Source organism: Cyprinus carpio, chromosome A20 (assembly GCF_018340385.1).
Source record: "Cyprinus carpio isolate SPL01 chromosome A20, ASM1834038v1, whole genome shotgun sequence".
Taxonomy (NCBI): Eukaryota; Metazoa; Chordata; class Actinopteri; order Cypriniformes; family Cyprinidae; genus Cyprinus; species Cyprinus carpio.
Window position 1 is genome coordinate 24,395,279 of NC_056591.1, and position 72,089 is coordinate 24,467,367.

A 72,089-nucleotide genomic window follows, 5' to 3' on the forward strand; every position below is an offset into this window, starting at 1 on the left:
ATTTTTGTTTATTTATTTTTTGTTTGATTTTGGAGTGGTTGTATATGTGTTTTGATTTTTTTTATTATTATATTAGATGAGTCATGCTGTGAAATAAGATTTTGCATGGTTATTTTTGTTTTTTTTGTCTTACCATAGAAGGCTTTGAGTTTTTGTTTTCTTATTCACTTCTGTATCATTGTTTCAGGTGTTGCCCAATCGGACTCATCCAGTGCTGCTCATGAGTGGGGTTTGTGGTTTTATGATGTAATGTCGCTGCAGACGCTGCCAAAACTAGGAATCAGCACAAATCAGAGGAGCCTGTTGCCAAGAGGCTGAAACTGGATGAGATTAGTTCTGCCTAGGCAATTAGTTTAGTTTAACTTATTTAAGTGAGAAGAAAGCAAATGAGTGTTGGACTCACACATTCAGTCAGTGCTTTATTCTCTGTATGAGTTGCACAACTTTATTAGTCTTTATTAGTCTTTAAGTTTGTTATCTACTGTTTTTTGTTTCTTTTTGAAAAGATTTGCATTTAAGAGCTAAAGAAATATTCTCATCCTTATTTTTTTTTATTTTTTAGCAAGATGTGGAGGAAGGAAAACGTGCTGCTTTTTCGGCATCCTTGGCACTTGGCGAATAACCAAGTTTTGCTTACAAAATGCATCATTGCACAAGTAAACCATATATTTATCTGTTTTTAATCATTTTCAAAAGGTTTTCGGCATCAAAACACAAATGATAACTGCAGTCATCAGCTTTGGTCCCATAATTACACATTTTATTAAATGCAAACATTCAAGTAAGCAGAGGTTCTGTTGAAGGCCATAAAGAACAACAGAAATTTTTCAACATACTGCGTTTTTCACAGTTGTGAAGTAGCATGCTCTAAAATGCGGTCAAATTTGCAGTCAATAGTACATGGTCATTTTGTTTTTTTATGTTATTTTAGAATGTAATAAAGAGAAAAATGATGCACATAACCTCATCAAGCTTTTTTTCCCCCTTTATAGACGGTCTTGCTTCTAAGACTCTCACATTAAACACTGATTTACACTAATAACAACATTCTAATGCAGTTGTAATCGGGTACGACATATAATAATGCATTCATCTAAAGCAGCCTAAGTAAGCACACATAAAGCGTATGGCAAATCAAATCAGGCAGTGTAAGAAGATGATGTTTCAGCTGGTTCTAGGAATGATTAAGTTTCTCTTTCATCTGTTGATCCACAGAGGCCAGTTTCTCAAGTTCTTTTAACTGAAAGAAAAGAACAAGAATTAAATGCAGTACATACTTAGGTTTCATAACACTTTTAAGTGATGCTTAAAAACAATTGCCTTAATCAGTCCCCAGAGTTGTTTTGTGTTGTTTTTGCCGTTGTTCCAGTCTGGCATAAACTGGGTTTGGTTGTTCTAGTCAATGAAATATCCTGTTTCCACATTCCCAGTAGGAAAGTCATAGGGAAGTACCTTTAGTTATTCAGTATCCCTGTCATGATGAGGAATGATGCTCTTAGCATATCCCTCTACACCCTTAAGTAAATGCAATATTACTTCATAGTTTGCAGGTATAACAGATAACTCAGATGTCCTTGTAATAGCACAACATTTGGCTTAAGAAGTCACCGGAGGGATGCTAGGTGGTTATTGCCGCTTTTTGATGCAGCTAGAGTTGCATGCGTTAAAGAACTGAAAGGAGAGTTACAGTCTACCCACGTCCTCTCTTAGTCACTCAATCCATGTTGAAGTCTAGCAAGCAGACATACAGAAAAGTTCCTTGAAACTTAAAATCTGGCCTTGTTTTTTAAAAACTCCATGAAGCAAGTCTTGATTGTGTTGTTGTTGTTCTTTGCTTCCAATACATCCCTGTCTAGTACTAAACGACTTAGGCGAGTGAATGCTTTCTTTATTTAAATTTGTAATTTAACATGTAGACTTTAGGGCTCAGTGGGGCCATTTGTTAAATTGGGTTTGTGAAACCTAGTGCAGAGGTCTTCAACCCTGCTCCTGGAGTCCCACTGCTCTGCAAACTTTAGATCCAGACCTAATCAAATACTCCTAAGGATTGCTTGAAAGTCACAGGCGGGTCTCCAGGAGCAGGTTTGGGGACCAATGCACTAGGTCTTCAAACCTGCTCTTGGAGACCCACTGTCTTGGACAGCTTATTTCCAACCTGCTACAACACACCCACCTGTGATTTTTATACAATCTTCTGGTGTATTTGCATTCCTATGTTTCCCTAACAGTGCACATTTTGAATATCTCTTGTCTGACACACTCGTCCAGGACCTGGTGGCTCCACAAACAAGTTTATGAGTTGAATCAGAATAGGGAGACCCCAAAAATGTGTGTGTTGTCAGACAAAATGTGCAAAAACTGTGTACTGTCACTTGGACAGATCAGACCATACCTCCTCTGGTGTGAGAAGCTTCTGTTGGGGGACACCCTCTTCCTCCTCGGGTGACTCCTCCTGAGTTAGTAGGCCTCTTTTGTACCGGAGAGTCTCGTCGAGGTCCTCTAGTTTATGGTAGGGGTGCTGGTCAGTACTTTCGCCCACATTATTGCCTCTTTTGTACAAGGCTGGATGGTAGTATCCTCTGTAAATCCATGGGGAACGCTTCTCATAGACATCACCTTTGTTAAGTAGAAGTTCCTTTAACTCATTCTTCTTTTTTGTTAGGTACCTCAATGCAGCCTCCCTGTCCTGCTTCTCCTCTGCTGAACTCTGGTGTCCTTTTTTCAGCTCACCTTCTTCCTCTTGGCTGGTTAAAGGTTGCCTCTTTTCATTAAGCTCATGGACAATTTCCTGTTTTTCCTCTTTAGGTGAATGGCGCTTGAAGGCGTTGTCTGTTGAGTCATGGAGACTGTGAGTCTTCTCTGAGATGGGTTTCCAGATCCTTTTATCCATTTCATCACTCTCCTCTGAATCCTCATTCATTTTTTCCAGGGGCCTTTTCTCATAATCCTCTTCAGATGAGTCTCGTTTGTGGTGTTTCTTATGGTGGTATCTTTGGGTGGGTTTCCAGTATTGCTTTGCGATATCCTCGTCTACCTCTTCTGATTCTTCAGATCTCTTTTCCTGAGAGTTTAAGTGCTCATTAAGTTGCTCGTTTAGCAAGTGTTTGTTTGGCTTGTAGTGCCCACCATCCCAATGACTCCTTTTTTGGCTGTAGCTTGGGAAGTCTTCTTGACTTCTCTCATAGTCTGGTTCTTCAAAATCCTCATTCTCATTGCGTTTGTGGTGCTTTTTCTTGTGGTGGTATCTATGTGAAGGCTTCCAGATCCGCTTCTCTCTTTCCTCACTCTCCTCGTCCTCTTCTTCTCCATCTCCATGGTTTCTTTTGTGGATGTAACTTGGGAAATCTTCTTGGCTTCTATCATAGTCCGGCTCTTCACGTTTTTCTCTGCTGGTCAGAAGATGACTCCTTTTATATTCATATACAGGAAATTCCTCTTGGCTGCGCTCCTCATCAGGATTATCACGTTTGTAGAGGACAGAAAAATATCTTTTTTGGGGGAATTCTTCTTGGCTTCTCTCATCATCAGGATCTTCTCTTTTATGCTTGTTGCCTCTTTTATAGAAACTTGGGAACTCTTCCTGGCTTCGTTCATAATCCAGTTCATCACGTTTTTCTTTGATTCTTCTTTTCATAAAACTTGGGAACTCTTCCTGGCTTTGTTCATCATCCAGCTCATCACATTTTTCTTTGATTCTTCTTTTCATAAAACTTGGAAACTCTTCCTGGCTACGTTCACCTTCCATGTCCTCACGCCTGTCTTTGATTCTTCTTTTAACAAAACTTGGGAACTCTTCCTGGCTACGTTTGACATCCAGCTCCTCCTGTTTGTCAGCTTTGAGAAGATCATCTATGAGTTTCTCCTCCTTGACTTTTGACTCTCCTCTTGGTTTTTTAAGCTCCTCTTGAGCCGGTTTAAGAGTGTCTACCTCCTTTTTCACAACTGAGGAATGACCTAATCCTAAATTCATGGAGAGATAAAAATGGGCACAAAACGCACATGCAAATGAATCGTAACTCATTTTCACTCCATTGCTTACACACTGCATGATTACATCCAAATATTATTCCACAGCCTTAGAGTGAAGCCACTGACCCATAACAGTCTCATCCACCAAGCACGATGTACTGAGGTTAGAAACTGCATGTGACGATAATGTAGTCTGACTGTTCTCACGTTATATGTCCAAATGATACATTTAATGAATTTAGATGTAAGATCAAACGGAGTTATGCTAAAAATAACCTGGATATGAATTCTCCATTTGAGTTCATTTACTAATAAATTAAATGTTCCTCTCAATAACACAATAAAGCAACACAGTGTGAAAGTGCAAAGTAACGTACCTGGTGTAAAGATGTTTTTGCATTCTGGATCCAGCGGAATATCATCGGTCTTATACAGCGTCTTTGAAAGGATGTGAACTAAACACTGGGTAAGCTGAAATGAAAGTATGTACTTTAACCAAAAGGAGTAGAACAATAAATGCATTGGTTATTTTTCTCTTATGGACATGGAAGCTACAGCATACCAGGTCCTCTCTTTGGCTCTCCTGCTCAACTGGTATGAACCCTCCATCTGGGATAGTAAAAGCCTTGAATTATATTTGTGCAAATTGCTGTGCGAAAGCTTATTCATCTAGATATCACCAGTTATCCATACGTTTTACTCGTGCAAACCCGCTTAAAGAAAATTCCCATCGTGATGTACTATTTGTTCCGCAGCAAACTGTCTTGTCGCTGACCATGGTGCTGAAATGATTTATTCAATGATTCTTTGTGTACACTTACCTGCAGCGAGGAAAACAACCAAGCAGACTAAAGCTGCGAACTTCATGGTGCACACAGATCTTTTCTGCTCTTGATGTTATCCTAAACGGCTTTTGCCTTTGCAGTCTCAAGCAGCAAAGAGGAGCTCCGTTCCGCGTGCTGCAGCTCGGAGCGCGCGCTGCGTCTGTTTTGAGCTCACGATGGGACAAGCAGGGTCTGAGCTCGTGAGTTGCTTACGTCACGACTAAAGTGAAACGACCCCACCACCCCCACTTTAATAAAATGTTCTAATCTTCCACTCTAGCCTATGCATGGCATTGAAAAGTAGGCTGTCATATCGGTGCATTTATTTATATTTTTTGATTCATATTCAGCGGTGTCATCCAGCCCAGGTGTTTTATGTGTTGAGTTAAATACAACAATATAGAGTGGGCTATATAAGTGTGAAAACTAATCCTGGTCTTCCCTATATATTTCGAGACTTATTTTATTAGTCATATATGTGACCTTCCAGTCATTTGTGATACATTTCAGGCCAGTGGTCTTCTTGTGTATTCAGTTTCAAGAAAAAATATAATACCAACAACTCAATAAGAAGTCATTAAATCCCTGCGAGACCCTGCAGTGCAATATTATTCATTTTATTAATTATACGTCGTATCTGAATAATGCTAATTGTAAATTATCGCACATAATAATAAACAATCTCCTTTGAAATCGGACAGAATGTTGTGCAATTCTCAGACGCCCACTTCATTCATGGATGCTGTGTGTCATGAGGGAATTGTGAAAATGCAACCTAATGTTTGGTACAGGTGCTCTGAGTTTCAGCAGAAGGAAAGCACATGGGATGCTGTAGTTGCTGTGGTAACGGGACCGTCACGGGGCAGTCGGAGTTATCAGAGCTGCAGAATGTTAAAAAAGAGGCTTCGATTTATCATCCACACAAGCAGAACAAGGAAAGGGCCACATTTTAGTCCGTCAAAACCAGACAGGGAATCTAGTGGCGATGTTTTCCGATTCACGCGCGAGAAGGATAGGTAATTTGCCATAAAATTTTCATGTGAGAAAATTCAATTAAGTAACTGACAGTAGGTATAACTGTATTGTAACCCTCAAAAATGCACATTTCGGTCTTCTATCTCCTCCAAAAGCGATGTTTTATCTTGTCTAACAAAATGTCTAATTTGTTTCAGAGTAATATTTTTGTAACCTATAATAATTTAAGCCATGCATTATTTTAAACAGTTTTCTGTACTTTAAAAGTTACATGTTTTATGTTGCTTTTTGACATAGTTTGGTAGTCAAAAAAAAAAAATTATCAGTGTAACTGCATATTTATTATATATTTTCCATATTATCTCTTAATTTGTTTACATATTCACTATTAAAGTTTGTCTTTCGTTTTCTTAATGTTTTTTTAAGATGTTTTGTGTTGACTAACTTTAGTCTGAACACAATATAATTATTTACCTTAGAGTTTAGTCATTTGTTACATTTATTACAGTACAGTATAATCTGTAATTATAAAGTGTGGGTGACGTATCACAGAAGTGACACTGATATTGTATATAATTTCAGATGTTTAAACTAAACATTGTCTTAATAATCAAAAACTCAAAAGTGTTTCTTATGACTACTCAACTTGCTGTTCGGCATTGCACTTGACAAATGAGATATCTGACTAAGCTATGATACTATCAGGCTGACTCTGAGAAGCACTGATAAATGTCTTTTAATTAAAGACAGCATAATGAGTCTCATGAATAAATAAGTGATAATTACATAGCCCTGTCTCACCATACTAATGGATTTCAACATGCACTATTGTTTTATGTTATAAACCGGAACACGAAGCAAGTAATATCTGTAGCATCCCAGTATTCATCATATTTATTGTCACCTCTCTCCCTCCCCGGGGAAATCCGGAGCTCTGGCACGCTTAGAAAACGAAAACACAACATATCCATCATGCTTGTGAAGCTCGAATGCAATGAATTATACATACGTATTTCCTCTAAAGCCGAAATCCCTGCTCATAATTTATTCAGACAAAAAAGCATGAAGCTTTGGAGTCATCGCTGCGCATATGTAGACACGATAAACAGGGAGCATAAGATGCAGGGTGCAAAGTGTAGGCTACCTAGTACATACTAGCTAATTTACTATTTGAGTTGAGCTTAGATGGGTCCCCCGAAGGTTGTTAGGTTTGTTTGGCTTTAATCAAAGACATTTGCATGCAGAAACAAAAGGCAGTGGCCGGCAGAAGATTCTTGGCTCTGAACTTCTTCCTTTTTGTTTTTTTTGTTTTTTTTTTTGTTTTTTTGAATCCTCGGCATCATAAAACGAGCTATATTGCTGAATTTATATTCAATATCGCCTGTGGCCTGAGGCTGGGTGGTAGTAGCCTATATTGTGTGACAGCTCCCTCATGAAACTCCAAAGCGCTTTGTCAGCATATACACCACATATATGTCAGATATTATATGTCACAATCAATAAAACAATATGGCACAGAAGATATACTAAAAGGCTATATGCGCATTACTTTTTGTATGCAGTTTTGTTTATTTTTGCGACTTTGGCGCCCCCTACAGTTATGTGAGTGGAATTCACTGTCGTAATTACAGCGTTCAGCTGTACACGTGCATTTGTTGCTGCCATAAACACACCAAACTTATATTCTTCTAGAACAAACGTTTGGCAAAGAAACATAAACAATTCACCTCATTAGAATTCCATTAGAATGATTTTAAAACAAGTTTTTAAAAAAACTTACAGTTTATTAAAATGAGGATTATATTACAAACTGCTTCAGATATGATACCAGCAAAAGATATAATACTGTATTCATTTGTTTTAACTCCTTTAAGATTTAAGAACAGCTAACTACCACAGGTAAGAATTATTCATTGATTTACAATATCAAATAGTAGCCTATATTTCATATGTGAACATGGCCACCCTCAGGCTTTATTTATATTTGACACACAGATCATTTTCTTCTTGTGGGTCTCTTGTCTATATCAGACAGATATCCAACAAACAAAATAGGGAAAAATTAGAGAAATTATCTTTAAAAAAAGGTCTTTGAGCAGGTTTAGGGAGTTCAGGTGCTTTTATAGGGTAAATGGTGCAACAACAACAACAACAACAAAAAGACCCGCGTGCATTCTGTTATAGTACAAGCACTGCTCTTTTATGAATTCCCTGATGAGAAGCTGCTCCAACCTGCTCTGTGATCATCTGGGACTGAATCAACTCTCTTGTCCCATAACACACAAACATAGCATCCTTTTTAACATAGACCAGGACCTCATCAGATATCCCTGCCAGACCAAACCCTAATGTACTTTATTAAATGCATCCAAATATAGATTTAAACAGCAATCAATTACTACACATTTCAGAGCTGACTTTGACTGTTCTTACTGTATATATACTAATATCATTTTCAGTGTTTTGAAAGAAGTGTTTACAAATGCTTACCTAGGCTGCCTTTCTTTTATCAAGAATATAGTAAAACAATAATATACCTGAAATATCATTGCAATTCTTCTACTTAAATGTATTTTAAGATGTGATCAAAGCTGAATTTTCAGCATTATTACTCCAGTCTTCAGTGTCACGTGATCCTTCAGAAATCATCATAATAATATGCAGATTTGCTGCTCAAGAAACATTTCTGATTATTATCAATGTTGAAAACCGTTGTGCTGCTTAATATTTTTGTGGAAACCAAGACACGTTTTCTATGACAAACAGAAAGTTCAAAAAAACAACATTAATTTTAAATATATATTCAGTGTACAAGTCTTTACTGTCATGTTTGTTCAATTTAACGCATTCTTGCTGAAAAAATATTTTATTTATTTAAAAAAAGACTGATCATGCAGGCAGTTGTGTGTGTTTATTAATGTACCACAGCATCTGATCTGAGATATACATACAATAAGCAGATATACAGTGGCAAAGTGAGACAGGCAGGTGCCGAGAAAGACTGCAAACATCTGCGCTTTTCAAGCCTTGAGTCCTGTTCTCATTATAAAAGCCCCTGTGAGGAATATGTGTTAGAGCTGAAGCATTCAGACAGACTAGATAATGCCAACTACAATAGAGAAACTGAAGTAGACAGTAGATCTGCTCAGTAGAGATTAAGTTATTCTCCCTTTACCCACAGAAATTGCTTTATATTTTATCAAAGATGCAGGCAGCAGTTTCTTTCACTGCAAACTTACTTTGGTGCAGTACATGAGCATCCAGAGAGAAATAGTGTGTGGAGGGTTTATTAAATAGAAATTTTGACACTTGACACTTAGGAACGAAAGTGGGAGCATTACAATATAGAGAGTTTTTCATTAAGAAGAAACTCCTTATCTCAGAAAAAGATGCAGTTATTGATCAGTCATATCCAGAGGGGAAAATAAATGCTGCCAAAATAAATATATTGTGTGTGTGTGTGTGTGTGTATATATATACATACATACATACATACATACATACAAAATTTGTATCTGTACATAAGCCACAATATATCTAAATTGTACTCTCAGAATATCCAGAAATCCAGAAATCTTTAAAAAGTTATAGGTCAGTATCTTGTAGTTTTACTTTTTCAGCAGAGATGACTAAGTGCCAATCCATCATTAAAACTGAATCCTAGATATTTTTATTCAGGTATTAGATTATTATGCACAGCAGACAGGATGTTATCAGCAAACTGACAATGCAATTTATCACCATAATAGGAGCAATAAACTACTTCATGTGTAAAATGCTAAATATCTTTACTCAGCTTCTTTCAGTTGATTTTCTATATGTTTAATATTCATGTATATAATCAACACATACATGTGAATGTGAATAACATTTTTATAGGAAAAACTCTAATATTAAATATTTTGAATTGTTTTTATATATTTTTTTCCTGTGTTAATTGTAATTTTAGTTAGTTTTCGTAATATTGCAGTGTGTTTTTGTCATTTTTTTTATTTTGAAAAATTTCTATATAGTGTTTAATTTCAGTTTTAGTTATTTTAGTACATCAAGTTTATCTAAATGAAAATGTAAAATGTTGCCTGGACAACTAGCTGAAGTACAGTGAGTGTTTTTTATGCCAGATTTGATTTTAGTTTATGTTTATATTATTTTAATGTTTTCAATGGTTTTAGTAATAACCTTGATGTAAACCAGTAGATTTGGTCACACTGGAAAACTGCAAACATGCAGCAACAGAAACAGTTGCAGTACATTCTGCAGAACCATGTGAGAATAACATTTCATAATCTCAGCCTCCAGTCTTTTAGATAATCTGATGGATTCAGGACTCGAGGGAGAGGGTGGTGAAATGAGAGATACTGATAAGCAATAACAGCCAATTAAGTGACTTAATCCAATCCTTCCAAAAGTTTCCACATCAAAGATGACCTGCTGATCCTCTTTAATTCATCAATTACCCTCCGAGGTCACGCTTGTCAGCAGATCGCAGCCCCGGTGCCCTATCTGAAATCAATCAGACATCACTGATTACCTCTGCGGTCTTGATCCAGATGAGAACTTGCAGTGGCAGATGTGTTTAACTGAGATCTGGCATTTGAACACTATTCACCAGACTGATCCCTCATGTCTCCAGGTTACGGATGTGATCTCCCATTTGGATAATATGATCGGAGGAGGTTATAAACATCAGCCTGGTGTTCCAGCATGACCTGCAGCATTCACTGCTGTGTGAAACTAAATGAAGAGAGACTGCACCATTCAGTCCTTGACTTATGGGCAAAGAACCTTCAAAGATCCTTCAAAGGAATGCTGTCCTGTATCTCTTTTTACATCGTCTCTGGTAGAAAAAAAAAAGGACAAGAATTCAGACTGACAACAGTAATGTGATTGACCGCTTTCATCGGGTAAACATCCTTTGTGAGTTTACAAAAACTAATACAACTGTTTCTGACACTGACATTTTTTAAACAATAGTTTTAAACAACAGCTAGTTGTCCAGGCAACATTTTACATTTTCATTTAGATAAACTTGATGTACTAAAATAACTTGATGTAATAAAATAACTTGATGTACTAAAATTTAATGATGGATTGACACTGTCATCTCCCGTCTATTCAAGAACTGTACTTATCCAGAGTGAGCAAAAGGGCTGGCAAAATCACTCTGGACCCCTCACATCCAGCACACTCCCTGTTTGAACTGTTGCCATCTGGTCGACGCTACAGAGCTCTGAGCACCAGAACGGCCAGACACAGGAACAGTTTCTTCCCTCAGGCAATCCTTCTAATGAACACTTGACAATAACTGTGGAACACATTACACTATTTATATTTACAGACACATACATTTATTATCTAACACGCATACTTAGTGTACACTTAAATTATTATTTTTTTGCACATAATATACCTGTACATACATAACTGCTCGTAATATATCTGCAATACAATTGTCAATTTGTATATTGTCATTCCTTACCTAATGATTTGTATTTTTTGTATTTTTTTATTCTTTTATTGTGTGTTTTTTGTTTCTGTCATTCTGTTGCACTGCGGAGCTTCTGCTTCTGTCACGAAAACAAATTCCTCGTATGTGTAAACATACCTGGCAATAAAGCTCATTCTGATTCTGATTCTGATTATATATATTTTCCATACTTCTAAAAGTCTGTTATTTCATAGATGTTATAATAAATGATTATTATTATTATTATTATTATTATTAGCATTAAAGTTACAAAGGTGCTGTATAATTGCAATGACCCAGGAAAGAAACTTTGATAAAGTTGTCCGTTCAAATTTAGTGTCTTGAAACAGAGCAAAATTAAGATTGAAACGAGCCCTCTGGCTTGTCCTTGTTATTCAATTACATGAATACCAGTCTAATTCTAATTCAGTGAGCAGTCTACATCAGTTAGTCTTAAAAATGCCAATGGGAGCATTCAGAGTGAATCACACCACTTGTTCATGTAAATGAATGTGAACTGCATTTAATCAGATCTCGTATTTTCTGATTTTGATAGCTTTTCACATTGTGGTTATTCTTTGTGTCTGGGACCTATGACAAAAAGTGCAAGGGACGAACAAAGTGAACATGTTTCTGTTGTTTGGGGTATTCTGTGTATGTTTGGACTTTCAGTTGCGTTTATTTGTTTGCATGCATAGTTTGAAGCCTCCTCTGCTTGCCCCTCTCAAAATAATTGATATGTGAAGGTCACGTATAAAGGCTTGTCATCAGCATCTAGTGTCTGATGTGCAAATGAAGCAACCTGCATACAGCCCTGAAGTCCAAATGGCCTCTGAGTGATGTCAGATCCATTATAATGGCATCTGATCTACATTAAAACACTTATGTTGCTGTTCAAACTGGCAGCGTTTCTCTATATTATTGATGGTGACATTATGCATGGCAGGCCATCTGCTGGATCTATACAAATTGAGTTTGATTAATAGTTATAAAATAATTAATTTGACTTTTTTTTTTACATAAATGGCAACACACACACACACATAAACATATATATATATATATATGTGTGTGTGTGTGTGTGTGTGTGTGTGTGTTTATATTTTTATCATATCATAAAAGTATATTATATCCTATATAGTGATATTATAATTATTATTGTTGGTTTTATCCAGATCCTTAATTGGTTCATTTGTGGAGAGCTGGGATATAAAATGTCACAACATCCAAAAGACTTTAAACCCTGTCAGTTTCTACTTCTACTTTTTGCAGAATTGAATATCTTTATAAATTTGGTGGTTCACAAAATGTGGATCTGTGCATTTCTCTGCATATATACAAAAGAGCAAATCAGCGTTATTAGAATTGCTTAAAATGGTTGTTGTTCCTGTTATGTTCAACACTCTCAACATTACAGACCTCGGTGAAGAAACCACAAAAGAGACAACTTATTAAAACTAGTAGTCTGCTAACAGGATAGGACTTTTAAAGGCAGAGGCATGGCAGATCAAACACTGTTTTTTTTCCTGAAAAAAGGTGTTTTTTAGCTCTTCTAACAGGGACGGCTCAAGTGAAGTGCTGATGCCTTATATTAATCACCACAGTATCTGCTCAAGCTGCTATGAAACTCCACTGAACTCTGAAAACATTAGAGGTACTTTGGTTTAAAGGCTACAAACCATGATTCTTCATCTGCATACTCACCATCAGGGGCGTTGCACAAGATCCCGGGCCCTATGCATAGGCAGTCCTGATGGGCCCCCATGAAAATATCCAGGTAAAATAAAATATATTACAGACTTTTCAAGGGCCCTCTCTTCCTTTGGGGCCCTGGTAATCAGTACTGGTTTTACCCCCAGTCCGACGCCCCTGCTCACCATCTCTAGGAAAAAGATGAATGAATGTTGCAAACGTATGCATAAATGGAAAGGCTACACTGCAGCACATGAATTGGGTGCCATATACCCATCGCTCCACTAGGTGGAGCTGTTCCTTCCACAATCTGAAGTCTTTTATACATGATTTTGACATTTTCATTATACTAGAACCACAACCACCTCTTAGAAATGCGTAAATATAGAAAGAAGTTTATGTTCACCAAGACTGCAAATATTTGATGGAAAAATACAGTATAATATTGTGAAATATTATTACAATTTAAAATAACTGTTGAATATTTAAATATATTTTAAAATGTACTTTATCCCTGTGAATTTTCAGCATCGTTACTGCAGTCTTTAGTGTCACTCTTAATCAACTGCTTGCTGAATAAAAGTATTAATTTCTTTAAAATAAAAGCTTACTGAACCGAATCTTTTGAAAGGTATAGTGTATATAACACAAAGCATTTCTATTTCTTGAAAAATATGAATGCCCACCAGATTTAACTACTTGCAATTGAATAGCCCATAATTACTTAAATAAGAGACAGATCTTGCACTGTTTAAAATAGAAAACTACAAATAAGAATAAAAAGTTAATAAAAAGCACATAAATGGATAAAAATCCAATTAGATGTTTAAAAACAAAACAAAAACAACAAAATTCTAATTTTGTTAAATATATTAAATATTTCATATTTTGTGATTCTTCATATTACTTTTTGAATAGAGGCAAAAAATATATATACATGCACTTCTTTGAAATTTTCTTTGTATTAAAAGTTTTAACAGTGTCTCCGTTATCGTTTCATCTGACCATTCTAACCTTTTCAATTTCACACACATATACTATTCTTTGTATTAAAAGGCTTATTCAGACAGAAAACCCCTTAATCACATTTCCCAGTATATTTCCGAAAGAAGTCTTGAAATGTTGAAAAGTAGAACTCCGCGTTCTTTATCACAGTTGACCACACAAAGAAGTTGTCCAGAGTTCCCACTTCTTTCCCTTTCTTGAAAATACAAGCATGTAAATAACCAAGAAAAACATCAGTTGTACTAATTGCATTCTGAATAGCTTCATTATATATTTTTTTTCTTTTGTATGCGTTTAGGGGTGAATTGGACACACTTTATTCATTAATCTGTCTATATCTCATACACAGGGCAAATAGTGGGAGGGTGAAAACATGGTAAAAGAGAGAAAGAGACTGACTCGTTAAATATTTATAATCCTGCGGTCTCATCCTTTCAGTTGTGCTAAGCACCCAGCATTCACCATATTCAGAGCAATAGCCCTCTTTTCAAAAGACCAATTGTATTTTACCACTCAATGGCTCACACAGGAACAGGAAGAGCTACAAAAGGCAGCAAACATCCATCATAAAGAAATCAAGGACACAGCAAAAGTAATTTATGACTGAAGATATGGTTTATCTTTTGCATTGCAGAATTCATATCACGATGTTCTGAACTTTCTCACTCTGTCTATTACTCATAAACTTTTTGTTAAACATGCATGTGCCTGACTGACTTCTGAGTTCCAGACTGTGTTCTGTCCTGCTGCTGAGGCACGTCATTATGCAACCAGTTCTGATGAAAGTCTCCGTTATCCTCATTTTACAGGTTACAAGGTTCATCTGACCTTTCTAACCTTTTCAATTTCACACACACATACACTATTAAATTTTAATTAGAAATATCACTTGCCTTGTTTCTTTGAGTAAATGAACTTTATCTGCTTAATTTATTTATTTGTTTACCAGCTATGGAATGAATTAGTTTTAATATATGGAAAAACTGTAAGGAGACCTTTGACCCCTTCCAGAGAGCTATAAAATTATCAGTGTTTTCAAGTTTAAAGGTCACACACCCAGTGATTTCACCCAGTGAATTTATTTTCCTGCAAGGATACTCTCAATATAAAAAATTCTATAGCAGAAACACTGTATTATAACGCACATTAATATAATTAACAAGCAGAGCCTACCATCGTTAAAAAAAAATAATAATGTCATGAATTCTGTTCAGCTAAAAAGGAAAAAATTAATAATGCCTGGTTATTAATTTATTTAATATCAAGCGCTTGCCCAGATAAACTCCACCCAACACGTACGTCATGGAAGAAGCCTCGCCCATCGAACGTCAATCATTTCTTCCACCAATCACATGCGTCCATAAAACGCAGAGAAGGCGGAGTCAAAGAGCCCTCCCTCAAGTAACCTTTTCAACGCTATTTTAAATCTTTTATTATTATTATTATTATTTATTTCAACCAGCACATAGATTCACATAACTGAGATACGTAATAATTTTAAGTCTAATGCCTCGATAAATTTCTTTTAAGAAATAGTTCACTGTAAATAGTGCCGCGTTACCGGGCTCGCAGAGATCCGCGTGCATGTAAACATGGGCACGTCAGCGCGCGATTAAAGTTTCCCGGTACTGGAGAATGGATATTTGTTTTTAAACTCAGGTAACTGTCACCTTATCATTCTTTAAATTACTGTATCGGCTGGACTAGACACTGGATGTACGCTGAACATTTCGTTTTACGCTGGAGGTTTTTAAATAACATTTTCATGTCTATATAAAGTTGTTACATATTGTTAAAACAATTAGTTGTTGTTGTATCATTTTTGTGGATGTGGTATCTTTGTAGGAGTGTCGAATGTAAGCGAATGCCTGGCGAATATCGACCCTTAAAACTATCTTTACCGCGCTCAAAAACCGGCTGCGTCTCAAAACCTAGTGGGCTCCCTATCTAGGTAGCGTTTTTAGAACGTAACAAAGTTTTCTATGTAGGCAGCTAAACTTACTATGTTTTGATCAACACACTCGGATACCGGGTGTTGTTGTTACTGACAGTAACCGGCTGCAGCCGGTTCAGACCGTGTTGATTTTGCTTCCTCCACTCAAACAGTTGCGTTTTATCAAAAGAGTCAAGGATCTACCATACCATCATTTCCCTCTCTAATATTCCGTCCAGCAGTAGTAGAAAATATTTGTGTTGATGTTTAGGGCGCATTAAAATACATTTATAATGTAACGGATTCTTAAAAGTGCACAGCAGTTCTACAGGCAGGTATCAGACCACAGATCAGCTGATGCTGTTAACTTGGCTTGGATTTGTTTTGCACCGGCCATCAGATGTGTTTCTTACCCTCTGTGTTTTAGCACACTTCATTCTCTTCTCCATCTGCCCGAGTGTCAGTCATGGACAGCACTAAAGTCACTCTGACAGTGAGAGGGACCACAACAATGGGTAAGAAGAAGAATTAAATAAAACATTAACACTGTGTGTAACTTTCCGTAATAAGTCATTAACAACTATTGTATTATAAATCAGAAGTTCAGTTGTGAAATATGTGTTCATATCTTTTGACATAAGGTTTTCTTTTAGCCACTTAATTCTAATTGTGTAATTTTAAAAGTTCTTATTAATAAAAACAATCAAGACAGTCTAATTAAAATAATGTAAATGTGACATTTTGGAACTGTTGGAGTGTGTTCTGATACTATGATTGACCAACGTGCTATAGATTTAATATTTTGAGATAATTTAGTTGCAACATTGATGCTTTATTCATAGAACTGAGAACATCCCGTTGAACTTGAATAAAATAATGACAATTTCAGATTTTTAAGTCACTTGGTTTGGATACTGTTTTAAACTTTGTTGTTATAAAGCATCTATAAAATGTTGACAATTGAAATGTAAAATGTGGTTGAATAAAGTAATGCTTAGTTAATAATAAGTGTTGTTAAGCTTATGTTAACTTCAAGATAGATCAGTAATCGTTTGTGCATTTTTAACAAATGCCGACATTTATTAAAGTAATTTTATTTTTTATTTAATTATTTTTTATTTTTTCAGAAAATATATTAATGGGCATTTTAAAAAAGGTTTATCTTGAAATAACTTTTTAATATGCATTAAATTAAAAAATTAAATATTATTGTTATTATTACCTTTGATATTATTGTTGATTTAAGTATATATGTATATTTTTGTCTTTTGGTTGTTAAGATAAAATTGTTAAATTATGTTGAACAATGTATTGCAATTATATTGTATTACTGCTGATTTTGCCATAGATGTGGCATTTAATCTAAATAAATAAATTAAATAATTTAATAATGTGCTAATGTTATTAGAGAAACGTATTACAAAGAATACAACCCGTGTCTGTATTTATTGTATGGCAAATGTTGACATATGATACTTAAATATGTTAGTGTTGAAAAGAATGTAATATTTCTTCTGTATCACCTGGAGACACATTCTTTTGCTTAGCACAAAAGAGAGAAATAAACTATTATGTTTCTTTATCAGGTGAAGTGATTGCAGTGGTTGGCAGTTGTGAAACCCTGGGCAGCTGGTGTCATCAAAAAGCCGTGACCCTACAGCCAGCAGAGGAGGATGGGTACAAGTGCAATGCCATTTTATGCTTGCCTTCCAGCAAAAGCACAGTTACCCATGACCCACATATTTGTCTTCTGTGTCTGGTCTCACCCCAGCACCCTGTGGAGAGCAACCGTTCAGGTTCCTAGAGGGGGTGAAACCAAATATCGCTATTTCAAGGGATTCATTTTAGAATCTAAGGTGAGAATTTCTTTTCCTAGTAAACAAACATGACTCCTGGAACGTTCACACACATTAATCTTTAAAGGTCTAATGATGAATTGATTAGCCAACACCTCTAAAGGGCAGTCTCAGCTTGTATATTTATTTTTAGATGTTGTTGTTTATAATTCTGTTCATTACTAGTTTATTTCTGGTCCATTCACACAGAACAGATTCAGAAACATGAGACGTGGAATGAGGAAAAAGGGCTAGGCCTCGAGATGTTTTTTTTTTTTTTTTTTTAAGTTGAACTTCTTGAACCTGAGCGCCGTGTCATTTGAGACGCTTTAAAGAGACACGATCACAATCGGTCAAACATGTCGTTCTAGCTTGTGTTTACATAGAAAAACGATGGAAAAACAGCACAATGAAATATAAAAATCTGTTCTGTGTGAATGGCCTCTTAAAGGCATATCAGAATCTATGCATTATCTATTGTTTGTGAAATACATGTGTGATTTTCTTGAGTATGTCCAGCTGTTTTATTATACATGTATGACTGTAGATTTTCTTTAGAGAGTTCTTTCACATGTGGGATATGTGGGTTATGTCTTTTTCAAACATTCCTCAAGGGCTTTCATTTAATCATCTTTATTTCTTAGGGTACATGTAATTAAATGTAATAGTCTTTAAGCTGTCGAAATCCTTCTGTGTGAGTGTGTGTGGGATTTCCAGGTCATTCTCCTCACAGCTGTTAATCTCATTTTAGCTGAACTCCACTCAGTTCTGGGTAGTTTTTTGTTTTTGTTTTTCTTGGAGAATGACATTCCTGGAACAGGCTTCCTGTGAGCCCCTCCTAACATGCTGTGTCCTTCATACATAATATTTACACTTTAGCTGTTATCTCATGGAAATATGAAAAGAAATATTCTTTTTGAATTTATAGTGGCAATATTTTCACTAAGAATTAAGAATTTCGAAACAGGAATTCATGGTTAGGGAAGTATTAGCGCAAAATTAATCTTACTTTAAGATGGTAAGTACAAGGGATTTCAAAGTTTTTTTACATATATAAATAACCTGGAGATCTCTAGTTAAACACTGTGAAAAATGCCAATGTGTTTCTTCTGACTAATCAGTCCACTTTTCAGATGTCATCCAACTGGCTGGCTGGCAGAAAGTGGTGACTATATCTCATATTCTTTTTTCGGGAGTGAGACTTTGGTTTGAATGGCCAAAGTGGTCTTTGTTTTTCCAAAATCTGTCCATAATCATAACCCCCATTTGGAATTACAGAATGCAGGTGGGCCATGTCAAGTCATAGTCAGTAGATGGGAGACCCATCAGCTGCCACGCTCATTGAGTCCCTCAGGTATCTGATCCCAGAATAGTCCACACGTTTGAGTGTCCAATGCAACCCGTAGGCTCCTTTTGTCATTTCTATTACATTCAGATCAGTTTGTCCCGTTTAACTCTAGGCGTATGTTATCAATACATGCTGACTTCAGCTTTTTAAAGACAACATGAATCATTCACAACACATTTCAAGTTTGAAATATGATGTGTGAAACTAGTGGAAAGTAATGTGATGTGGACTTGATTTTACCTCTCAGAACACTGGCTCTTACAGTGGCCATGATTGTTGTTGGTTAATATTATTTTCCCCTGCCCACATTATTTTCTTGAGAAAATACATCAATGAATCATGCACATTAAGACCAGCAACATTTATTTTTGAAAGTAAATAACCCTATTTACTATATAAAAAAATGCATATGGTCTTATTGTGCATGAAGTATTGATGCATGTTTTAAAGAAAATAGTAAATTTTGATTTCATGTTGTCTGTTATGTTGATTTTAATGTAATTTGTCATGGACAGATGTAATGTCAATAAAAGCCACTTAAGGGAATCTAATGGAACCTAATTATTAGAAACCATAACATTTAGTGGGCTATTACTCCTCATAGACAAATAGAGCGAAGCAGTTTTCACTGGCGCATTCTTGGGTTGACAAGCAATGCTTTTTTTTCTTTTGCCTTCTCCTAACTTAGCCGCTTTAAAATTTTGAGTTCAATTATTACATTTTTTTTTTTTTTTTTTTTTTTTTTTTTTTTTTATAATTGCTTAACTACATGTTAAAAAATTATTTTAAATCACACATTATTCGGATGCATATTGCACAACGCACGTTTTTTGAATAATTCTATTAATTATTTTGAGTTAATTTTTATATTTAAACCATGTGAAGAACACATGCATTAAACACTCCTTTATTTATTTTTTTGTTAAATAATTGCTTATATTATTTTGAGTTGATTATTAATGCACACATGCATTTAACACATCTTTATTTACATGTACAACGCACATTTAACACACATGCATTTAACACACTATGCAAAATAATATATTTTAAGGGCATCTATACTTTTTTTGTTTTGTTTTGTTTTGTTTTTGCTAGGCAGGGTCCATCATTTTAATCATGTAACGTTTGGTCCAGATGTTATGTGTTATGTTCCTTAAAAGTTTGTCAGAATTTCTTTGTGCTTGTGTTGCCACAAAACAATTTGCTTGCATGGTAACACTTGCTGAATTATGCATTTTGATTATTGTTTATTAACTTTTGGCAACCAAGTAGTAAACCTTTTATAATTATCTCTAGTGCTACTCTTAAATTCTATAATATACAGGCTACAAAAGTGTAGAGCACCAGCCAGTACAGAGCAAACTGAACACTTATTTATGTGTATAATTTGATAGTTTAAGAACAAATCAGAAAATGTATGTCTCATGCCAGCAGTGGAAAATGTGTTTGCTCTGTACTGGTACCTCTTAACTTTTGTAGATGTGTAGCAGGAGCGGTTGACCTTCCATATTAAATTTGGTTATTTCTCGCAGAACCAGAGTTTGTGATTGACGATGGACATTTTGGAATCCATAGTAAGTTTGATCATTAAAACTAATGAACAGTTTTATTGCAATACAAAACAATATCATGTCATCTTACTTTAATATGCAAATGAAATCTGCAGGTGGCATTGAGTGTGTGGACTCTGGCTGGCTGACGTGCCAGACAGAAATTCGTCTCAGGCTTCATTACTCTGTTAAACCTCCAGTATCTATTACTAAGAAAAAATTTAAGAAATCACGCTTCAGGTAATATCCTTCACAGAATACATATTTAACTCTTAGAAAACTTTTCTCAAGGTTAGTCAGTCACATTTATTCATAAAGATAATTAGAAATCAGTTCTATAAAATAAATAATTACTAGTCAAATTGATCTGTTAATTAATGGTAGGAATGCAAAATATTGCAAGCAGTTTAGTAGGGCTTATATTTCCAATTCAAACGCTATATTTTCTTCTAGCCCACGTACTAAACTTAACATTTCTCTTTTTAAATTCACATTACACTGTTCGATGCCTGATTTTAAAGAAAATGCTAAAATATAATTCATCCAATCAATGGCTGCTTTAGATTGAAGCTGACGCTGGAAGGTTTTGAGGAGGATGAAGAGGAAAGCCCTTCATCACGGCACAAGATGAGCACTACGCTGGAGATCAGTATGATCAGTGACAGCGGATATAAGTCTCGTCATTCCCAGCCAGAATGTGGATACGCCCTTGAACCCTCCCAGTGGACTGAATACAGTATTCACACCATGGACCCAGACAACCTAGAGCTCACCTTTGAGTTCTTTGAGGTACGGAAATCTTTGGTATTGTTTAATAGGAAGATTTTGACCACAACTGCATCACAAAGCATTTTGATGGAGTTTGTATTTTTATTTTTTTACATTAATTTTGCATGAATCCTGTTGGTGACTTACGGCTGTTATGTCACATCATTGTTGTTTAGGAGGACCTGAGTGAGACCGTGGTTCAGGGTGATGTCCATCCAGGCCACGTTGGTACCGCATGCCTCTTGTCATCTTCTTTTGTGGAGAGTGGCAAAGATCAGGGTGTGGTCACACTACCCATCATGAGCCGAAATGCCAGACAGACAATTGGAAAAGTTAGAGGTATAATCAGTACCACAATGCACTGATGTTCAAAGTCTAAACATCTCATTTGTACACCATAAAACTAAAGCACATTCCTGCCGCCCATGATGGTTTCTGTTCTTCCACTGCATGCACACAACATTTGCCTCTGTAAACACATCACAGACTGACTATGTAAATAAAGGGTAAAGTATCTCATGTTGGCAAGATCCACTCAGCTTGCATTGTTGCTAAGTAGCTAGATAATATGATTTTGATACCATTCATTTATTGATGTGCTAATTTAATTAAATGTATGCTACATTTACACTAGTGTGTTTTCATTTTAAAACAGCGTTTATAGTCTCCGTTTTCAACGGATGAAAACGTTGGGGTAGTGTAAATGTCAACGACATAGCAAAAGTTGAGCTTTTGTGTAAACGTAGCCTTAAGCATTAAGTGTTGACTTCACTAAAGTAAAAGCTTAAGTATTGACTAAAGTAAATGCTTTTATTCTTGATGTGATTTTAGTGGATTACTTGGTGACACGACCTATCCAAGGCTTTCAGTGTGACATGAGGCAGTCTTTTACCAAATACTGGAAGAAAAGGAGCGCTTTGGATGTTGGACACAGAGGAGCAGGAAGCACACTTGCTCCTAAGTGAGTAGCAACAGTGTAGATGATCGGCATGTCGCCATGCAGCACCAAATAGTCATGAGTATGTAAACTTAATGTTTTACCAAATAATCCTGAGTCTGTCCACTTAAGATTTTGTGCTTTATTGTCATGATTATTTAATTAATATAGTTACAATAACTATTTCACAATAGTAAAATCCAATCAGATCCCCTGAGAATTTGTAAGTAAAAAAAATATTGTCCTTTTTTTTTTTTACGTTTTAACAAATGTTGCTTTTCAGGTGTTTCAAGGTGAGTATTGACTCTTGAATTTTTGCACAGCCTGTAAAAAACTGTAAGAAGGAAAACACAACAGGCACACCTGAGGGTTGCTGCATGAACAGAGTTTGAGAGAGAAGTGCTTGTTTAACAGAAATAAATATATTGCTGAATGACAATATGATTCTCTTATTTCAGACATCACAAGATCAGGGAAAACACAATTGCCTCATTTCTAAGTGCGGCCAACCATGTGAGTCTAAATAAAGAATGGAACTAAATCACAAATACGTTAAGTTTTGTTATATGAAATGTAAGGCTAATGCATTTATATTTATTTTCCCACAGGGAGCTGCTTATGTAGAGTTTGATGTTCATCTCTCTAAAGATTTAGTTCCAATCGTGTACCACGATCTCACCTGCTGCATTTCTATTAAAAAGGTAAAATTCACATTTGGCTCCAATAACTTGAAAGTGAAAAGTCACTATTTGAACTTCAGTGTAGCTTTTGTTTTCACTCCATTTGAAGACTTCCTACTTAAACCTTTCAAATTCAGACTTGAACAGTCATAAGCTCTGATTAAAACTGCAATACAAAAGGAAGAAGGAAAATCTCCTTTGTGCTTTACATTTCTTGTGTCCTTTTATAGAAAAATGACAAGAACTCAATGGTATTGTTTGAAGTTCCTGTCAAGGATCTTACGTTTGATCAACTTCAGCTTTTAAAAGTAAGACTTACTTCACATTCTTTTACTGTTATTGATCAATGAAAGGCAATTATCTCCATCCTGATATTGATGAGTGCGCACAATGTGTTTGTCTTTGTCAGCTCGTCCACACAACTGCCATGGAAATTCATGACCACAAAGGTAGAACTTGATTGATTTATATCACAAAGTACAAATACAAATGCAGATCATTATATAACTACTTGTCAAACTAGTTGATGGCCTTAATGACAGATTAATGTGCAGTGTTTTGTCTGTTTAGGTTTTGTTGAAGAACAGTGTACCTATAGAGAGCAATAGTCAGTTTCCAAAAATCAAAATTTAGCGATAAGAATTAAATCTTTCAAGACAGACTATTCATTAGCTTTGAGTTTGTTAAACAATGTTTTACGCCTATTTCACCTTACATTAGTTCATTTAGGATGTGCATTAAATACATTTAATGACAAAAAATTTTTTTTTACTGCATAATGGGATAGTTTTGTAGTTTGAGGGGGAAAAAAGTTCAAATACTTTTTAGCTGTAAATCAGTGTTGTTATTCATCTCATATCTGGTCGGTATGGTTTAAGGCTTAAAACCCAAGCCTCTGTTGAGCTGTAAATAAACAGTTAACTGTTGAATAGAAAAAGATGATTGTTTGTGTGGTGTTGATTTGTCTAGACTTGCAGGATGAAGAGGAGTATATAGATGAGCACCAGCCTTTCCCTTCCCTTTCACAGGTATGACAGCTTTATCTTTTCATATAAAACTTTGAGCTCATGAACAAAAAAAAAAGAATTATAACATTTTTTTTAGTAGTTTAAGTAACTTTTTCATAGATGTTTGCTTGTATTGCCCACCTGGACTGCTTGGTTAACCTCTTATCTCATTTGATAACTTGTTCCAGATATTCCAGGCTGTTCCAGATCATGTGGGATTCAACATTGAGCTGAAGTGGATTTCTCAGTTCAAGGTTTGTGTTGCCTAAAGTGATGTGTGCATTAGTTTGATCTCAGTGTTACCAGAGAGAAACACCCTCGTTGTATTTGTTTCTCCAAACAGGATGGCTCCTGGGATGCTAAACTCTCCACCTACTTCAACATGAATCAGTTCTTGGACATCATCCTCACCTGTGTGCTGCAGAACGCCGGCAATAGGAGAATAATCTTCTCTTGTTTTGATCCTGATGTTTGCACAATGTAAAAGCCTTGTTCACATGCATATTCTATAAATGCACTGATGTTTAAGGTTATATATATTTTTACTATAGCAGCCAATTTAAGCACAGTATAAACCAACAATATGTTTTTTAAGATGTACAATAAGTCCAGGGACATTTATTAAAGAAATAGTTCACTTAGAAATGAAAATTGGTTGAAATTTTACTTACCCTCAGGCCATCCAGGATGTAGATTTTTAAGTTTGTGAAATACAGCATTGCATCAACTGCTCACCAATGGATCCTCTGCAGTGAATGGGTGCCGTCAAAATGAGAGTCCAAACAGCTGATAAAAACATCACAATAATCCACAAGTAATCCACACCAGTCCAGTCCATCAGTTAATGTCATAAAGCGAAAAGCTGCACAAACATCAAGATTAATCATCAAGATGTTTTTATCTTCAAACTGTTGCTTCAAACTTAAATACAAGTCCATAATCTATAATATTGCTTCCTCCAGTGAAAAAGTCATCTAGTCTGAATCAGGAGAGAAATATGCAAAAATCAAGCACCGTTTACTCATTTCTTAACAAATATGTTGGTGGATTTTGATGTGGAGGAAGCATTATTATGGATTATGGATTTTTCCCTTCACAAGACATTAACTGATGGACTGGAGTGGTGTGGATTGCTTGTGGATTATTATGATGTTTTTATCAGCTGTTTGGACTCTCATTCTGATGGCACCCATTCACTGCAGTGGATCCACTGGTGAGCAAGAGATCAAGAGATCTGTTCCGATGAAGAAATACACAACTATATCTTGGATGGCCTGAATGTGAGTAAATTTTTAGCCAATTTCCTTTTCTGGGAGAACTATTTATTTAAGGAAGTAAATAGTCAACCTTGATGTTGTTTTTAAGTTTAAATAAATGTTGTTGTCTTCTTCAGGGTGAGGCAAAAACAGAACAAATACCCCATCCTGTTTCTGACCCAAGGAGTGACAGACCTCTACCCTGAACTCATGGACATCCGCTGTCAGAGCACTAAGATCGCCATGAGCTTTGCTCAGAGTGAGAACATACTGGTAAGAGAACGATAGTGTGACAGCACAGCTGTTGATACTTAAGAGACAGAGACAGCCAGTTTGGAGCATCAAACTGTGGCATGTCAAATTTCATGACAAAGACTAAATAAAGACTTTTTTTTGTGTTCACAGGGAATCAGCGCTCACACTGATGAGCTCTTGCGAAACATGGAGTTCATCAGAGAGGCTCAGTCTAAAGGGTTGGTGGTCTTCTGCTGGGGCGACTATAACAACGACCATGAGAACAGGATGAAGTTGAGGGAACAGGGCATTGATGGCCTCATATATGACAGGTGGGCTATAATTTGTCTTTCTGTACAGTTCCTCCAACAGCAGTCTTTAGTAGGGCTGAGAATATTGATTAAATGTTTACTTGCACTACATATTGACAATATATTGTTGAACTTTTCACTTGTGAAAACCAAATTAGCTAGTCATAAAGGTACAGCAGCAAAGTCATAAAGATGTTGTCATACATAATTTGACTGCCATGTTGACTCTTTCAACATCATCAATGATCGTGCATGCATTTCTGTATAAATGACGTTGTGCTTTATGGCTTTTCCCTGATTCTGGGTAAAGGTTAATCTAATCAGCGATGTTCTGTGTTTATGTAATGCACTTTATGTCATATATGCACTTTTCAATTAGTTACAATCAGACATAACCTCTGACTGTGTAAATATCACTGTGTATGTATGTGGAAAAAATTTAGCTGTAAAATGTATCCAGTAAAACCAGTTCTGAGGCCTGTCAAGCACTGACAGATATTTACATAACATGCTGTTTGCTGGTTTTTTTTTTTTTTTTTTTTTTTTTTGCAGTTTCTGACAGTTCAGCTAATATTTGTTCTGTATTTTTGTTCCTTCTCTACTGTAGTAAAACCCTCAAGACCTGCTTAGAGAAACTCTGTTCCTGTTTATTGAAATTTAAAGGAATAATTCAGCCAAAAATGAAAAGTCTGTCATCATGTACTTACCTCTGCTCACTCCAAACCTGTATGATTTTATTTTTTTGTTTAGTTTTAGTATGTCATTTATTTTGTGTTAATTATTTTCTTTGCAATTTTGAATTCATTTTTAAATCAATATTCTTCATATATGTACACACACACACACACATTGCTTAAATATGTACTTTCTATACATTAGGGGTGCACAATAAATATCGGCCGATAATTAATGCGCATCTCGTCATTTAAGCCGGTTCTCTAATCAGCAGTAAATTCCATCAGGTGCTTGATTTCACATAGAGCAGCTGTTACTACACAGAGCTGTTGTTAACTGACAAGTTGCGCAAATCCACATTCATTATCAGCGTGGATTTGCACAGCTTGTCAGTAAAACCGGCTTTACTGACAAGATGCGCATTAATTATCGGCCGTTATTTATCGTGCACCCCTACTATATATGTATACAATAATTATATATAGGGATGTTATATATAGACATTTGCCGGATGAAAATAGATACAAATATATGACGATTCAAATCAGTTGAGATGTTAAATGAATCGTGATACATTTGGGGGTGGGAGTTTTTATGAAGTTATCTCTGAGGGGAACTGACTGTCTTTAGAAATGTTTAGATGAAATTTTCTTTTCATCTCATCTCTGTTTAATTCATATTTAAGCAGCTGCTCATGCTGCATGTATTCAGCATCTTTGGACTGTGATTCAAATGCAGTGGGTGCCTCTAATTTTGAATGGAAAGAGCACAGGTAGTGTCAGGATTAGACTTGTTTTGTCATGTGTTTCAGTTCCTGTTTTACCTTACTTGGTCTGTTTCCTGTCCTTGTTTAGTTTGATTACTAATTGATTCCCTGCACCTGTCTGTTCCTCGTTATGCAGTCTTTATAAGTCTTGTCCTTTCAGTTTAGTTTTGTCCGGTCTACTAGTAACATGTGTGGCTTCCTTCTGGTTTCCATGTTGGAGTTACCGGTGTGTTGGCTTAATAAAGACTTTTCTGATTATCCTCGGTTCCATGTTCCTTCCGGCACAGTAGTGTGACAGAAGACCAGGCCTACAACATTTTATTCTGTTTGTCTACCCTCCGTTTGTTTACCGGTTTTTTCTCAGTCTTTTTGTTTCCGTTGTGTGCTCTCATGGATCCCTCCCTTCACCCCAAATTCATCCTCCTCCTGCTGGAGCAGGGGGAAAATTCGTTTGAGGGTTATACCAGACTGTTTCTGGCTGTGGCCCATCTCGCCACCTATCCGGATGATGCGCTCTGCACGTTCTATGATGCCAGCCTCAACACCGCGTGCAGAGCACCGTCGTCCGAAGATGGCCCTCGAGCGGAGTTCGCCGCATTTGTGGAGTGGACACTGGCGAGAAATGGATCTCCGTTCCCCACCTGTTCCCGGGGATTGATTGCCAGTGGCACTCCCGACCCAGAGCCCAGCCCACCATCTCCCCACGGTACGGAGCATAAGCCCACCGATGACGGAGAGCCAGAGCCCAACCCGTCAGACCAGGTGCGAGAGCTGGCTACAGTGCCCAGCGCAAGGGAGAGAGCTGTGGACGGTGTGAGTGCGGAGTGGAGTTCCGCCCCCTGCATCGCGGCTGAGGGTCAGCTGAATATGGAGTGTTAAAAGGGCCAAAATGAGGAGGTGGATCTTACAGACTGGGAACCAGAACTGGAAATTGAACTGCCCCCTCTCCTCTCTCTATCGTCTCCTCTGGTCCCATCCATCCCTCACCTCCAGCCTCCGAGGCCCGGACTCAGCCTCGGCCCGTGGTCTCAACGGCTCCACCTCGGCTCCCTCGCCTCCGCCATCAACCATCGATCCATCAGCTCCACCTGGCTCCCTCGTCCCTCCGGCTCCACCTTGGTCTGGTTTTGACCATTCTGCGCCTTGGGACTCCTCTGGCTTTGTCTCGTCCCTCTGGTTCCATTAGGCTCCTTCATCCCCTCATCTTCACCTTGGTCCTCAGTTGCTCTGGCTCTGCCGCGGATCTCTGGATCTCCGCGTCGGTCGCCAGAGCCCTCGGCTCCACACTGGCCCCCCATATCCTCGGCATCCCCCCCGGCTCGTTGGCTGTCCGTCTTTGCCTTGGGCTCCACCTGCTCCGCCGCTTTTGGTCGGCCCCCTGGAGTCGGCAGCTATTCCTCTATGGCTCCTCCCACCATCGGCTCCACCTTGGGCCTTCATAATGGCTGTGGCCTGGGTCCAGCTGGACTCCTCCTGCTCAAAGCTCCTCCTGGCTCCTTCCTCCATCGTCTCCTCTCTGGCTCCTCCCTCCGTTGTCTATGTCTGCCGGCCCCCTCCTGGGGGTCAGTCCTCCACCAGAGCCTCCTCCCAAGCTCCCACCTATGCCTCCTCCTGTTGCCTACGGTGTGAGGACGCACCTTCTGGGAGGGGGGCAATATGTCAGGATTGGATTTGTTTTGTCATGTGTTTCAGTTCCTGTTTTACCTTATTTGGTCAGTTTCCTGTCCTTGTTTAGTTTGATTATTAATTGATTCCCTGCACCTGTCTGTTCCTCGTTATCCTGTCTCTATAAGCCTTGTCCTTTCAGTTCAGTTTTGTTGGGTCTACCAGTAACCTGTGTCTTCCTCCTGTTTTCCATGTTGGCTTTACCCCGTGTTGGATTAATAAAGACTTTTCCGATTATCCTCGGCTCCGTGTTCCTTCCGCCACAGTAGGGTGACGGGTAGCCTTTGCCTATATGAAGTGTTGTGTGAGTTGAGTGAATCGTTACATCCTTAATTATATACAATAATAACGTATTACTACCAAATAGTCTTTTAATTGGCATTTGGCTGCTTCCTGACTTATCATTCTCACTGACTAGCACCAAGAGAACCGTATTGTTTAACAGCGATGATGTGAGGCAGTAAAACTGTGGAAATTTGTTTTTGAGTAGCTCTTATTCAATTGATTCAGCACTGGGTTGAGGTTCAGCTGCATGTTACATCATTCTGAGCATTCGAGACTTCCTCTTTATATGGGTGGCCTAGTTTCCCTCCCAGAAGCCATATTACACAAATTAAAGTGCAGATGTGCATTTGTTTTATTTCCACTGTGAATTTTTCAGTACTAGCCACGTTAACAGTGCATGAATCCCCTGCGTGGGCCTCAATGACTTAATCATTGAAGGATAAATAAATGAATAAATGGATGGCTTCTGCTCTGAAACCAGCATGATTGAAGATCTTGATAAAGACATGTCAGATCTGCATTTATCTACATATGAATGATCTCACTCTAAACGTATTTGCTGTGCAAAGTAAACCCAATTATATTTGAATATCGTCTGTTATTATAATGATGTTAGAGTTATTATAGAAGATTATAAATTGTGATGAGTGCTTTTCCCACACATTTAGAATGGATGACTCCTTTTTCATTAATAAATTATGTTTTATTCCTTGGGGTTACATATGGGATATATTTTTAATAGCTGAGTGCTTACTGAACATGTTTTGGCATGTCATTTGTAATGGATAATGAAGAACATAAACATAAATCTTCCAAGAGCCAACGGAAAAGAGCCCATCAGTATGCATAATGCTCTTAATCACACATATATCATCTAACACCATGATGGTAGAAACATCGTGGTAGAAGGCTTGTTGATGTCAACTGTGACTTTCTTCGTCACAGATATTTAGGTGCCACGCACAAATAAATTAATGAAGTTGTTCCAGTTACCATGGATATCCTTTAAATGCTATCATGTTTTCTGTCACTGGTGACTAAACATTTAATGAATATCCTGTTCTTGTGAATCTAAAGATTCTTTCAGCTGTGAGAAGTCCCAAGCAGTGAGGTTGGATTTTCAGGCTGTTGTTTTTGTTTATTCTGAAAGAGAACGAGGCTTGTTTTTAATGTAATGACCTTTGTGAGAGGAGACATCATAAAGTCAACGTGAAATTCAAAATATATGTTTTTTTAAGTGTATATCCCTGATCTTAATATAAACAATTTATATACAAAAGAAGGCATAGTAATGGGTTATCTTAGAGGGATAGTTCACTCAAAAATTATAATTCTGTCATTTTAACTCCACTTCTTTCTTTCTTCTGCTGAACACAAAAGAAGGTTTTTGAAGAATGTTGTTTTTTGATGGTAGCCATTTACATCCATAGTATTTTTTTCCATACTACTTCAGTATTATATCTGCTTTTGTGTTCTGCAGAAAGAAACCTTTTCATTCAGACTGCTGAAGTAGAATAGGTTGTTACAGCAGTTCATGTTAACTTTAATTTGATATGGATGAAAATGAGGCTATGGGGTACAATCACAGTCTGTTTAACCTGTCTCACTGTCCTATATCATAAACTGTCATAATTTCCATGTTTTCAGGAGTTGTTTTTTGCCCAACAAAGACTTTTCATTTTGTTTGTTGTACAGACTATACTTGTAATGCTCAAGGCTTCCTTTTCATTTGTCATATTAAATATTATCTCTACTCCAAGGTCTGTAGCAGAAAGCATGATATGGCACAAATATGGAGATGCTTATCATAAAACACTGAAAACTCCTTTCCTTTAGATTGACCCACAGCTAAAAAAATGTTTTGCACCATTTCTTTGTCCACAGAATCTGTGATGACAAACTCGAGCAGCCAAACATCTTCAAGGTAGAGGAACAGGGCGGAAGTCTCAAGAAGGTCATTCAAACATGTGCCTGCTCCTCCTACAGCATTCCCTGCTCCTCCAGTCCGTGTGCAGGAAAAGCCCAGGAGGCCAACGGGGAGTCCGATTCCGGCCTCAGTTCCTCTTGAGACCCACACAGCCTGTCCACCTTCACTCTATGTCTGTAATCTTCCAACAAAGCACCAGAACTAAGCCACAAATACACTCCGTCATTAAGCCAAACTTAAGCCTGAGATGTTTTAGAGCATAATCGTGTAAAGAATGATATTAGGCACAAATGCACAATGCTAACTTCCACAAAAGCAATATTTTTTGCTTTATTTAGCCAATTTGCTGTATATTTCGATGCAAAAAAAAAAATGGTGTATAGAATGTTTTTTAATATAATTTTTAATATTCTGATTTTTTTTTCTCTTCAAGTATTTATCGATTTCTTTATCAGAGTAAGTATTGAACATTAATACAGTATAGTATTTCTATTTCTTGAACAACAAAAATGCAAGATTATTATACCATACAAATAGCAATTCCATTTCAGTAGCTAAAAGTGAGGCCTGCCTCTTTAAAATCTCTTAAAAACAAAAAGATTTTGAGGGTTTTGTTTTAAAAAAAGACACTTGTGATGTGAACATGTTCCTCGCCTGTATATTATTATCTTTTCACTACTATATCCATCCACAAATTCATTCTTAAATGAAACTGTTTCAGCAGAACAAAATTGAATCATCTTTTTATTCAGATGTGCAGTTGACATGAGCTCTTCACTGTAAATGGGTATATGCTACTGAGTGTCAGTGTGATCTTGTCTCTCAGCAGGTATTTATTCTGCTTCTCCTCACTACAGGGCAGTGAAATCATGCATGTTTGCTGTTCAGTGCAACACTGGTCTCCAGCAACGTGCTTTATGAATCCACACTCAATGTTGTAGATGTCAGCATTTCAGCATAAACCAGGACAATTCTATGAGAGCCAGAATAAACATACTTATTACTAATGAAAGCTGGGTCTTTCCTTTTGTTCGGGGTTATCCCAAAATTACCAAATCCTTGGGCACTACAAAAAAGATTATGCATTATGGGTAGAAAGTAGTGCACTACATAATTTAGGAATGAAAGTGTACAATACAAATTCAGGCTATAAAATGGCTGATACGTCGTATATAGCACTATATAGGAAAAAGATGCCAGTTTGCAAACAGTAATATATTGTTCACTTTCCATGAATAAATTGTGACTTTTTTTCAAGAAAAAAATCATGGAATGTGAATGTTTGATATAGGCCAACCATTATTTAGTATTCAAATATTGCTGTGCTTGTTGGTTAGATTTTGAATGCTAAATATGAAATGTATAAAAATAACAATACTAATATATTTATTTAGCATTGAATAAAATTATTTAATTCCCAGGACCTGGTCATGGTGGCATAAATAATCATATTTAATTAATTAAAAACAATTTTAAAAATAAATAAAACAAATTAAACAGACTAAGACTGAAATTATTTGCGAAAAAAGTTGGATGTCATTTTTACGTTAAATGGCTGGAGCTGAATAAATTTTGAGTGAAAAAAAAACTAGGTAGAGGAAAAATAAAACTGCAGTAGTTGTAAAAACAATGTTTTCAGCAAGAATTCAAAAACTGTTAATCTTTGATACAGGGTGATTGTAAATGTAAATGAGTAAGCTGACTTCATTCAAGGGCACTAGATGTGGCATTTCAATGTTTGATGTTGAAATGCTCTTTTATCTGACACAGGTGAGGTGGCCTTTGGTGTGTGACGTCATTCTGCAGCTGTGTTGTGTCTATTAATATTTAACATTCTTCTCTGGCCGCAGGTGAGCATTTCCTATTTGTTCTCCCACATTATACATATAAGCATCAATGGAAAATCACCAGCAGAACTCCCTTTCACTCTGAAGGCTGTGTCTGAAATCATAGTGAGCTGCCCACATTCTTAAGCCACTTATAATGGCCAGAGATGCTGTCTAGCTAGGTTTAATACAAGTTACCTATAATTCTTTACCACATATTGTTGCAAACATGAGTGCAAAGGAAAGAAAACAAACTACCTTTTCCTGAAATGAATCTTATACAAACGAAGGAAAGGTGTGGTGCTTTTATTGTACTTTGTAGATGATTTGAGTTTTGAAAGTACACGCTCCTATAAATTTGTTTGCTTCAGCCTGTTTCTTTCGCTGTCTTTACAACTTTAAGATATTTTATTTCACACTATGTCACACTGATAGCTTGGATTTTTACATTTGTGTTTATAGATTGGTTATTCTTGTTATTCAGTACCTTTTTCTTGGGAATATTTTGTTATGTTGCATATTCATTTTTAATAATCAAAGAATTCTGCATTAGAGGAAAGACCCATGCAAACTAATACAGAGCTACTTTCAATGTTTCAGCCCTTAAACTTCTCGTAGTGAACTAGTATGGCGATCTACAGTACCATCTAGTGCTCAGCATGGAATATGGTTATTTCGTCATAATAATCTTCAGTGGCATTGCAGGAGCTTGTTGCTGATCAATCAACATTGTGGTAAAAGCATGCTCTCTTTATATGCAATTTATATATTAATTATATATAGCTATGCAAACCTATAATGAACCAAAATTAAGCCTACAATTTTTTATCTTCACATACTCTTAACTAAACTTAACCACACATGTAACCAAAGGGGGGGGAAATTAATAATTTTACCATATACTGAAGATTAAAACTACTACAAATCGCGCATTTATTCAAATATTGTTTAGTTGAAATGACGTTAAGTTTATAAAATTGCGGGTACAATAATTTCTAAATAAATTCGGGCATAATTTCTTACAATGTAAAAATTGCAATATTACGTAACGCGCATTGATGTGTGTGTTTATGGGAGTTGTAGTTTATATGTGTTCGATTCTTTTTAACGGCCGTTCATTAAAGCTCTGTCGCAAAACAACAAATCCCACAATGCTTTGCTCGAGCGTCCTGAACGCCCACGCTTAATAAGCGCAATGACAGTAATCCCCCGCTGTCATAGTGATAGAGCGCGAGAGAAACGAGCAGATAAATGAAAATAGGTTTTAGTGTTTATCTTTTCACTTAACCACAGAAATAATGGACAATTCCGGGAAAGAAAAGGAGGCAATTCAGCTTATGGCTGAAGCCGATAAGAAAGTGAAGTCTTCCGGCTCTTTTTTAGGAGGAATGTTTGGGTAAGATTAAATACATGCTTCTTCCCTGTTTATCCGATCAGTCCGCTGGACTGTTAAAATATATTGTCAATATGATCCTGTTGCCAAGCTTTAGCTTTATGTTAATCAGTTAATACTGAGTATTTAGTTGCATAAAAACTAAAAAGATATATGAATTTTATTGTACAAGGGCCCAAGCTGTGACAGGCCGCTTTGCGCATCAACCGATGGAAAAAAGGGCTTGTCCTATATGATGCATAGTTGATCTTTTTAAATAACGATTTTTGCGTGTTCATAATAATTAAATAATGATAATAACTGATGTGATTTCATGATTGGGCCACCAAGTGAAGTGTTTGGTGTTTGGCGCATTAGTGGCGCAGTGGCTGCGGTATTTACATTATATTTCTTGTTTTTATGTCACTATAATAATATTAACAAAAATACGGAACATATGTAAAATCGTATTAAAATTTTATTATTTATTACTCCTTTTTTTAGTAATGTTTACATGTACTTTAATTATTAGTCTGTTGTATATTATGTAATAATAATCTAAAGTTAATATGAAAAAAATATATGGTACTATTTTAATATTAATATTAACTGTATTACATTAAAATATTTATGTGTACTTATTTTAAATATTCTGATTAATACAACTAAATATTGATTAAAATAAATATAACATCTTTTAAAATATACATTTAAAAGTAAATCTTTATTTTAATAATTATAACTTATGGTTTTAAACTTTACACCAATGGCTGATTAAAGCCATTCTTCAGTTCATATCCATATTTTTTTTGGAAGAGCCCGGAGTCGACAGCAACAGTGAGATGCTTTATTGACACCCCAAACATATTGAGCACTTATTCAGTGTTATTTATAGTAAACAAGCTCTGACCTAGTCTGGTGTGAAACAGATTTATTTTAAATAGTTTTAATTAATATGATATGAGGCACTTGAAAACTGACCCGATTGAATATTCCCACCAGGACACAAGGTTTTCTAGGACTTCCTGTTTATTAGCAGCTATGATTTTCTGACTTAACCCAATAATATACATACAATCAATATTAACCAATATTAATAAAGTGTTTACCTTCTGGTTTGTAGAGTTGTTAGGTAAACGTTATAGTTTTCATTAAGGTATTAAATTGGAAAAAAGACATAACTGAATCTTCTCACATCTTTCAGAGGAAATCACAAAGTGGAAGAGGCATGTGAGATGTACGCCAGAGCGGCCAACATGTTCAAAATGGCCAAAAACTGGAGTGGTATGTGCTTTTTAGTGGTACAGACATGAAGTGCTTCATCTTTAACAAGTGGTATTGTATTATATAATGCTTAAAAGGTCATTATGTAATATACATTCAAATTGTTTGAATAAGAACCCTTAATTCATGCATAATTCATGCCCTTAACTGCTAAAATATAAATATTTCTGAATGAATATAATCTCATTAATGACGTTATCCTCATGTCATCTTGAATAATTCTACAGCTTTGTTTGTAATTGACAGGATATATTATGATGTTTATTATATATTCATATTCTGCTGTATCCAGCTGCAGGCAATGCTTTCTGTCAGGCGGCCAGAATTCACATGCAGCTTCAGAATAAACACGATTCGGCCACCAGCTACGTTGATGCGGGAAATGCCTTCAAGAAGGCAGATCCACAAGGTGAGGCCGCAGATTCACAGATCAACTTCCAGCTTCATGACAGTCAGTTGATTTATTCTGTATTAGCAGATGTTTTGATACATCTCAAGATGAATATTTAATATATGACTGTTGCTGATCCTTCATATATTTCTAAACAAGTTCATTCTATCACTTTATCACTGAATGGATTCATTAATTAAATTACTCTCATTTTATAAAACAGTTGTTTCTGTGTGAACATAACAGTATTATTTTAGTGTTATTTATGTACTATTATAGTATTATTTATTAATATTTTGAGTTAGCGCTTTTATTGTTTTCATTTTATTTTGTATAAATTTTATGTACTTTTGTCATTTCTATTTGTTTTTTATAATATTTCTATTTAGTTTTAATTCATTTTGTTTAATATTTAATTTTAATTGATTTTTATTTCAGTTTTCATATCATAAACACATTATATAAATGCTTTCTTATTTTCCTTTTTTTATTTTATTTCAATTAATTAAACAATTATATATATATATATATATATATATATATATATATATATATATATATATATATATATATATATATATATATATATATATATATATATATATTTTTTTTTTTTTTTTGTTTTGTTTTGTTTGTTTGTTTTTTTGACTGTGTGCTGGGGTGTATTCCAGAAAGCAGGGTTAACTTACCGTGAACTAAATCCTGAACTCTCGGTTGATTAACCCCAAACCTTGCTTACTCGAGGTATGTGGTTCCAAAAATGCGTCCGGGAGTAAGTTCATTCAACTCAGAGTATGTTCCTGGTTAAGACTCAAGACATTCTCAACAGAGCGATGAATCAACGAGTCACTATGGAAACGGACGCTAAGAAAAAGCGCGCCAAGCTGTTTCTTTCTTCTTCTTTTGTTCATTAGTTGTTTACATGCTTAGTGCATATCGCCACCTAATTGATGACCGTGATTTTTTTTCCATGTAATGTTTAATCCTTGAGAATGTGAATTATATTTTTTGTTTTATGCTAATTATATATTAAGTCATATCAGATATGTATTTTGATTTAGAATTTAGACATTATAGAAAATCCATGTGTGAGATAATATAACATGTAATAAATAAAATAAATAAATATATTTATAAGTTAAACATTACCTTGTCATAATGTTTTATAATTTATACAGCTAACTCTTATATATGGCAATAAAAGAAATAATCATATTAGAATAATGTTACCTTATTTATTACTTATATTAGTGCTTCCTCATTAACATATCAAAAAAATAAAAAAATAAAATATATATATATATATATATATATATATATATATATTATATATATATATATATATATATATATATATATATATATATATATATATAATAAGCTATATTACATATTGTAATATTACATAATGTTGTGCACTATCTGTCGCTCCCACTGAAGGCTCGCTGAAGTGAACTAACCCTGGAACATAACCTGCCCTGGAGCAGGTTAAGTTCAGAGAGTGAGTTGCTATGACTACTAACATACCTTGAAAGTTACCTCCGTTTTTGGAACTGAAAGGTTATCCACTTACTTACTCTTAAACATAGCCGAGTATGTCACATAACCTGCTTTCTGGAATTCCCCCCAGGTCACAGATTTTATTTCAGTCTGGCCAGTGTTTTTCAGATTTAGGTTACTAAAGTAAATAAACACACCTGAACCAGCTAATTAAGGTCTTAGGCATACTAGAAACTTCCAGGCAGGTTTGTTGAGGCAAGTTGGAGCTAAACTCTCCAGGACACCGGCCCTCCGGGACCCAGTTTGGAGTTCACTGGTATATGGCATAAGAATGAATGCTGCATTGCAACTAATATTAGGAGATTTTTATGAGATCAGTCAGTGAAGGTAGAAATGATATCACAGTCCACTGACAAATGTGTTGCAAAAATCAAAGAAAGTGTGCATTTGAATATACAGTGTATTAAAAATGTAAGCAGGTCTTTACACACAATAATTCAGCAGTGTAGCCGTGTATGTAATAGACAAAGTGTGTGTTTATATGCTGATATAAATCACTACACATATAGACAATAGGTTTCAGATAAATTGTTTTATTTCCATATCATTGATCATAAGTCTGACTGTCTAACTCTTCCTCCTCCTTCTCTTTAATGCTTGCGATTAGAGGCTATCAAGTGCTTAAATGCAGCCATTGATATTTACACAGACATGGTAAGATGTTTTTGTAGCAGTCAAAATCATAGTTGATATAATGTTCATCCAGGCTGTCCTATTGCTGTACTATGTCATCTTGGGGGGTTTTAAACAGCATTTCGTGTTTTAGCTGTCTAGCAATCCACCAACTATTACAGCAGAAACTCCCATTGAGCAGTTTAACAGAACATTTTATGACAGGCAGTAAGGCATCCCTCCCCCTTTCAAAATCTGGGAGAAATTTCATAAACATGAGGCCCAGAATCTGTATCCAAACACATATGGAATCAACAAAGCGTGTAGATGTTCAGATAGAAAAGCTTGATGGATACTGAATGGGATATACAACTGACAGTCAGTTTTATAAAGTCTCCTCCGTTCTGTCTTCAGGGAAGATTCACCATCGCCGCCAAGCATCATATCACAATCGCTGAGGTGTATGAATCAGAGCTGGTGGACATTGAGAAGGTACAAAAATGTTATTTAGTATAAACTGAAGGTGCATCTTATACTGAGAATGTAGAGTGAGACAGCTATAATTTGTAGGGTGTTGTATTATAAGTAGTATAAGTATAAAACACAGAAACAGCTGGATTAATGGTTCTAATTAAACAGATATTCATAATTTGGATTTGCAAATGTTGATCAAAGTTTTCCTCATCTAAATACATTTTAGACAGATTGCTGTCTTGCCACCAAAAAGCGCTTGAATTTACATGCATTATGTTTAATAAACCAACAATGTTTAAGGTCATGCATTAAATGTGGTTCTTTTCTCAGCGACAGATCATAGACAGTTAAACAAAAACCAAGTTGAGAAAATAATATATAATGTAATAAAAAATTATTATAATGTATTATTTATTTTCAAATAAGGTCACACTTTAAATGAGGTTCTTTTCCCATAGACTTTATAAACGGTCAAGAGAAGAAAACAAAACATTCCGAGAAAATAATATTTTTCAATTTTATGTATAATGTTATGTAATAATAATAAGCTAAAAATATTTTGAGATTTATCATAATGTATTTTTATTATTATTAATAGATATTTAATTAATCTTTAATATTATTAATAATAATAATAATAATATAAAATGATTATTGATTATAAAACTATTGAAATATTGTTAATAATAAATTCTTATTATTAATAAAAAATACAAATGTAAACAGCTTTGATAAACTTTTCTTAAGTTGCCCTCTGATAGTTAGCAGCTATATAGTTATTTGTTTTGAATGTAAACACTCAATGTCTGTGACCTTTAAGATTGAGATTTCTGTTTTTGGTTGTCTAAAGGCAATTGCACATTATGAACAAGCTGCTGACTATTACAAAGGAGAGGAATCAAACAGGTAAGCCTGCTTAGTAGAAGCCAAATAATAAAGGTCTTGTTTTTTCCCCCATGTTTAACCGCTTTGTTCCTAAGGAGAGGTTTCTAAGATTAATTGAGGCATTCTGAATGGTGCTTTAAGCTTTGATATGGACTGTTTGCTTAATTTACAGCTCTGCAAACAAGTGTCTGCTGAAGGTGGCTTCATACAGCGCTCAGTTAGAGCAGTACCCGAAAGCAATAGAGATTTATGAGCAGGTAAGCCATCTGTCGGTCTTCTGCAGATTCTTGCCACATTACTCGCTCACCGGCAGTCGCTAAATCACTCGGGAATTCCTGTCTGTAAACAGGTTGGAACCAACACCATGGACAATCCCCTACTGAAATACAGCGCCAAAGAATACTTCTTCAAAGCTTCCTTGTGCCACTTCATCGTGGACGAGCTGAACGCAAAGGTCGGCTCTCCATCAGGTCATCATGCACGCATATACATGGAGAACTGCTGCAGATAATATGTGTGACTTCCTTTCTGTCGTAGCTTGCTGTTGGAAAGTATGAAGAGATGTTTCCAGCCTTCTCAGATTCAAGAGAATGCAAGCTTCTGAAGGTTTGTTATGATACAGTTTACAACATATAAAAACACATTTTATAATCAAAACATATCTGACAGGACAGAGTCAAAACTGGTATGTTTTCCTCTCCGGAAGTGATTTTCTTAGAGCATCTTTAAAGGTAATTTAAAATAAAAGGTGGCATACATGTATTTAAACAAAAGTTGAATGATGATATGATTATTGTAATTTTCAGTAGCCTACATGAAGTATTTAAAATTAAAAAGCAGGAACTTATTACAGGCTAGGGCTGCAATATTATTATCGATTATTGCCCTTGATATTCTGTGTGGAGAAACAGCATATTCTTTTAGTCTTTTTTTTACTCATAAAATCAAGACTTCACTTTGGGTTTCTTAGTAGTGGTGAACTGTTATTTATATCTGAAATAAATTGTATACAGAAAGCGGGCAAAGCACTGAAGCAGTCTGCAATGCTGCAAAAACAATGTGTAAAATGAATGTTTGATGCAACGTGAACATATGTAATGTACCTTTTTTATTCATTTTCATAATTCACTTTAATCATGACAGTCGTAATAGATTTAGTTCAGTTGTATGGGGGCATTTTTTGTCTCTGTTTCTTGAATTGGGCATTTATGTTCATTTTGATGGCATTTTTTAACCTTTGTTAATTTCCGAACCCAGAACCCCCTAGCAATTGCATAGTATCATGATGAAAACCACTCTGAAAACTTTCGCAGTACCCAGGCAATCACTCACATTGAGTTTTGCACCACTTTCAAAAATTAATATTAATTGTTGTATACTTATAAGAGTTTTTGTCCTTACAGAAACTTCTGGAGGCCCATGAGGAGCAAAATGCAGAGGCTTTTACAGAAGCGGTATGACTTTTATCTTCAGGTTCTTTTAAAAAATTCATTTGTTATCATTGTTCCATTTTGAAAATAAAAATACTTAATACTTCAACCACTGGCATGAGTCTGGAGTGGGTCATGTCGAAAAGTTCATATTTATGAATCGAACGCACATGAACATCCCACAGTGTTTAAATTACAAGAGGGAAACTGAACTTTCTTTAAGCCCCAGGTTGAGGGTGTATCTATTGGAAAATATGGCAGACCCATTAGATTAATTTTTTTTTTCATTTACTATAAAACTAAGATGTACAAAATATGATAGTATTGTAAAATCACAATAAAATCTAAAACAATTACATTTATAGTACCTTCATAACCTGATAAAACACTTGCCAAAAACACACCTGATTACTTTATTTTTTTAGTTTTGTTGATTTTTTTTGTTGGTACATTGTCATCTTTCTCCGATAAGTAACTTGAACTCATAAATACATATTTCCCAGGAGGAGTTGAATGCATCATATCTACTACTTTGCAGTTCTTTTTGGTGACGCTAACATCACAGATATCTCATATTGTCTTCATTCTTTCGCCGTCTTTTAGGTGAAGGGTTTGGTTTGATTTCATATGATTGTTGGAGTGGTGGACCACCATGCTTCTGCGGATCAAGAAGACCATTCAGGGGGACGAGGGCGACCTAAAATGATCTGGACAGTGGGGCGATCACCCACTGCATGGCACCCTCCTTCCCCACTTCCAATTCACATTAGTTTCGTGCAATGGCCAAGTCCGGGTTTCCTAAAACAGTATGTCAAAATGTATTGCTGCAGCATTTCTAGAGAATATACTTATAAGTCTGTACTGTTACATTGATATTCAGTTTTATAATATAGCACATATCAAAATTTAGCTCCGGTTTCCCTGTTGCATTACGAGGGCATTTCTGGAAAAAATGGAGTGAACCGGTTCAGGACAGGGAAATTCAAGAATACAAACGGGATTTGAGATAGTCATTGCATTCTTTTGCAAAGTCACTGAATTATGACGTGCTAGAGCTGCATGAATTGTACAGAGAGAATTATTCAGTCAGTGCACAGGATTATGTATAATTATTAATATTATTATTTAGACATTGTTTTTATTTGTGCCGTTTTTGTAGTCTGCTCACACTAGTTGGCATGCAGGCCTCAAAATGCTTTTGTCCACATTTAATAACATCAGACGTTAATGCAGAATGAGAATTTCAGTTTCCCCACAATCCACCATTTTGAAAAGGTATTTAAATTATTTTAAAAAATTGTCATACCCAATTTTTAAATATTTCTTATTTATCCACTCCCTGAAATGTTACTTTTGGTTTGTTTTCTTAAATGTATATTTATTTAATTAAATTGTTATTTGAACTATTAATATTAGTCAGAAAATATTATTAGTCTAATAATATGATTAGTCAGAAATATTATAAATATATTATTAGTCTAATAATATTATATTAATGAAAAAAAAGTAATGTAACTAAATTTTTACACTGTCATCTCCATTGGCACTGAAATTGATGCGTTTGTAAAATCCTTGTATATCTCTTATTAATATGCTCAACGTGTGTGTCGTGTTGTGAATGCATAGCTCATGTACACTCTCCATTCCTGTGGTCTTTAGCAGCGTATGTCATTCTGTGTTCTATGTGTAGTGACGTCTGTATTTTACCATATTCTAGAGTTTTTAAAAAGCCATGAAGACGTACAGTACCAAACACTGAGCTTTCCCACAGAGCAGCTGATGTCTTTGCTGAATGTCTGTGAGAATGTACAGAAATAAAAACCAATACTCAAATGGCTACACGATTTAGGCAAGTGAAAGTCTGTTATATTACCTTGTTAGTGGTGTTCGCTATGCCAAGTATCACTGTTACACTATAACGCAGTTTACGCATTACATTTTGGTGTGTAACTCCTGCACTATTTGTGCTGCGGACTTTGACAGTAACTCCAATAACGTTGTTAGTTAAGAAAAAGTAAATATAAGAAGTATGTGTAAATAATATTTAATTAAATTTTCTATGTGTGTATAATATTTACAAATTAAATTATCTGGCCAAAACAAACTTGATTGAGTACTATCTATATATACACTCACCTAAAGGATTATTAGGAACACCTGTTCAATTTCTCATTAATGCAATTATCTAATCAACCAATCACATGGCAGTTGCTTCAATGCAATGTGGTCCTGGTCAAGACAAAATGGGAAAGAAAGGTGATTTAAGCAATTTTGAGCGTGGCATGGTTGTTGGTGCCAGACGGGCCGGTCTGAGTATTTCACAATCTGCTCAGTTACTGGGATTTTCACGCACAACCATTTCTAGGGTTTGCAAAGAATGGTGTGAAAAGGGAAAAACATCCAGTATGCGGCAGTCCTGTGAGCGAAAATGCCTTGTTGATGCTAGAGGTCAGAGGGGAATGGGCCAACTGATTCAAGCTGATAGAAGAGCAACTTTGACTGAAAGAACCACTCGTTACAACCGAGGTATGCAGCAAAGCATTTGTGAAGCACACAACACGCACAACCTTGAGGCGGATGGCCTACACACTAGAAGACCCCACCGGGTACCACTCATCTCCACTACAAATAGGAAAAAGAGGCTACAATTTGCACGAGCTCACCAAAATTGGACAGTTGAAGACTGGAAAAATGTTGCCTGGTCTGATGAGTCTCGATTTCTGTTGAGACATTCAGATGGTAGAGTCAGAATTTGGCGAACATGGATCCATCATGCCTTGTTACCACTGTGCAGGCTGGTGGTGTAAGGGTGTGGTGTGGGGGATGTTTTCTTGGCACACTTTAGGCCCCTTTGTGCCAATTGGGTATCGTTTAAATGCCACGGCCTACCTGAGCATTGTTTCTGACCATGTCCATCCCTTTATAACCACCATGTACCCATCCTCTGATGGCTACTTCCAGCAGGATAATGCACCATGTCACAAAGCTCAAATCATTTAAAATTGGTTTCTTGAACATGACAATGAGTTCACTGTACTAAAATGGCCCCCACAGTCACCAGATCTCAACCCAATAGAGCATCTTTGGGATGGGGTAGAACGGGAGCTTCGTGCCCTGGATGTGCATCCCACAAATCTCCATCAACTGCAAGATGCTATCCTATCAATATGGGCCAACATTTCTAAAGAATGCTTTCAGCACCTTGTTGAATCAATGCCACGTAGAATTAAGGCAGTTCTGAAGGCGAAAGGGGGTCAAACAGTATTAGTATGGTGTTCCTAATAATCCTTTAGGTGTGTGTGTGTGTGTGTTATATATATATATATAAATTATTATATATAATTATTATAATTATTATAACCACTATTTCTGTACTAAAGCATTTTATCTACTTAAATATTAAGCCATTTGTTGTACATGCTAAACTTTAGCTTTGTTAGTTATGGTAACGGTCCAAAATAAACCAATAGTTTACAGTCCCATTCAAATGTCTTTTATTTGGATAATTCTTTATACGAGTTCATTTAACTACTTTGGTGCAAAAACCGCCCAGAGAAAAGAAAGCATTTAGAAACATTAGCTTTGCGTCAGATGAGCGATATCTCTGCTAATGTAGCTTCAGAGCGACCTACAGGTGAATAGATCATGTCTAATGTCCATCTGTGACATGTAGTTAAACGAGGGTTTGCATAGCAGGCTGGAGATTTCTCACCGTAAGGCCAGTAAAACTGCAGCCCTGCACAAAACAAATCCACAGGCACAACAAGAGTATTTCCGGTAGAACGCGCACCCAGCGCTCATTAGAGCCGAAGGCATCATGGGAAATTGAGTTCATCTGTAAAAGCTCATCTTTGACTCCTTACAGGATTTGGTGTATTATTAATTCACAAATAATGCGTAACAGCAACAACAATAATAATACACTTCATTAATTAATGGAAATAGGGATTTTTTTTTAACCAGTGTTTAAAGTTCTATTTTATTAGTTTGTGTTTTGTATTGTTGGGTGAGATTTCTCTGACCCCCCCTTATACAGGTGCTGGTCATATAATTAGAATATCATCAAAAAGTTTAATTATTTCACTAATTCCATTTAAAAAGTGAAACTTGTATATTATATTAATTCATTACACACAGACTGGTATATTTCAAATGTTTATTTCTTTTCATTTTGATTATAACTGACAACTAAGGAAAATCCCAAATTCAGTATCTCAGAAAATTAGAATATTACTTAAGACCAATACAAAGAAAGGATTTTTAGAAATCTTGGCCAACTGAAAATTATTAACATGAAAAGTATGAGCATGTACAGCACTCAATACTTAGTTGGGGCTCCTTTTGCCTGAATTACTGCAGCAATGCGGCGTGGCATGGAGTCGATCAGTCTGTGGCACTGATTGTGTGCCTCTCCTCTCTTCCTCCAGACTCTGGGACCCTGATTTCCAAAGGAAATGCAAAATTTACTTTAATCAGAGAACATAACTTTGGACCACTCAGCAGCAGTCCAGTCCTTTTTGTCTTTAGCCCAGGCGAGGCGCTTCTGATGCTGTCTGTTGTTCAAGAGTGGCTTGACATAAGGAATGCGACAGCTGAAACCCATGTCTTGCATACGTCTGTGCGTAGTGGTTCTTGAAGCACTGACTCCAACTGCAGTCCGCTCTTTGTGAATCTCCCCCACATTTTTTAATGGGTTTTGTTTCACAATCCTCTCCAGGGTGCGGTTATCCCTATTGCTTTTACATTTTTTTTTCTACCACATTTTTTCCTTCCCTTCGCCTCTCTATTAATGTGCTTGGACACAGAGCTCTGTGAACAGCCAGCCTCTTTTGCAATGACCTTTTTTTGTCTTGCAAGGTGTCAATGGTCGTCTTTTGGACAACTGTCAAGTCAGCAGTCTTCCCCGTGATTGTGTAGCCTACAGAACTAGACTGAGAGACCATTTAAAGGCCTTTGCAGGTGTTTTGAGTTAATTAGTTAATTAGAGTGTGGCACCAGGTGTCTTCAATATTGAACCTTTTCACAATATTCTAGTTTTCTGAGATACTGAATTTGGGATTTTCCTTAGTTGTCAATTATAATCATCAAAATTAAAAGAAATAAACATTTGAATTATATTCTAATTATATGACCAGCACCTGTATATAAACATGCATGAATTAAGCACTATTTTTTTTCCCAAATGAAAGCTGTATCACTCCAGTCAGTACAGTGTAGTTTTATATTATGACTGGATACATAACAATTCTACATAACTTGCACTAGGCTACAGTTTTTTTTGTTTTTGTTTTTTTGGTCAGACTTCTAAAGACATGTCAGTGGTGGAAAAATATTGCCCACGCTGTATACACAGCTGCCCACTTACTCTGTTCCTGTGGCTTGTGACCTTAAAATACTAAAGGGCAACTGAGTTCATGGGTAACCCACGCTTACTATTTTTACCTGTGAATGTATATGAGGTTTGCAGATACAGTCTGCTGGATTCTGGGGGAGAAAAGACCAGTCAGCAGTTCTTTTTTCCTACATTTCTCGTACCAGTGCAGGTGTGTAGAGATTTGTGCAGCCTTCCAATACAATCTGAAACACCAGCCTTGAGACTCATGTTCACAGATGGCCAACGATAAATATAGATGAAGCCCAACAAGCTTAGTTTTTGGTTTTATTACAAAGCTGCTGGCAGTAAATCTCTGCAGTAAATGAATGGGCTCCGAACGGAATCTCACAAAATTGCATCGCACATGTAGCCACGGTTTAAACACATCTTCAGATGATATGTAAAGCCTCTAGCTATTTAATATTACAAATACAGTGTTTTTTTTTTTGTTTTTTTACCAGATTAAAGCTGTGTTAGGAATAGCATACTATTATTCATAATATTTCTGCAGTATGTAAACTATGTTTACATTGGCGTACCACAGGGCTGTGTGCTGAGCCCATTTCTCTACTCCCTCTACACCCATGACTGCAAGCCTGTGCATGGATGCAACTCCATCATTAAGTTTGCAGACGACACCACAGTGATTGGCCTCATCAGTGACAACGATGAGACTGCCTACAGGGAAGAGGTACAGCACCTGGCCACATGGTGCGCTGAAAATAACCTGCTCCTTAACACCAGTAAAACAAAGGAGCTCATTGTGGACTTCAGGAAGAAGAAAGGAAGCACGCATGACCCCATCCACATTAACGGGATGGTTGTTGAACGTGTCTCCAGCTTCAAGTTCCTGGGAACCACCATCACGGAGGACCTGTCCTGGACCACAAACACCTCCAGCCTGGTCAAGAAGGCTCACCAACGCCTCTTCTTCCTCAGAACACTGAAGAAGAACCAGCTGTCTTCAGCCATAGTGGTGAACTTTTACCGGTGTGCGATCGAGAGCATCCTGACCAGCTGCATCACAGTCTGGTATGGGAACTGCACGGTGGCTGACCGCAAAGCACTGCAGAGGGTGGTGAAAACTGCCCAACGCATCACAGGGACACCACTTCCTGCTATTGAGGACATCCAGAGGAAACGCTGTGTACGTCGAGCTCGCAGCATTCTTAAGGACTCCTCTCACCCTGACCATAGACTGTTTAACCTCCTGCCCTCCGGGAGGCGCTTCAGGAGCCTCCGGACAAGGACCAGCAGATCCAGGAACAGCTTTTTCCCTACAGCTGTCTCCTTGCTGAACTCTGCCCTCTGACACCCCCCCACACCATACACACAGACTCCTCCCCCACTTCATCACTACATCTGACTGATTTATTTATTTATTTATTTACAACTAGCAAAAACAACAAACTTGCTATTACTTGCACTACTGTCTGTTCATCCAGGAACACTGAATGATCCATTGCACACTGAATATTTTCTATGCACTTTACTGTTCCATTGCAATAGTTTAAATTGTTCATATGTTCATAGTTCTGCCTATAGTGTACATACACTTCACATATTCATCTGTATAATATGTTCATAGTAACACCTATCTGTATATCATGCTGATAGTATTTAAAATCTGTAAATTTTGTCCATAATACTTATCTGTATAGTTATTGTACATATTGTAGACCTTGTATATTCTGTACTTACTGCTTATTGCACTTCTGGTTAGATGCTAACTGCATTTCGCTGCCTTGTACCTTACATGTGCAGTGACAATAAAGTTGAATCTAATCTAATCTAATCTAATGTGCAATACGTGTATTTTCTGTATGCTTGGAGTAACCAAATTACCAAAATGATTCAGTATTTTACGGTTTGCATTGTATATTTGTGTATTGTTTGAATTGAAATTGTGTTTTCTGTCGAAATGAACGCACCTATATATATATATATATATATATATATATATATATATATATATATACATATATATATGTGTATATGTATATGTATATATATATGTATATATATATGTATATGTATATAATATATATATGTATATGTATATGTATATGTATATGTATATGTATATATATGTGTATGTATATATATGTATATGTATATATATGTATGTGTATATATATGTATATGTATATGTATATATATATGTATATGTATATATATATGTATATGTATATATATATGTATATATATATATATTATATATATGTATATGTATATATATATGTATATGTATATGTAATGTATGTATATATATATGTATATATATATGTATATATATATGTATGTATATATATATATGTATGTATATATAATATATATATATAGGTGTATATATATATATATATATATATATATATATGTATATATATATATATATATATATATATATATATATATGTATATATATATATATATGTATATATATGTGTATATATATATATATATATATATATATATATATATATATATATATATATGTATATATATATATATATATGTATATATATATATATATGTGTATATATATATATATATATGTGTATATATATATATATATATATGTATATATATATATATATATATATATATGTATATATATATATATATATGTATATATATATATATATATGTATATATATGTATATATATATATATATATATATATATATATATATATATGTATGTATATATATATGTATATATATATATATATATGTGTGTATATATATATATAATCAAGCAGACTTTTTAACACCTTAAAAAAATCACTGTATTTTTTTGTATTTAATACAACATCTATATTTATTTATTTATTTTTTTCATACAAATATATATTAGTATTTCATTATAACATCCTCAGGTATGTTTTCACTACCATCCTATAGCTACAGCAGGTTCGAGTCATATCCTCCTGGGACCCAGGCATAGACTATAGTCCTCTGTAGAAGACATTATATTTTAGTGAATTTCTGAGACCATACATGCCTCAAGTCTGGTCCTGTACAGAGCACATTTATCAAATGTATGGAGGTCCCACACTCCCTCTCCTTGTTCTTTAAATATGACTTATATTGACAGAATGATCAAATTTAGCACTCTTAGGGAAATGTGATCATGTTTTGCAATTATCATTTAAATTTGCCTTTGTCGTAAATAATGTTGAGGGGTTTCAAATTGGAATATAACTTTTTGTTATGAAACAGGGCATACATGTCTTCTGTAGAGGACAGCAGGACAAACACTTTAATCAGGCATTTTGGAGAAACACAAGTAAAAACTGTAGATCAATATTCCTATGAAATATGAGATATTCTTATGAAAATGTTGTCAAGTTATAACTTCCATTATTCTGTTTATTTTTTTTCATTATGGTTTGCCCCAGAACACATTATTTGTTGCAAATTAGATGCAATGTATAGATACATTGTATAGAATGAGAATACCAATTTATGGACATTTAACGCACATATTCCATAAAGTACAGTAGTATATCAAATCATTCTTTTATATCTTACATGACATAGTTGTGAATCATCTTTGTACAAAGTTTGGCTAAAATAACCTGAAACCCAAAAACTAATTATTGAATGAAAAAATAAAACCTATACAAAAACAACAAAATCCCCCCAATTTTTTTTTTTTCTCCGCTCTCTCTCTGGTTCTCGGGAGGATATTAATTCATGTCCACTAGATGGCGCTGTTGCATACAGATTAACTGAAAAGAGGCGATGAGAACTGGACCAGAGTTTGGTATGCCAGTTTTTGCATAGTAACATTTAATCCTGTGCATTAATTTGATCTGGACAGAACCCACCCGCTAGACACTGAAAACTAAACACACACATGGAAATGCAATTCAGTTATGCGGAATCCCTCCTCGGTAATTGCAAAAGACAAACATGCAGGACATGTCAAGTTCAACCTGACTGAAAGTGACACAGGCATATTTCTGGAGCTTCACTGCCAAGATGTTTTCCCCTCAGCGCAGCTCGCGTTTCATGCACACCGCGAGGGTTCACAAAAATGCTCCGTTTTTGTTATTAATGATGTGTTGAGAGAAAACTGGACTCTTTAATTACTAATTCAAGCCATGTTCCTTCATGCTAATCAGAAGCAAGTTTAGACGTTTTTTTAGTTAGTGCCTCTTTATTGACATAGGAAATCCATATGCCTCGCATTTCCCTTAATGAGTTCTGCAAGTGCGCGGCTCCTTCCGGTGACTCATGCTGCACTTGTGTGGACCGGAGACTGTGGTTTTCCATTTACCTCTGGAGCTCCGCCACGGCGTCTGCGCTGCTGTAACCCGGCACGGTTTCAAAACCAGACAGCTACAGAAATCCCTCCCTCTCCCCCGGCACAAAACAATGGAGCCACATCTGCCCCAGTGCATTAATGCTGCTGTTGGTCTGAAAGTCTTGTTGAGTGTCGGAGAAAGAGCAAAAAGGAAAGCTAAGGTCACACTTTCACGCTGACCTCGGTGTTAATAATCCCAGAATGCTCTTAAAAAGGAAGACAGCGGGAAGAATATATATATATTAAGTGGTAACTTGCGTGACAAACACAGTTAGTGGCAATGAGTGTTTTTTCTTTTTGAGATGAAAATTTTAGCTGTTAAAGGGGTCATATGATGCGTTTCCAAATGTTCCTTTCTCTTTGGAGTGTTACAAGCTGTTGGTGCATAAAGAAGATCTGTGAAATTGCAAAGACTAAAGTCTCAAATCCAAAGAGATATTCTTTATAAAAGTTGAGACTCGTCCACGCCCCCCTGAAACGGCTCGTTCTAACACGCCCCCACATATCTACGTCAGTATGGGGGAAGATTTGTATAACGCCGCCCAGATTTTTACGCAAAGAAAGAAGGCATGCCTTTTATTCTCGTTGTAGTATTGTTGTTGTCACCGCCTCCATGTCGTATAGACGCTGTGCGTTCCATTGTGAAAGCGAAACTACTTTGTTTGGCCTTCCAAAAGAGGACGATATCCGCTTCGTCGTGCCTGGAGCTGATTTGTGCTGGTCGCTGAGGAAATACATCAACTTTGCACTGTGGATCACCGAATCAGCTTTCACCGTGGACGAAGCTGAGTCCAGCCCGGGGTTGTGGTTGCTGCAATCCCAAGGTACGCTCTTTCGTAGAATCCGCCTGCCGCACCGTTCTCAAGCCGGCGACGGCTCACTCTAGACCTCCGGCCTCCGCTCACTCAAGACCGCGGTGTGTGGCGCTGTTTCGTTGAGAAAGCGAAACTACTTTGTTTGGCCTTCCAAAAGAAGTCACGACTAGAAATCATGTTTATATCAAGTTTATAATGGGTTTTATATTCTTGTCTTGTTGCTCCGGCCGGACAAGGCTTCACAACATGTTAAGAGGCGTAACATTTCCGGCACACGCTTGAGGCATTCGGCCAATCACAACGCACTGGATAGCTGGCCAATCACAGCACACCTCGCCTTTCTTTTTTTCTTTTTTTTTTAAATTAAGAACATTATATAGACAAATAAAAAAACAAACACCTTGCTTTTCAGCGAGATTAGCCTTGTAAAAATCGACATGTTTCAAAAGGCGGGGCATAGAGGAGAAACAATAATGTACAGTATGTGGAAAATAATGTGTTTTTAAACCTTTAAACCGCATAAATGCATTTCATTACACCAAATACACAAAATAATGTTCTTTTTAGCAGCATCATATGACCCCTTTAATGTACATAGGCTATAAGGGGTACCAGGACTAGGTGTCACAGTGATTATATCTTAGTAATATAGTAGAGTATTGTAGAGTTATCATCATATATTACTTACATAGAGTCTTTTGTATTTACAAACATGCCAGTTTGGGGCAAATTGCACATATGTTGGAAAATTTGTACAATCTAAAATAGATGTTAGCAATTTTTTATTATGTAATAGATTTTAGGTATAATATATATATAGGTATAATATATATTTAAGCCAGTTATTTCTATCTTTTGATGAAATATGTCCGTAGGAAATATCAGTTTACATTTCCAAACATTCCTTTTGCCATTAATTGTAATAATCCAGTGATGTTTTGTTTGCACAAGGAGTCTGACACCAGCCAGTGCTCCACGCACAGAGATCTGATCTCACCATCATCAGTCTGACTGGAATTAAATGAAGAAACAGAAAAAACTGAGACAGACTAAATCCACAAGAACTGTGGCAACATCTACAAAACTCTTGAAGAAACCCACCTGCAAAGCTCCCTGAAAAACAATGTGCAAGTGTACCTAGGACAAAAGCTGTTATAAATGCAAAGGGTGGTCACACCAAGTGTTGATTTGATTTAGTTAATAGAAGTTAATTGATAAATATATATAAAATATTTGTGACATTATTTTTGAAGGCATCCTCACTTTACAGCATGTTTACACAAGTGCCTAAAACTTTTCACAGTACTGTAGCTTTGTAGGAAGTTTCTTCAAGTGTTTTGTAGATGTTGCCAAAGTTCCTAATGACACATTACAGCAAAAGATAGAAATAACTGGCTTAAAACCTTGTTGTTGTTGTTTTTAGATTTTTGTAGATTTGTAGGTGGTATATATATATATATATATATATATATATATATATATATATATATATATATATATATATATATATATATATGGCGAGCGTGATTTCACCAAGTACAACATGTTCCTGGGTCAACATCCTTGTTGATCCTGGAGCAACATTCCAATTAACCAATCAGAGTTGAGATATAACTTTTCAGGAAATATCTGTTTTAGGCTTACAATCAGGGTTAGGTGCTTCTACAACCTTGTTAATCAGCTATCATTTCCCACTGATTTTAGGAATAAATTATGGCTTAAGGGATTGGGTTAAGTATATATTTTTGGACAATAATGTTGATCCAGGAACATGTCTTACTTGGCAAAATCACGGCGACCATTTATATACATATATATCGTGTGTGTGTGTGTGTGTAGGTAAAAAGAAATTGTATATATATATATATATATTCTTTTTTTTTATTTCATTTTTTTTTCTGTGTATGTTTGCATGCATGTTATATAACATATAATTATGTATAACAATATTGTTTTTTTTACTATTTTTTATCTTTTTTATTTTTTTACATACTTTTGTATAATAATGTTCAATAGTTTTTGTAATCAAAATTGTATTGTTTCTTCACAGAAATTGGCATTCAGAAGCAGACCTGCACTGAGATTTATTCACTGGAGCTGACAAGTGACAACTATCCCAAGTAAGTAGCAAATATTTTACCATTATGGGTTGTGGGAACTTGTACTTATTCTGTTGATATACAAGGAAAAGATGAAAATATTACAGATGCTATAATAAAATGCAAATATGGTGACAGATATTTCCAAATTTTGTAGTGGCAGAAAGAAACCAAACAAGCACAAGCTCTGAAAATATCTTCTGTGTTTATATTGGCGGTTTTAGTAGATGCCGCTAAAGTGACCAAAACAGCCACTTAGCGTTTATATGTTCTGGTTATGAGCTGCAGTCATAGTTTTCCTCCTGTATTGCTGGAATGGGGGAATGTTGTCCTAGACTGACCCGGAGTTGCTCTCAGATCTACCCGTTTGCTGGAAAGCATTAACATGTTGGACCATAGTGAGTTTTCAATACAAAATAACCACGTAAATCTCTGCCCAGATTCAGATTTAACCACACTGTTAATAGTCTTCCAGTCAAATGTACTTCCAGGCATATTTTCCTCTGTGGCTGGCAGTTCTTCCATCTCGATTCAAAATAAATGTTATCATGGACAATACTTGGCTTGAAACTCAACAAGATGATTGCAGAAGCAATGGAAGCGTGTAATGATGTTGATGATGAGAGGACAGGGTTTAAACTCTTTAACTTCCTGAGTATGTTTCTGTCCAATTGAAATGTCTGTTATGAAGCTTTTAGTGACAATATACTTGAACAAATAAGGAGGTTTGGAAAGTTTTGAACCGTTTTGTTGTTGTTGTTTTTGTTGTTGTTGTTTGTTGTTGTACTTTTGTAAAATGATTGGAAATGACTGTATTGCAGTGCTGACAGAGGTGTCAATGCTGTTTTTTGTCATTTATTTCAATATGAAAACTGAAGTTTAACATGTCTAACATGTCAGGGTTATTATTAATAACTAAAATTAAAGCCATAAAAAACATTTCTCGAAATAAAATAAATGTTAACTGAGTACAATAAAATATATAAGTATTTAAATATATATATATGTATATTTACATTTTATTTTACAAAATGTCACAACGTTTTGTAATATATTAAATAAAAAGAATGAAAACATAAAAGTATCAAACCATTTTTTTTGCCAATAGCAATTTGGATTTGTATAAAATGTCACCCATTAAACGCATGTGACAACTTGCCCCGAACTGACAACTACATTAGATTTTATTTTGACTGACATGACATTAGATTAAACTAATAGTTTATAGTTTTTTAAAGTTTGGTTAAAAATATATATATAAAAAACTATAATAGTTTTATTTGAATAATACTAAAATAACACTGTCTGAATAATTGACATGTCATGGCTCCAACGCTTAGGTGTTTTTTTTTTTTTGTTTTTTTTTAAGCCTTAAATTAAATTGAGAATGAAAAAATTCCAAACCAGCACTTTAGGTTACAGTGGTGTGTCTGACTTTGAAATCATTTTAAATGGCATTAATTTTTTTTTTTTTTTTAATGCAATGATTAAATTACATGCTTTAAAAGAACACAGACATCAGACAAAAAAGAACTGACCTCTGCAAGACAGTCTTGCTTTGTTCAAGTCAGATTTGGCTTTTGTGATGCATAAATTGATTTTATTATTCCACTTAGCCCTTTCTTTCAGTAAATGGATCCAAGGCTGTTTAATTTCTCTAGTCTGAGAAACAGAAATGTAGATTATCTCAACACTGTTTTACATTTTATACTGTCACGGCTCTTATTGAAATAAGATATTCAGATGAACGTGTACCATTGAAAACTTGTTTCATTGACAAAGATATCCAGCTTTGAGAGGTAGAGAAGTGATTTACTGCCATGAGTCACTGTTTCCTGAGTTTCTCCTTCAACCGTCCTTGTGTTTTATCCAGTGTGTAACAGAATACGGCTCTTAACACACTCTCAGACTGACTCAAGGACAACCACAGGTTGAGAATAGAGCTTTTGTGTGCTGTTTGGTTATCGATTTCGCTCAAAACTGGGCGAAATTAGAAAAGACGCATTTGACTGAGAGAAATGATGGTTTCTATATTTAGTGCGTGTGGCTATTTGAATGTCACAAGACAATCAGTGTACTAGCAGTTTATGTCCTTACACTGTGATATAAGAGTGTTTCCTCAGCTACTCTGGACTTTTAGAAAATAAACAGCAGTGTAAATTAATTAATCTGTCGTTTTAATTTTTCTGAAACTTGTGAAGTGTCATTTCCAACACATCTCTACAGTAATTATGTATTATGTTATGGCATTTTAATGGCATTTTAAACATTTTTTGGAAGGCTTTTATGTCATAGCTACCATTCTTGTATCCTAAATACACAATATTAAATCTTATTTTCAAATCATTTTGCATAATTTGACAGAATTACAACTCAACTGGAAATGGTGCACAATAAAATATTCTGTGGTAACTGGTGATTACCTTTATTTTTCTTAGTTTTCTTCACACATGCATGTCTCATTCATGCATTTTCATTCCTTGGTAACCAAGTACACTATCCTTTGAATACTTTATTAGTGGCAAAATTGCTATTATTTAAATAATTTTAACATAATACATATTGAAATAAATTTTAAATGTATTAAATTATGAAATGTATTAGTTGTTTAATTTTTGAAAATTGTGATATCTCACTTTTCTTTTAGATTATCATAGATTTTATATATATATATATATATATATATATATATATATATATATATATATATATATATTTTACCCCCACAATACCCAGACAATAATATTAAAATACGAAAATCCATCATATAAGTATTATTAATTAATTAATATTTTTTTCATATTTTAAGATTGAAAGTCTCTGAATAGTAAGGGTAAAATACAAAAAAGGCAGCAAAGATAATTAATGTTTAAATTGATTGTTAATATTTTTATGATGAATTTTCATATTTTAAGATTAAAACTCTGGAAATGGCATGAGGTATTAGAAAATAATTGATGACGGTATATTAAATGTTTCCAAGACAGTTTTGTGACCTCTGTAAAAATATTTTTTTTAAATACAGTTGAACCCCTTGGAAAAGAAGGCGCCTGTACTTTAAGAACCCTTACGAAAAAGAAGTTTATTCAAGTGTGCTATTAGTATACTTCTTTTAAACTAAAAATAGGAAAGTATGCTTTAAGTTTACTTTTTATGTACTTCTCAGAAATGTACTTAAAATGACATTTAAGTATACTTGACTTATACTTACAAAAAGTCTAAATATACTTGAACTTTACTTAAGTATACTTAATAAAATAAACTTGAAGTATACTACTTTTTGGTAAGGGAAACATTGTCATAGTATTTAATTTACATAGTAGTTTCTTTACTTTCATAACTTATTTTGTGTAGTTATATCATCAGCATGGATGGGATAGTGGTGTGTTTTTGAAGTCAAACAGTTCCTCTTGTGTGATTAATCCTAAGGTAGTCACACCAGTGAAACTGGAGTTTGGATGACCACAGATATGAAAATAACCTTCACCATAACATGAGTCACACTGCAGTCGAGAATGGAGCGAGTGTTATCTCAATGAACCTGAGGCACTGGATATGATGTCATTATCCTGAAATAGATATTGTCATCTTGTTAGCCAGACAAGTCTAATATTGTCGGTTTGATCATCCCGAGGGCTCAGGTTTCCCTGTGTTGCCCGTGAATAACTCATTTTCACTTGCTTTATCATTTATTGCTTGATCTTCAGCCAACCAGGAAGACTGATCACACTATCGATGCTTCAAAAATGTGTGGTGATTAATGCGTATCTCCCTGCCAGATAACCTTCGAATTAAAGGTCTTGCCAGATGCAATTGCATGAAGTCACAGTTGAAAGACATTTGATATGTTCAGAATAATATACAGTACTATCATGCTAATCTTACTATTTCTGCAGTACATAAGTATACTGTGCACAGTATGTGAATTACTGTGTGCTTGAAATACCTGGATGTTAAAATGTGAGTTTCCAAAAGAGCACATTAACTGATTATATCTATACAGTATCCCACTGCATGCACATTTTAGATAAAACATAGGCTTTAAATTGCATTTTAAAAAGTAGTATGCAGGATACATGCAGTGCACAGAATGCAAATTGTTTTTCTATATGTAGTACATGAATCCCAGATGGCCTACTAAATTTGCCATGAAGTGCAGTATCTAAACTAGAGCACACTGGATCCCACAATGCAATGCATTTAACCTGAGCATTTATTTCTAATGTTCTGTTTTTACAAAAATATGCTTGTTGTTTTTAAATTGTCTTTTTATTCATAACACTTCATCAGAATGCCAAGAGTGAAGACATATTTAGATTAGAATTTTAAAAAGTAGTATGCAGGATATAATTTACTTCAGCACACTATATCCCACAATGCAATGTGCTCAACCTGACCTTCATTTCTAGTCTGATAAATGAACAGAGGTGTGAAAATATTACAAACCATACAAAATATAAAATACATCTGTGGTTTGTGATGTTTTTTGTATTCTTTATTTCATCAGACTACCAACTTAACACACTTTAAATTGCATGCTAAAAAAAGAAGTATATTTAGTTTTTTTATATATACATTAGATTTTCTAATGGCCTATAACATTTGCTAAGTGTGATTTTTAGCACATATTTTTTTACTCATTATTTTATCAAATTGTCAAATTAATTTTGTAGTTATTTCTACACAAACTCTAATGGAAAATGTAATATATCTTTATTCTTGTATGTTACAATCATAATGACCAGATGACACTCAATGAATTAAGCATGCAACGGTGAGGTCATGCTTGTTAAATGGTGTTTTTCAGTGCCAGGTGATTTTATTGGCCATGTGTTTGTGTATGTTCTCCGTTTTGTCACTTTGTGTGTTAATTTGAGGAGACATGCTGGTCAGCACATTCCTGATGAATGGAAAAGCCATTAAGTTTCATCCTGTCCTCCTCTTTACCTCTCTCTCTCTCCCTGCGTTCCTACATTTATGTTCATTATGCTGCATCATCCCACGTCCTCTCCGCTTGGTCATTATGATTACATGTTGCCCTCCTCTGTGCTTGTTGTGTATGGGACACCCTCTCTCTTACTCTATATCTGTCTAAAACACACACACACACACACAGAAACATACACACTCTTTCATTTTGCTCGCTGCCGCAGGAATTTCATACCTGGTTAGCAAAGGGAGGCGCTGGAGGCTGTCCAGATGCTTTCCCACAGTGGCTACTAGACCCTGGCTATTTTGGAATAGTATACTAGCATACTACTTTTAGTATGTCTGCAGTATATAGTAAGTGCATACACTGTAAAAAATGAATCATGGGTCTTGTATATTTCATTAAATAAACTGTGATTCAGTGTTGTATAGAAAATATTGAGGACTTTTTACTAAGAAAACCAAGAGATGTGTTTTCCTCATTTTTTAAAGGAAAATTAAGTAGTTTTGGGGCTTGAGGAACTGATTAAAAAAAAATTGAGGAACTGAATTGAGGAACTGATTAAGCTAAAAAAAAATTAAGGAAAGAAGGCTACCTATTTATTTTAAGGGAATTAGCTCAATTTTGGAGTTTTATTTTAGAGGTGATTGTTAGTTCCCAGCATGCTTTGCATATGGCTGGATATGGAGAGTAAATTTAGATATTAAATGCAATTTTTTTTTTTTTTCGAGTGAAGGGAAACATCTATTAATGTTTAATGTTCAGTTATGTTTGACATTTGAAAGAGTTTCTGTTACACTGAAGCTTCCATTGCACAGTGCAATCGTTACCATTGTGCATAAGAGTAGAGCTTATGGTTATGGATACAACTCCTCTATAGATAGCATCACTGATTATAATGAGTTCTATAGTATTTTGTTTAGCCACTCCACTCGCGTCCGGTGTAGACCTGGTGTAACATTGGTTATGTTGAGTAATGTAACATTTAAAATAAATTTGAATAACAATAAATTTTGATGTTACATTTCATCACTAAATAAATTTGCAAGTATATGAGTGATGTCAAACAGGATGGTTGAACATTTCCCCATTTGCCATGTTTATTGTTTGAAATAATGTTCATTACTGGGGTAAAAAGTCTACATTATGACATAAAAAACTTATGGTGCTAAAAAAGTCAAAATTATGACACAAAGTTGAAATTATAAGATAAAAAATCGTAAGTCATGAAAAGTTGAAATTATGACAAAAACAATTATGACAAAAACTGAAATTGTGACAAGGTCACAATGATGAAGTGGAAATTATGACAAAACATCAAAAATGACAAGTCAAAATTAAGACAGAAGTCAATTATGACATGAAAAGTCTAAATTATGGCAAAGGTCTAAATAACATTTCAAAATTATGTCATGATTATGACATGAAAACTATGACAAAAACATAATTGACACTAAAAACGTTGAGCTTATGACAAACTGTCAAAATTGTTGATATGACACAAATTAATTAGTAATTATGCCAAGAACATAATTATGACATAAAAAATGTTGAGATTATGACAAAAACTCAAAATTATGAGATAAAGTCATAATCATGAAATGGAAAGTCTAAATTATGACCTAAAAACATAAATATGACATTAGAAAAGTCAAACTTATGACAAAAAGTCTTAAATGACATACAGTCAAAATTATTTCATAAGAACAAATTAAGAAATAAAAAGTCTTTTTATGTCACAATTATAACTGTTGTTACTTCATGCGTTTCATAAAAAGTAGGCAACATTCAGTGTATAGTGCACAGTGTGTAGCAAAGCAGCATGCTAGTTTCCATTAGGAGCACAGTCTCTCTCTCTCTCTCTTTCTCTCTCTCTCTCTCTCTCTCTCTCTCTCTCCTCCTTCTGCCCTCAAGCTCAAAAAATACCCCGTGGTTGAGGTCTGATCTCTCCGGATATGCCCTCATATAAAACACATGCCGGGCTCTGCGATCGCTCTCAACCACACAATTCAGCCAGACACTCGCTCTCTCTGAAGGGGTCCAAGGCCTCAGTCAAACAGCTGCCTCACGGGAAATGATTGTGTTCCCATGAGAAGGGTTTACACGGCTAAAATAAGGTGCTGTGGCATGGACTGGTTAGCCCTTTCCGCAGGCCATTGCATAACGTGGTCAGATTCCCCCTACTTGTGTAAGCTGGGTGAAACGCTGCCTCTGTAGTCCTGTGTCTGAATAGAGCTTTCATGAATGTAAATCTGTAACAAGCTTATAGAAAGACTAGTCAGTGATATTTATTGACACAATAACGTCCCTCGATAATCAACACAAAATGTGTACATGACACAGGCAAAATACACTCTCAGAAAAAAAGCTGTCTCTGGGACGCTACCCTTTGAAAAGGTACACCTTTGAACTTTTTTACCACTAAAGGTTGCATATTAGTAATTTAAAGCTATATATTAATACTCTGAAATCACATATTAATACCTTTTGAAATGGTACTGCCCTAGTGATAGAGTGTGTTTTAATAATATTAATCATACATGCATTAATCATACATGCATACATATTTTTTTTTTTACTTTCACTTTCACATTAATAAAATACTAACATCATTAGCAATATTATAAATCTATACTGTTTGCCTCTTTTTTTATGGTTCACAATAAAAACGTGGATAGTACCAGGAACTGTTAAACAATTAAACAGTTAATTAAACTTTTTTTTTTTTTTTTTGGTTAAAGTTTACATGCTTTAATTAAAATGAGATATAAGAGCATTAAAAAAATAGGCCATCAAGTTTCAGGTAAAATGTGTATAAACACTGGTGTAATTTAATTTAATTAGTGTAATTTTAATTTAAACTATTAAATTAAATTTAACTTAATAATTTTATCAATAATGTTTTTTTTTATATATAATGTTTTAATAAAACAAGGAGGAAAGGGTGTAGAAATGTTTGAACTGTGAAACATTTGCTTGTTTAAAAAACTGGAAACTTTTTGGTAATTCCCCTGAAGCAAATTTAAAATGAAAATGCAGTTTCCAGGTTTTTTATGTGTGTTATGTCACGGATCTCCAACCATTTTATGTTAAAAATATCTGCCAGAAAACATAACTTATACCAATTTTACCTGACATTACCTGTCCAGCAACTATGAAAATCATTGCAAATCTCAGCATCTTTTCACTTGTATTGTATTGGAATTAGAAGTGTATTAAAACTGTTGTTGTCAACTACACAGAAGATTCCTTTAGTCTAACACTAAACACTCAAACCTTGCAGGTTTTTGTTGATCTGTGCTACATTAAATTAATCAAATTAAGACAGAACTATACTTTGAAATTCTTTGAATTAGACCTGTTTTACCTGATGCACAAATGCATAGAATAAATCACATCTGTTTTAAACTTAAATAGATTTGATAAGGACCATACCATATGCTGTGACTCTATTGGATGCTCTAAATTCACAATCTTTCTTCTATGGTGATGTGAACTTTGCTCAAGCAGAACTGAATAGGCAGCATCTCAGAAGACATCAGAAGGTCAACAGCTAAGGTTTGCCTTCTAACTTATTCATAAAGTGACACTTTTTCAAGTTTACAGTCACTCTGGCTTGTGTACAAACCCAGACAGACTGATCGTCCTGAATGTTTGTTACTATATAAAGCACAGGCTTGTATGTTTGCCAACCATTTAATTATTTTGCATTGTTGCAGAGTATATGATTTGCTGTCACTTATGATAATTATATACTTGAATACAAAAAAAAAATCAATTATATAAATTTCTATATAGCCAAGCCAAGAGTATGTGCAATGCAGTGAAATCATTTCCATGTCTTGATTATGTCTTCAAAATTTCATGCCTGCATGTTCTGCTTTAGTAGCATTTGTCTCAAAGGTGAAATCCAGCAGGAGATGTGGTTTTTCTCTCTGGTGTTAAAGCCAGACATGTTTGCTGCCTGTTATCCTTTTCCTCTTTTGACTGCCAAACCATAACCTCCTGGGGTTTTAGTGGAAAGATTTAGATATCACAGATTATCCAGATTTTGAAGGATTTCCTTGACATTCCATTAACTTTGACATTGTGTTCGACTGGCAAAGTCAAAACCGTTGGCACCGATTGCACGGATTCGGGCCTTTCATTAATCACGATTTCAAAAGGCCAGTGCGACAGTCACAATTACAGTTACTGTAGAGGAATACATTAAAATTTGAATAATATCTACTGTGATAAACAAAATAATCACAACCCCCGCCTTCTGCCAGCGATGACATCATCCATGCAAGCGGGGGAGGAAGGCACGATTACAGTCATGCACGGATAAAAAAAAAAAGACTAGTATAAGAGATGTTTATGCTATTGTTTCATTGTGACAGTGTTTTCTTCCTTCCAGGAGAGACATGTATAGTAAATCGGTCCCACACGTGGCTGTTTTTGATCTTTCGAGCAGCAGGCATAAATGTTTAACTAATACTTGTAATGAGGCTTGACTTGAGCAGAAAACCACTCAGATTACTGCAGATATCAATCTCTCCCTGCTCCTGGTCACTTTCGCTCAGATAAGCTTGAAAGTTTTCGGCCAACATCTGCACCCACCCTGTTGCGTTTTCTTGAAAATACTGAGATCGATGTGCTTAGGACAGTAAAAAAAAATCACAATTATTCCTCCAAAGCATGTAAGATTAAATGGAAAATTCTGCTTACATTTGTGATTGAAAAGTCTCCTCTGGAATGTCAGAAAAGATCTCGATAATGGCTCAAATTTTTCTCAGCTTTGCTTTAACGATACCAAATCATGGAATCAATAGTCTCCATATTATTATTATTGTTTGTATAATATAGTATTGTATAAGTGTAGCATTTTATCTCATAATTGTGACTAATTGTGTTTATCTTTTTAAGTCATATTTATGACTTTTGAATGCATGAACAGATAAAATGTGTGCATTGAATGCAAAGTGCTTTGGATAAAAGCATCTGCCAAATGTAAAAAGCTTATTCGTGTTTTTTATTAAGGAATATTGTAGAAGCATCTGAGACAAAGCTGATACTTAAATGAAACCTAATTGATGACTCCATGAAGTCTCCTGAGCTATGAAAAAGCAGTCTCTACAGTCTTCCTCTGGTTCTCCCTGCCATCCTAGATTAAACAATGCACTGAAATGCAATGACAAACACTTAGAAGACAAAGAAAAGACTTAAATAGATGCAGTCAGCCTAGTGCATGAATGAATTGAGATGTAAGCTGTCTGCTGTGGTGTCTGTCTGACAGTCAAGTCTAAATCAACAAGTGTGATGTGAATCGTACCGTGTGCCACAGCCACGAGTGGAGAGGGAACACTCTGTATCTCTCATTAGGTGAGCTAGCTCTCTGCAGCTCAATGAGTCGGGTTGCCGTGGTGATGAGCACATTGTCATGGTTGTTTTTGGTTGAAGTCTATATCCCTGATGATGTGAGAGCACAGGTCATTTTGTTAGACAAGAGAGCTGCATGAATCTATTTTAATTGGCCAAAGCAGTGATGTAACACATGCTGTCTACAGTAAAGAAATACACCATTCACACAGACAGCAAACACTGGTTTATGTGTACAGTGCTTTAGATGCATGCATACTGTATGTCTCTGGTCATTCTTTTTCCTAGATCATCTAAACCGCTTTAGAAGCATTGACTCTAAAATTCATGGATGCATTTAATTTGTACTTAAATTTTTTCTCGAATTTTTAATACAATTAAATATACAACATATAACACAAATTTTGCTGTATTTTTCACATGCTCATTATTATTATTATTATTTTAAATCTACTCTTTCTCATTTTTAATCTATTATTTACACAATTACTTTTTATTTTAAGGGGTTCGTTTACATATGTAAGGAGAATTATTTTTACATTTTCATTCATAATAAATCTCCATATTCTATATAGGAAATGTTAAAAATCATGCTCTCATTTAAATTTATTATATATATATATATATATATATATATATATATATATATATATATATATATACATATATATATATATATGCATGCATGTATTATTATACATTAATATATATATATAACTATAAATTATATATTTTATATTATAACATAAAATGATATCAACTTTATATAAACCTAACCCTCACTCAAACTTTTTTGTACTTTTATATTTTCATTAAGTTATGTTGCATATTTGCATGTGATGTTAATCTTAATGCAATGCTCTTCCCATTTGGTGCCATATTGGTTGGTCTGGACAGATAATGAAATATGTCATGCCAAAGACAAACGTATTTTCTCATTCAAAACCTTTCAGACGTGTTATCATTACAGGCTGGGAAGCATTAGCCAGGACAAGCTCAATGTCAATGATGGCAAGGAGCCGCAGCAGAGTAATAGCTCTGAGAAACCAGCCCATCTAAATGCATCCAGGGCTCTTATGGACTTCTCTGATGATATATGTGCTGTAATGTGTGAAAAATGACAGCTACTATTGCAGATGTGGCAAGGACGCGGTATGTATCTTGAATAAAAATATGCATGCTTTAACCTTTGATTGAATGTTCTTATTATTGCACAGTTCATGTGCATGTGACCAACCCATAAGGTCGATGACTCATCGTGCAGATGAACTACCTGAAACGTCAGTGTCGCTGGACTCCATCTGCACTACTTGACTGCTGGGGTTCTGTTAGGCATGCAGAGAGGGGAATCCCGCCTAAGACGGAGTGTGCATGAGCGTTTCTGCGGCTGCGCGGATGTTCCCGAACAGCCGAACACTGATGAGGATGACTCATCCCTAGAAACCCCACTGGATGGGTGCGGAGGTGATTCACCATATGTGTCTGTGTGCTATCCATGGATGCCCTTCTAAACCCCAGAAAAGTGTCACGCTGTGCACAGTTGGTTTTTCCTCTGAGAGTTTTTATCGGCAGAGGAGGTTTGAGGTCACAATCTGCTTGGGGTCCTTTTTGCCTTCATGTTTCATTAATTAGTAAGACTCTCTGATTACAGCCTTAGCTTTCATTTACAGCTATTTTGAGGATCATATATTTTTTTTTGCACCGCCCACCTTACGCCCTCCAACTGTGTAGACTGTGCAGCTTCGGGCTCAAGGAAAACATAATTTATTCTTTGTTAAAAAAAGTTGTATGGTGGCTTTTCTATGAGCCTTTTTTTCTTGAAGCTGGTAGAACATTCTGCTAGCAATGCCGAGATCACTGATTCATTTCACAGGAATTGATCAAATGCATAGCTTGAACAGTGTTGAGAGAGCTGCTCCAGTTAAAATACAAGTAAAAGATGTCGATGTTTTTTGTAGACGTACTTTATCATTCCAGTCTGATTTATGAAATTAAGCTTTTAGTTAAATACTACAGAAACACAGAATTTAAAATATAATACAAAATATACAAATAAATACATAAATTGAAATAAAATAATCAAAGCAGATTCAATTTTTTACTCTTAAATTATTTGTAGCTTTTTAGAATGAATTGTATATTTAGATTTTTTTATCAACGTATTTAAATTGATTAAGCAACATACAAAATTCAACCATAAATGTCTTAAAAAATGAATTTAGCATTACTCCTTTTGCTTTTGTGTATATAAAGTTTAACAAATAAAATTTTATGATTTATCAGATATATATTTTTTCTTTCTGTTCAACATACATAAATCTTCTCAGATATTTTTGGAAAGGCAACAGTCAAAAAAAGAAAAAAAAAGAAGAAAAGTGAATAGGTTATGCAAACTAAATGGTAACTGTGATGCAAAAAAAAAACTAAACAAAACAATTGTTAACATTTTAAGTGGACTTCGGAAAAGATAATATAATAAAATTATGAAAAAAAATAAAAATAATTATATACATAATATGTCTCCTTTACAGGCACAGGTGAAGGTTTTTCTACAATACTGCATCAGAATACTTCAGAAAGGCTGCATAACGCAGAAGATTGAAGAACAATGATGAAAAAAATGTCATTCTTCTCTCTCTTTTGTTTTTGCTGCAGGTTGCACTTTGCAGTCCAAACCTTCTGCAAGTTCTGCTTAGTAAGACTTCACTGGCCTTCTTCTAATGAGCTGCACTGGAACCAGCCCCAGCAAACCCAACGGTCCACACTATCAGGAAGTAATCACCACTCTAATCAGCCATAAAGATGATGTCTCAGCATAGACAACAGGTGCAATGTAGCTGATCGGTATTCCGGTGGGACGAGACTTCCTTCCCAGAGAGAATGCATGGTAAGCAGTTCACCATCAGACCTGATGTGAGCCCCGCAGTGATTACATTCAAATGTATTCAGAAAATCCATGTGAGAAGGATGAACAGTGACTTAACATCAATATACACTGAAATCCACAAAGAGTACATGAAGATTAAACCAGAACATATGGCTTGTTTGCTTTATGCTTTTTAATAGGCTGAGACATTGATTAAAGTGCTTCATATCTGTTGATATGCCGTGAAATGCAAAGCAAATCAAATTTCAAATTAATCCTACCAGGAGTGGGGTTCAAACCGTTATGAACTTTTGTCCACTGGATCTATCCCATCAAACTCAACCATACTCTATCCTAAAGTTTAGACATCTTAAAGCGATGGTTCACCCAAAAATGAAAATTACCCCATGATTTACTCACCCTCAATCCATCCTAGGTCTATATGACTTTCTTCTTTCAGACTAAAACAATCTGAGTTACATTAAGAAATGTCCTGGCTCTTCCAAGCTTTATAATGGAACTGAATGGTGGTCGAGATTTTGAAGCTCAAAAAATCCATCCATCATAAAAAAAGGTTTTTTTTTTTTTTTTTTACCTCAAGTATGAGCTCCATATTCTCACTATATGAGCCATAAAAGCCCGATACATCAAAAAACATATGCAAATTTTTATATTTAATTTAAAGGTTCAACAAATTGATTTTTCTGGCTATTATTTCAGGCCTTAGTGGGTTAAGCATTCGGCCGTCCTGGATTAGATCCTGGTCCTCTGCCCCATTCAGATGAGTGGAAAAGCCTTAATTTATATGTATGGCTGCTTTTACTTCTCTCCACTGGCAGAAAAGTCTCTTTTGGTTGAATCGCTAATTGGCATGTGCGACTGTGGTTTTCCCTTTCCTTCTTTTTTTATGAATGGGAGTTCTGGATTCCCCTCATGGGATTTCATAAATCTACTCCCATGTAGATGTATTGATCTCTGTATGTTCAGCATCTCTATTCCTCTGTCACTCTCCTCTTGCTCACATCCCTGCATGGCAGCACAAATGATGTCCACGGCCTGCGTCTCTCTCCCTCCGTGTTACCATAGCAACTGGAGCGATAGGGGAACACTGTGTTCCTTCGATCTGCAAGTGGGTCATGGACAAACGACACGTACTGAACCATATTGAGTGGCTGGTGCTCCACACGGCTTTGCTGGTGACCTATATCCCACATCCAAACAGGAATCCCCATTGGCTGTGATGTTGACTGATAGGTTTAGCACTCAAGCAAGTGCGCAGCACGACAGCAATCCGGTTGTGTGAGCACAAATGTCTAATTGTTATTTACAGCAATGCAACAAGCAATCTTCAGTCGATATATCACAGAAAAGAGTCTATTTGCAGCATGTGAATCAAGTTTGAACGTGGAGATTATTTAAGGAGAGATGTATTGCAAGAGGTACATAACCATTCTTCAATAATTTCCACAGAAAATAATAATACTAGAGGATCAGCAAATTATCACAAAATGGGTGCACTATCCTTTAAAAAGTGTCAGTGCAAATGTGTATTGACAGTAACTCATGAAATAAAATGACAAAAAAGCATTTTGTCTTGCAGATCACAGTATGCTGTGGATTTCCGAGGGACACACCCCATAGAAAGCTACTATTTCATTATGATCTCAGCGTGGTCAGACTGGTATAGACTAAACTACTACATCATACTTGGATGTTGTCTTCATGTTTTACAACTTAGGAGTTCAACAAAATAATGGAAACCATCCCAATTCAAGAAAATGTAAGGGTTATTTTCAACTTAATGGCTATATGCAACATGTGTGGCCTGCTGTCAGTTACCGCAGACAAATGCAGGCATTTTTATGTCCCTGAGGTTGTTGTTTGTTTGTTTGTTTGTTTGTTTGTTTGTTTTTGTATTAAAACTAAGATTTCAACTTATATATATATATAAAACATTTTTCCATGCTTTCATCCTTTTTGGTTCTATTGAGTTCTGTGTTTCTTTTGTTGTTTCATTTATCTTAAAATATGAAAATGCTAAAATATTGTTATATATTTTTGAATATGGTAATCTAAAGAGTGAAATAATCATGAGCTTCTAAATTAAATTTAAAAGTTAACTGTTTGAAAGTGATTTACATACTTTTCATTTTCTCACAAATTATGACTGTTACCCCAAATTATCTAAAAAATAAAAAATATTATATTATTATTATTATTATTATTTATAAAATAAAATAATAATTAAATATTGGTCCACTATGTCAAGCCAACATACAAAGTTTATCAAAATAAGCAGCTTTTCTAGTTAAAATGTAGTTGTATAAAATTATCTTAATTCTATAATTCAATTCAATCTACTTGAATTAAATAATTAATTAAAATGAAATGAATGATAATGATAATCAAATAATAATTAAAAAAATTGTGTGTATTTGGGATACACAAATGCTAGCTAAGCATTTTATACAAAAATGTTTAAAATATATATTTTTATTTGATTTTTTTTTTTTTTTTTATATATATATATATATATTTTTGATTTTTTTATATATATATATATATATATATAATAGATTAACAAGGCCTACGAGCAACCATTTCCAAAACAAATACAAAACCTGCACCTTCCACCACATTTTCATCACAGAGTATTAATTGATGGAAAGCCTGTTTACATTAAATACACTTAGCCTAGCTGGTTAGCAGGTCAGAGGGTTTAAAAACATAAATGTGAAGCTCATAATTTTGTTCAAGCACTTAAATGAGCTTTGCAGTTTCCTAAAGCACTTTTCTAGGCTGATGAACTTCCTGTGGGCGGAGTCTGCTCCATGGAAACATTAGGCCTACATCACTTATTTAATTCACCTTTTATGTCCCTTCCTGTTACCCGTACAGGTAACAAGCAAAGGTTGGGTTAGGTTAGTTTTGCTGTTTTAGCTAAAGATTGGATTTAAATTTGCATGGTAAGTGATTCTATCATCTGTTTCATGCTAACATTTTTAATGTGGTTTGTTTATGCTTTTGAAAGTTGCATATTTGAATTGTTTATTTCCTGTGCTGCAAACTTTACTATCATAAGTGTTATACTGTAAACATGTTTCCTGTTTGTTTATGCTGTTACTATCTGCTGTAACTGAAAGCAGATCCATAGATCTTATGGTAAAAATATCTTGCAGTGTTGCTTTAATATCAGTGAGATTGCAGAAATATGGAAAATAGCAGGTTAGAGAAGATCTTTTTGGTACATTTATACTCATGTATGTTTTGAGAGATCACATGCTCATGCACTGTTGACATGGTTTCTCTAAATGTCTCCTGCAGTGTCTTTGTTGCTCTGCTAGGCGTTTCATGCTGCGGCCTGGCACTTGTTTCCCCATAATCTGTAGTCAAGGACAAAATGAGAAAGCCATCTCTGTGTCCAGAGGCCAGTGCCATACAGGAAACACATCAGCGGCGTGCCACAGTGGGTTCCTGGCACAGTGATGCCTGTCATCCACAGCAGTGCTTGAATGAGACTCACTGGAAGACTGTGACATGCCGTATGAGCGTTTTGTAGACTGGGTTGTGCTAAATTCAGAATTTAACAATTGGTTTTCAGTTCATGAGTGTGAATTTAAATTGAATTGGCCACACCTAACAGAAAGTTGATTTTAAATGTGAACTGGAATGACAGCACAAAGAAAATTCAAAGAAATTCAACACAGTTCATTGTTCTGGGAAATTGAGATCATCCACAGGTATAAATAAATATCATATATTTATACTAAGTATACCAAATATACGTATTTAATGGTAAAAAACATAGCCTTGTTCCACAAAAAATAAATAAATATATTTAATTTAATTTAATTAGTTTCTTATTCATTTATGTATTTATTTGTATTTGTATATTTTTTATTCATTCATATATATATATATATATATATATATATATATATATATATATATATATATATATATATATATATATATATATATATATATATATAATAATATTTGAATAAATATATATATATATATATATGAATAAAATATACAAATATATATAATATATATATAAATTTTATAAATGAATAAGAAATTAATCAAATGAAATATATTTATAAGCATATTTAATTCTAAAAAATATTTTTCTAATTTTTCTGTCTATAAAATTTCAAATTTCAGGCTTTTTAAAATAAAAAATGAAAAAAAAAAATATATACACTTTTTTGTTTTATATGTGTGTGTGTGTATATATATATATATATATATATATATATATATATATATATATATATATATATATATATATATATATATATATATATATATATATATATATATATATATATATATATATTATATATATGCATCCATACATACACACACACAAAATAATAGAAATATAAGTAAACAAAAAAAATTATATTAAAATATATTTTGTTCTATTATCATTCTCTGGCAAATGCAGAAAATGCATTTCTGCATTTGCCATGTCAAATAAAATGCAACTCAAATTCTGGAACTGAACTGGAAATTTAAAGTGCATTTTCAATTCAGTTCTACATAGTGGATGACCTTGTATTTAAAGCATTATATCTGGACTTCTGAGAACAATTAGACAAATACAAATCTCAAAGTACAGAGACTATTAAAAGTCCTTGTTAGTGTTTTTGGTGCATTTATTGTTAAAGTTACCGTCCTGACTTTACAATGTCAAGACAGCTTGAAATTAATATTGACACTATATCTTTTCTTTTTTTTTTACAGCTTGTGTTTTCAAACCTTCTCTTTTGTGTACAGACCATAACCTTAATGTTTGCCAAAGCGGGTACATTTTATTAACTTTGTCCAGTCTTCAGAGACTATTTAATGTGCAACCTAATTATTGTAAAACAATGACATCCTTATAAACAGATATGGGTGCCGGTCTATCAGGCAACCTAGATAAATATTTAGGAGAGCTTTGTTTCTTGGCTTGCAGCCATATCTTGATGACATTGTAGCTCTGTCCTCCAAACAGTATGATGCAATGAAAGACAATCTTCCACACAGCAGTGAGCGGCCCTGCTTTACCTCGGTACCTACATTATTCTCAGAGGGTACTATGCAAGTGAGCATCAGAAGAATGCAATGAAATCCAAGCATATTCACCTGGTGGAACATGCAGGCTCTGCAGGGAGTATAGCGTGTGCTGATGCTGCCAAGGCTGGCCACAGTAAAGACTGGCATCCATTTACATCATGCTTGAGTGAACGGATACTCCAATTACAGGAAATGCATACACTGGCCTCCCGGGCTGGTGCTTTCAGTCTGCCTGTCTTACATAACCACAAATTGCTGGACATTTATGAACTGGAGGCTCCATTGTTTCAGCTCTATGTTCATATTTTAGGGTTGTA

The 72,089-nt window shown here is 35.1% G+C and overlaps 4 protein-coding genes and 2 long non-coding RNA genes across 9 annotated transcripts in view; 5 read left to right on the forward strand and 1 right to left on the reverse strand.

Moving 5' to 3' along the window:
• The window catches only part of LOC122149037 (tRNA (adenine(58)-N(1))-methyltransferase non-catalytic subunit TRM6-like), a 9,322-nt gene extending 6,561 nt beyond the window's left edge, over positions 1-2,761 (forward strand). Inside the window, 2 exon segments of the mRNA XM_042778216.1 lie at positions 188-246; positions 248-2,761. Coding sequence (XP_042634150.1) covers positions 188-246; positions 248-344 — 156 coding nt within the window. The 3' untranslated portion in view covers positions 345-2,761.
• Positions 739-4,948, reverse strand: LOC109113766 (trichohyalin-like). The gene is made up of 5 exons (XM_042778215.1): positions 4,791-4,948; positions 4,532-4,578; positions 4,347-4,440; positions 2,393-3,960; positions 739-1,240 (listed from the first exon to the last, which is right to left on the reverse strand). Exons 1-5 carry the CDS (start codon positions 4,834-4,836, stop codon positions 1,175-1,177), a joined length of 1,821 nt encoding a protein of 606 aa, XP_042634149.1. The 5' UTR covers positions 4,837-4,948; the 3' UTR covers positions 739-1,174.
• A 10,371-nt stretch (positions 4,949-15,319) lies between these two features.
• Positions 15,320-32,124, forward strand: LOC109050125 (glycerophosphocholine phosphodiesterase GPCPD1-like). 4 transcript variants are annotated; one of them, XM_042778217.1, is made up of 20 exons: positions 15,320-15,591; positions 16,293-16,380; positions 17,452-17,542; positions 17,637-17,721; positions 18,979-19,054; positions 20,584-20,625; positions 20,718-20,841; positions 21,165-21,390; positions 21,546-21,708; positions 22,201-22,330; positions 22,765-22,819; positions 22,915-23,007; positions 23,217-23,294; positions 23,396-23,435; positions 23,956-24,014; positions 24,182-24,247; positions 24,337-24,473; positions 25,387-25,522; positions 25,655-25,815; positions 26,402-26,711. In XM_042778217.1, exons 2-20 carry the CDS (start codon positions 16,332-16,334, stop codon positions 26,649-26,651), a joined length of 2,061 nt encoding a protein of 686 aa, XP_042634151.1. In that variant the 5' UTR covers positions 15,320-15,591; positions 16,293-16,331; the 3' UTR covers positions 26,652-26,711. The 4 variants fall into 4 exon arrangements, with proteins under 4 accessions (XP_042634151.1, XP_042634154.1, XP_042634152.1 ...); XM_042778220.1 differs by lacking the exon at positions 26,402-26,711 and adding an exon at positions 31,070-32,124 and having other exon boundaries at positions 15,324-15,591; XM_042778218.1 differs by lacking the exon at positions 15,320-15,591 and adding an exon at positions 15,812-16,200 and having other exon boundaries at positions 26,402-26,712.
• A 1,998-nt stretch (positions 32,125-34,122) lies between these two features.
• napbb (N-ethylmaleimide-sensitive factor attachment protein, beta b) lies at positions 34,123-42,790 on the forward strand. The gene is made up of 12 exons (XM_042778354.1): positions 34,123-34,334; positions 35,515-35,594; positions 35,887-36,003; positions 38,153-38,199; positions 38,572-38,649; positions 39,482-39,537; positions 39,689-39,773; positions 39,866-39,970; positions 40,054-40,122; positions 40,920-40,970; positions 41,550-41,555; positions 41,587-42,790. Exons 1-12 carry the CDS (start codon positions 34,237-34,239, stop codon positions 41,650-41,652), a joined length of 858 nt encoding a protein of 285 aa, XP_042634288.1. The 5' UTR covers positions 34,123-34,236; the 3' UTR covers positions 41,653-42,790.
• A 21,916-nt stretch (positions 42,791-64,706) lies between these two features.
• Positions 64,707-68,571, forward strand: LOC122149088. The gene is made up of 3 exons (XR_006162841.1): positions 64,707-65,300; positions 66,492-66,723; positions 68,303-68,571. It is a non-coding gene; the product is annotated as an uncharacterized LOC122149088 (long non-coding RNA).
• Positions 68,572-69,597: 1,026 nt separating this feature from the next.
• Positions 69,598-72,089, forward strand: part of LOC122149089 — a 2,818-nt gene continuing 326 nt past the window's right edge. Inside the window, exons 1-3 of the long non-coding RNA XR_006162842.1 lie at positions 69,598-69,668; positions 70,027-70,442; positions 71,458-72,089. The exon at positions 71,458-72,089 is cut by the window's right edge and continues 326 nt beyond it. This is a non-coding gene — a long non-coding RNA (uncharacterized LOC122149089). The remainder of the gene's footprint in view (positions 69,669-70,026; positions 70,443-71,457) is intronic.

Bases quoted from the DNA above. Each gene is read 5' to 3' on its own strand.
- LOC109050125 (XM_042778217.1), top strand. From the start codon at position 16,332: ATGGACAGCACTAAAGTCACTCTGACAGTGAGAGGGACCACAACAATG. The intron at 17,722-18,978 runs GTGAGAATTTCT...TTGGAATTACAG, and splicing joins GATTCATTTTAGAATCTAAG to AATGCAGGTGGGCCATGTCA. The intron at 24,474-25,386 runs GTAAAAGCCTTG...TGTCTTCTTCAG, and splicing joins GATCCTGATGTTTGCACAAT to GGTGAGGCAAAAACAGAACA.
- napbb (XM_042778354.1), top strand. From the start codon at position 34,237: ATGGACAATTCCGGGAAAGAAAAGGAGGCAATTCAGCTTATGGCTGAA. The intron at 36,004-38,152 runs GTGAGGCCGCAG...GCTTGCGATTAG, and splicing joins CAAGAAGGCAGATCCACAAG to AGGCTATCAAGTGCTTAAAT. The intron at 39,774-39,865 runs GTAAGCCATCTG...GTCTGTAAACAG, and splicing joins CAATAGAGATTTATGAGCAG to GTTGGAACCAACACCATGGA.
- LOC109113766 (XM_042778215.1), bottom strand. From the start codon at position 4,836: ATGAAGTTCGCAGCTTTAGTCTGCTTGGTTGTTTTCCTCGCTGCAG. The intron at 4,441-4,531 runs GTATGCTGTAGC...CTTTCATTTCAG, and splicing joins AGAGCCAAAGAGAGGACCTG to CTTACCCAGTGTTTAGTTCA. The intron at 3,961-4,346 runs GTACGTTACTTT...CCATGAATTTAG, and splicing joins CAAAAACATCTTTACACCAG to GATTAGGTCATTCCTCAGTT.